Genomic DNA, 71,766 nt, shown 5'->3' with positions numbered 1-71,766 from the left:
TACTCTGGGATGCAGACTATCAAGCCCTGGGGATTTATCGGCCTTCAATCCCATCAATTTCCCTAACACAATTTCTGTGACACAACTGCAGAGTCTGCAGATCACTTTACAGAACGAGATCTGTATTGTGACGGAGCAGCCCAATGAACCTTTGTCTATGGGAACAGCGGAATAAAACCCTTTGCTACGTCAAGAGTTCTAGCTCCAGCCTTTACAAGCCAGATTATTGAGTTCCTTCAGATGCAACTGGGAATTGACAATGAGCAAGTTCACCTTGGGACACTGCCTGTGCTGGAATACCTGATCGGTACTGTTCCTTCAAATATCGAGAGTCAGACAGATCAGATTCTGAGCAGTGCACAACTACTATCTGAGGGTAACAGAGTGATGGGAATACTTGCCCAGGTATGAGAACGAAAGCAGCCAAGGAGATACGATACATCTACATGTACTTGGGGGCCATCAGAACAACATTATTGTAAGTGATCTTTTTGTATTGTGTTTGGAAACAAGCCTGAAGTAGAGGAATTTGCATAATCAAAAATGGCCAAAAGGAGGAAAGGATCACTACGGAGACAACCTGAGCTGTTCTGCAGACAACACAAACAGCCCAGGTGCAGAGTTATAGGGCTTTTACCATACTTTGAGAAATTTCTGCTGGAATTATCATCAGCAACAAGCTCCAATTTCACTGATTGGACAATTAATTTTTGAATAAAAGTATTTTATTGGAAGAACTGTCTGCCTTTCTTTTGCAGATCGGGTTTATTTATTAAGGAAACCCTTTGAAGATCCTTTCCTTCCTTACGTTGTGTTTTCCCCTCTAGGTCCATGCGCACAACCTGTACCATTCCCCAACCCAGATGGGATGTGGACAACCTGCTCCCTGGTCTCGGGCAGTGCCATTCGACAGTGACCCGCGCTGTCTCCCCCTCCCATTTTACCCCCTGTGGGGAAGGGTCTATCTCCTGCCTGATCCCCTCCCTCCCCCGACGGCCCAGTGGAGATTGAGGACTTGCTGGGGGCACTAACCCACCGCCCACCCCACACAGGAAGGGTGGGAGAGCCACCATGGAGGGGTTAGAAATGCACTCGGGAACTCTGAGCAAAGATGTCACTTAGTTTTGGTTTGTATGTTTAGTCAGTGTCACGGCAGACGGCAATAGGCACAATTCGGTGTCACTGATGGAGTCAGACTGACACCCAGACTGAAGGATGAACAATTCTAACGTAAATTGATTGAATGATGATTAATAGTTGCTGATCAGGAAAACACACATTCAGCTTATCTATAAACGGTATTGGTGGAAAGTTAGATCACACGCTAAAAACTGAGAAAAGCAGCAATCTGGCAAGGGAAGGCTTGGACTGGGATTAAACATGACAGTTCTCCCCACACAACCCATCACCTTCTTGCAGATGTATATTAATAATAATATAATTTTATTTATATAGCGCTTTAAACGTAGTACAACAGTGTTACAGACAAAGAGATAAATTTGACATCGAGCCACAGAAGAAATTAAGGCAGATGACCAAAAGCTTGGTCAAAGAGGTTGGTTTTAAGGAGCATCTTGAAGGAGGAGAGGTAGAGAGGCGGAGAGGTTTAGGGAGGGAGTTCCAGAGATTAGGGCCCAGGCAGCTGAAGGCACGGCCACCGATGGTTGAGCGATTATAATTAGGGATGCTCAGGAGGGCAGAATTAGAGGAGCGCAGATATCTCGGGGGGTTGTGGGGCTGGAGGAGATGACAGAGATAGGGAGGGGCGAGGTCATGGAGTGATTTGTAAACAAAGATGAGAATTTTGAAATCGAGGTGTTGTTTAACCAGGAGCCAATGTAGGTCAGCGAGCACAGGGGAGCGGGAGGGGGAGGGGGGAGGGGGAGCGGGATGGGTAGCGGAAGGGGAAGAGAGGTGGGGAGGGGGAGCGGGGAGGGGGACGGGGAGCAGGGAGGGGGAGGGGGAGCGAGGTGGGGAGAGGGAGCAGGGAGGGGGACGGGGAGGGGGAGCAGGGAGGGGGAGGGGGGAGCGGGAGGGGGGTGGGGAGTGGGAGGGGGATGGGGAGGGGGAGGTGTATGAGGAGGGGGAGGGGGAGTGTGAAGGGGAGGGGGAGGGGGGCGGGGAAGGGAGTGGGGACGTGGAGGGGGACGGGGAGGGGGAGCAGGGAGGGGGAGGGGGGAGCGGGAGGGGGGTGGGGAATGGGAGGGGGGGCGGGGAAGGGAGTGGGGACGTGGAGGGGGACGGGGAGGGGGAGGGGGATGAGGAGGGGGAGGTGTATGGGGAGGGGGAGGGGGAGTGTGAAGGGGAGGGGGAGGGGGGCGGGGAAGGGAGTGGGGACGTGGAGGGGGACGGGGAGGGGGAGGGGAACGGGGAGTGGGAGGCGTATGGGGAGTGGGAGGGGGAATGGGAAGGGGAGAGGGAGGGGCAGAAACCAGCAGAGAACGAGCAATTCCCAGCAGAGGACAGAAATCTGTAAACACCGCCACAGGCTGGACACAACAACCTGCATTTATGTAGTGCCTTTACCGTAGTAAAACATCCCTCGGCACTTCACGGGACGTAAATCACACAAATATTGACACAAAGCCAAAGAAGGAAACATTGGGACAGGTGGCCAAACACTTGGTCAAAGAGGCAGCTTTTAAGAGAACGATCATAGAAATTAGGAGCAGGAGTCGGCCATTCGGCCCCTCGAGCCTGTTCTCACCATTCAGTGAGATCATGGCTAATCATCGACCTCAGCTCCACTTTCCTGCACTGTCCCCATATCCCTTCATTCCCTTAATATCCAAAAATCTATTGACCTCTGTCTTGAATATACTCAACGACTGAGCCTCCACAGTCCTCTGGGGCAGAGAATTCCAAAGATTCACCACCCTCTGAGTGAAGAAATTTCTCCTCATCTCAGTCCTAAATGGCCGGCCCCTTATTCTCAGACTGTGTGACCCCTGGTTCTAGACTCTCCAGCCCGGGGGAAACATCCTCCCTGCATCTAACTTGTCAAGGCCTGGAAGAATTTTATATGTTTCAATGAGATCACCTCTCACTGTTTATCGGCCTAGTCTCCTCACTCTCTCCTCATAAGACAATCCCTCCATGCCAGGAATCAGTCTGGTGAACCTTCGTTGCCAGGCAGGTATATCCTTCCCTATGTAAGGAGACCAAGACTGTGCACATTGCTTTAGGTCAGCGTTCCTGTTAACCTGAGTGCACGCAGTCCTGCAGGAGCGGGCTTCAATGTGCAGGCTTATAACTCCTTGGTGTTGGAGCAGCGGGCTGTGAGACCACATTCTGCTCTCTACACAACAACAACTTGTATTTATATAGAACCTTTAACGTAGTGAAATGTCCCAAGGCGCTTCACAGGAGTGTTATGAGATTAAAAATTTGACACCGAGCTGCCGAAGTAGAAATTAGCGCAGGTGACCAACAGCTTGGTCAAAGAGGTAGGTTTTAAGGAGCATCTTAAAGGAGGAGAGGTAGAGAGGCGGAGAGGTTTAGGGAGGGAGTTCCAGGGCTTGGGGCCCAGGCAACAGAAGGCACGGCCACCGATGGTTGAGCGATTATAATCAGGGATGCTCAGGAGGGCAGAATTAGAGGAGCGCAGACATCTGCGGGGGGGGGGCGGGGGGGGGTGGGGCTGGAGATTACAGAGATAGGGAGGGGCGAGGCCACGGAGGGGTTTGTAAACAAGGATGGGAATGGAAGTTGGGTGGAACTGAAGCTGTCCACATTGGTTCCTCGCCTGGAACTGGTGTTGGTGCAGACACACCCGATGGTGCCTCACTGAACTGGCTTCGACGGCGGGAGGCCGAATGATGGTCCTCGAAGCCGTGATTGGTCGGCCGGTTAGAAGCGCAGCGATGCGTGCTGCCCTCTGGCGGCGGAACACGGGAAGTGCTTCAGTGAATCATTCCCGGTGAACGGTTTCCCACCGGTTCACGCGTCCGCACTGTCGGAGGTCCTTTTGTCCCGGAGTGGCGGAACCGAGACCCTCCTGGAATGGAACGTGCCGGCGCTGACCCGTTGCTATTCGGCTGCGGTGCCGGCCCATCGGGGCGAGGGAAGGGGGAGAAGCGGCGTCTCCGGTGCTGGGTCAGGGAGGGTGCTGACCCGTTGATAACTCCGGGCCGGGAACGTGGGATCTGCTCCCCGTCAGTGGCAGAGTGAGCGGGCTCGGGATAACAGCGCACAGGTGGCGTGACTCCCCTCTGCCACATGGTGCGATGGTAGTGACCCATAAATCCACGTACCGCAACCGACCATCGTGGGCGCACCGTCTAGGCACGCCAGGGGTGACGGGGTCACCAAAGGTCCCGGAACAAGCCCGGTCAGGCACCGGCACGAGGGCATGGTTGGGCGGCTCAAAGTGCCTGCAAAAACGTGTGCTGCCCTCTACGGGTGGCCACCTGGAATAGCTTTGGTTAACCATTCGGACTTTAAGGTTACGTTCCCTTGTCCTCGACTCCCCCAACCAGCGGAAAACGTTTCTTACTCTCTGTCCTATCAATTCCTTTCAAAGTCCTAAAAACCCCAATCAAATCAGCCCTTTCCCGCGAAAACACAGGCATGGGGCCGAAATTCAGGCACCGGAGAAAGCTGGCATGTCCATGGTTTTTGACCGTTTTTTCTCCACTTTAAAATGTTTTTTTGTTGGAGCAGAAGTTGGCCACAGTGGGGGTGGAAGTGTGGTGGTAAGTGTGGGTGAGGGGTGGGAGTTGGGGCGGGGCCAACTCTCCGAAGCTGTCAGTCAGCAGCGGAGCGCAGATGATGTCACAACACATGTGCGAAACCACGCTTGCCCCTTCACTTAGAGTGAGAGCCTTCGACATTCAGAAACTTCGGTCCACTGGGCCATCATGGAGGGTTGCGGCCGGGCCAGCGGCCTGGCCCCCAAGAAGGGGGTGTGTGTCAGGCTGCCTGTTGCCGGCCCGGCCGAACCCGGGGGCAATAATTGTCCAGCCAATCGGGAAGTCGGCCGGCAAAAATAACAATGTTTGGGCCGCAGCAATGCCTTGAAGGGCAGTGACAGAAAAAGCTGTCGGGGGCACCGTGCTGCGGCTCATGGATTTTTTAAACTACATTTGGGGCAGATTGGGATGTAGGTGTGGGAGGGCGGCGGTGCACGCTTTGATGACACACTTGCGGCAGTCAACAGCAGCGGGGCGGAAGTGGGGACAGGCCGGAAAATCCCGGAGCTGAAATTGGGTCGGGACGGCCAATTGACGCCAACATGGAGGCCACTCGATTCCACTGCATGGCCGCCGCAAAATGGCGGCAACGGGCCTTATCCCCACCCTGAATTCCGGCCCCCTGGTGTATGGAATCTCTCCTCAGATTGTAACCCGCAAAGCGCCGGTAACTTTCGGGTAAGTCTGCGCCACACTCCTTCCAAGGCCAATGTTTCCTTTCGAAGGTGCGGTTCCCAGAACTGGACTAACCAGGGCCTTGTACAGCAGGTACAGGTACAGCAGGAGCAGCAAGGTCGTGGCGAAGCAGCGGCATGAGTTCGGGGCCCAGGAGAGGCGAGGGCCCAGGGGCAACACGGGCCAGCCCACATTGCGATATGTGTGCACTGGGTCCGTGCAGCAGAGCTGGTCTCCAGTCGTCTTGGTTAACCCTTGCCACTGGAGCAAGACCTCGCTCTGTCAAGCCCGTGTGGTGGCTGGTGTGCAACGGTCACCCCACGTTAAAAAAATCCACGCACAGGCATCTTCCACCCTTCAAGATTTAGTTCGTGTCATGTATCTTACATTATTATAGATAACTGTATCCTAACATGCTATACGTGACTGTAATAAGATATGACCTGTAACCACCAGCATACCTTACCACCAGGGGTGCACTTGCAAGAGACAGGTATATAAGGACAGGTCTCAGGCAGTGCAGCATTCCAGAGCTGTGAAATAAAGGTTGCAGGTCCAGAGTGACCTTGACTTCACTACATGCCTCATGTGAATCTGTACTGAGGGGACAGGACTTTACAGTGGCGACGAGTTACGGGATTACAGAATCCACAGAATGGCGAACAACGGATCAGATTAAAAGTACAATGCGGGAGACAATTGGGAGGACTTTATACAAAGGCTCCAGCAAAGCTTTGTAACCAAAGACTGGATAGGCGACGATAAGGCAGACAAGAGAAGAGCCCATCTTTTGACCAGCTGTGGCTCGAAAACATATGCTTTAATGAAGGATCTGTTGGCACCTGAGAAACCAGCAAGCAAGTCGTTTGAAGAATTGAGCACACTGGTAAGAGACCACCTGAAGCCAGCAAGCTGCCTACACATGGCCAGACACAGGTTTTACAACTACAGACGCTGTGTGGGCTAGAGCATACCCGACTTCGTGGCGGAACTTCGGAGGTTGGCTAGTTTATGTGAGTTCTCCGATGAACTGAGGAGAGAAATGCAGAGAGACGTTTTCATTGAAGGAATAGACCACGCAGGCATATTCCGAAAGCTCATAGAGACCAAGAACCTGACCTTAGAGGCAGCAGCACTGGTTGCACAGACATTCTTGGTAGGGGAAGAAGAAACGAGGTTGATTTACAATGCAGGTACGACAACTAACGAAATATCGGAACAAGAAGTTCACAGCACTAAACAAGCTGCTACCCCCACACACAGACAAAACCGGGAGAACAGGCTCTCGACAGCAGGCAGAAGCCATCAAGGGCCACAGGAACGGCCGTTCACACCTCATCAACCCACAATGCGAGCAATCAACTACAAATTGAGAGAAGCTCAAGAGAGATCATCCAGACGCAGCTCATTCTTGTAGTGAGTTGGTCTTACCACAGGAGAAGGGTCCACAGCCAGATAGGGAATGGAAGACCAGCAGGAAGAGCAGTGCAAGAAAGATAGTGCAGGGGTCCCCTGTGATCATCCCCCTGCAAAACAGTTACACTGCTTTGAGTACTGTTGGGGAGGATGACTCATCAGGGGAGGGCAGCAGCAGCCAAGTTCATGGCACCGTAGGTGGCTCTGCTGCAAAGGAGGGCAGAAAAAAAAGTGGGAGCGCGATAGTGATAGGGGATTCGATGGTGAGGGGAATAGATAGGCGTTTCTGCGGACGCAACCGAGACTCCAGGATGGTATGTTGCCTCCCTGGTGCAAGGGTCAAGGATGTCTCGGAGCGGGTGCAGGACATTCTGAAATGGGAGGGAGAACAGCCAGTTGTCGTGGTGCACATTGGTACCAACGACATAGGTAAAAAAAGGGATGAGGTCCTACGAAAAGAATTTAAGGAGCTAGGAGCTAAATTAAAAAGTAGGACCTCAAAAGTAGTAATCTCGGGATTGCTACCAGTGCCACGTGCAAGTCAGAGTAGGAATCGCAGGATAGCGCAGATGAATACATGGCTTGAGCAGTGGTGCAGCAGGGAGGGATTCAAATTCTTGGGGCATTGGAACCGGTTCTGGGGAAGGTGGGACCAGTACAAACCGGACGGTCTGCACCTGGGCAGGTCCGGAACCAATGTCCTAGGGGGAGTGTTTGCTAGTGCTGTTGGGGAGGAGTTAAACTAATATTGCAGGGGGATGGGAACCTATACAGGGAGACAGAGGGAGACAAAAATGAGGCAAAAGCAAAAGACAGAAAGGAGATGAGGAAAAGTGGAGGGCAGAGAAACTCAAGGCAAAGAACAAAAAGGGCCACTGTACAGCAAAATTCTAGAAGGACAAAGGGTGTTAAAAAAGCAAGCCTGAAGGCTTTGTGTCTTAATGCAAGGAGTATTCGCAATAATGTGGATGAATTAACTGTGCAAATAGATGTTAACAAATATGATGTGATTGGGATTACGGAGACGTGGCTCCAGGATGATCAGGGCTGGGAACTCAACATCCAGGGGTATTCAACATTCAGGAAGGATAGAATAAAAGGAAAAGGAGGTGGGGTAGCATTGCTGGTTAAAGAGGAGATTAATGCAATAGTTAGGAAAGACATTAGCTTGGATGATGTGGAATCTATATGGGTAGAGCTGCAGAACACTAAAGGGCAAAAATCGTTAGTGGGAGTTGTGTACAGACCTCCAAACAGTAGTAGTGATGTTGGGGAGGGCATCAAACAAGAAATTAGGAGTGCATGCAATAAAGGTGCAGCAGTTATAATGGGTGACTTTAATATGCACATAGATTGGGCTAGCCAAACTGGAAGCAATACGGTGGAGGAGGATTTCCTGGAATGCATAAGGGATGGTTTTCTAGACCAATATGTCGAGGAACCAACTAGGGGGGAGGCCATCTTAGACTGGGTGTTGTGTAATGAGAGAGGATTAATTAGCAATCTCATTGTGCGGGGCCCCTTGGGGAAGAGTGACCATAATATGGTGGAATTCTGCATTAGGATGGAGAATGAAACAGTTAATTCAGAGACCATGGTCCAGAACTTAAAGAAGGGTAACTTTGAAGGTATGAGGCATGAATTGGCTAAGATAGATTGGCTAATGATACTTAAGGGGTTGATTGTGGATGGGCAATGGCAGACATTTAGAGACCGCATGGATGCATTACAACAATTGTACATTCCTGTCTGGCGTAAAAATAAAAAAGGGAAGGTGGCTCAACCATGGCTATCTAGGGAAATCAGGGATAGTATTAAAGCCAAGGAAATGGCATACAAATTGGCCAGAAATAGCAGCGAACCTGGGGACTGGGAGAAATTTAGAACTCAGCAGAGGAGGACAAAGGGTTTGATTAGGGCAGGGAAAATGGAGTACGAGAAGAAGCTTGCAGGGAACATTAAGGCGGATTGCAAAAGTTTCTATAGGTATGTAAAGAGAAAAAGGTTAGTAAAGACAAACGTAGGTCCCCTGCAGTCAGAATCAGGGGAAGTCATAACGGGGAACAAAGAAATGGCAGACCAATTGAACAAGTACTTTGGTTCAGTATTCACTAAGGAGGACACAAACAACCTTCCGGATATAAAAGTGGTCAGAGGGTCTATTAAGGAGGAGGAACTGAGGGAAATCTTTATTAGTCGGGAAATTGTGTTGGGGAAATTGATGGGATTGAAGGCCGATAAATCCCCAGGGCCTGATGGACTGCATCCCAGAGTACTTAAGGAGGTGGCCTTGGAAATAGCGGATGCATTGACAGTCATTTTCCAACATTCCATTGACTCTGGATCAGTTCCTATGGATTGGAGGGTAGCCAATGTAACCCCACTTTTTAAAAAAGGAGGGAGAGAGAAAGCAGGGAATTATAGACCGGTCAGCCTGACCTCAGTAGTGGGTAAAATGATGGAATCAATTATTAAGGATGTCATAGCAGCGCATTTGGAAAATGGTGACATGATAGGTCCAAGTCAGCATAGATTTGTGAAAGGGAGATCATGCTTGACAAATCTTCTGGAATTTTTTGATGATGTTTCCAATAAAGTGGACAAAGGAGTACCAGTTGATGTGGTATATTTGGACTTTCAGAAGGCTTTCGACAAGGTCCCACACAGGAGATTAATGTGCAAAGTTAAAGCACATGGGATTGGGGGTAGTGTGCTGACGTGGATTGAGAACTGGTTGTCAGACAGGAAGCAAAGAGTAGGAGTAAATGGGTACTTTTCGGAATGGCAGGCAGTGACTAGTGGGGTACCGCAGGGTTCTGTGCTGGGGCCCCAGCTGTTTACATTGTACATTAATGATTTAGACGAGGGGATTAAATGTAGTATCTCCAAATTTGCTGATGACACTAAGTTGGGTGGCAGTGTGAGCTGCGAGGAGGATGCATTGAGGCTACAGAGTGACTTGGATAGGTTAGGTGAGTGGGCAAATGCGTGGCAGATGAAGTATAATGTGGATAAATGTGAGGTTATCCACTTTGGTGGTAAAAACAGAGAGACAGACTATTATCTGAATGGTGACAGATTAGGAAAAGGGAAGGTGCAACGAGACCTGGGTGTCATGGTACATCAGTCATTGAAGGTTGGCATGCAGGTACAGCAGGCGGTTAAGAAAGCAAATGGCATGTTGGCCTTCATAGCGAGGGGATTTGAGTACAGGGGCAGGGAGGTGTTGCTACAGTTGTACAGGGCCTTGGTGAGGCCACACCTGGAGTATTGTGTACAGTTTTGGTCTCCTAACTTGAGGAAGGACATTCTTGCTATTGAGGGAGTGCAGCGAAGATTCACCAGACTGATTCCCGGGATGGTGGGACTGACCTATCAAGAAAGACTGGATCAACTGGGCTTGTATTCACTGGAGTTCAGAAGAATGAGAGGGGACCGCATAGAAACGTTTAAAATTCTGACGGGTTTGGACAGGTTGGATGCAGGAAGAATGTTCCCAATGTTGGGGAAGTCCAGAACCAGAGGTCACAGTCTAAGGATAAGGGGTAAGCCATTTAGGACCGAGATAAGGAGAAACTTCTTCACCCAGAGAGTGGTGAACCTTTGGAATTCTCTGCCACAGGAAGTAGTTGAGGCCAATTCACTAAATATATTCAAAAGGGAGTTAGATGAAGTCCTTACTACTCGGGGGATCAAGGGGTATGGCGTGAAAGCAGGAAGTGGGTACTGAAGTTTCATGTTCAGCCATGAACTCATTGAATGGCGGTGCAGGCTAGAAGGGCTGAATGGCCTGCTCCTGCACCTATTTTCTATGTTTCTATGTTTCTATGTTTCTAACACTTTGAACAATGGAACAGGTCTGTGCTGGAGGTGTGGGGGTGGGCACTTGTCAAGGGGATGTCGATTTCAGCAGGCTGTTTGCCGAAATTGTGAATATACAGGGCATTTGGCCCGCATGTGCAAAAAAACGGCAGCTCGGCTGGTATACGAATCGGATGGGTCGGAAAGCGGACCAGAAGATGGTGGGGACAGTACCCGGGACACCGATGTACAGCGGGTCAACATGATCAATGGCCGCTGCTCCTACAACAGGATGCCGCCTATAATGATGAGGGTCCTACTCAACAGGATATCTGTCAACATGGAGCTGGATACGGGAGCGAGTCAATCTCTCATGGGCGCTCAGCAATTTGAACAACTGTGGCCGCATAAAAGAGACAGACCAAAACTCACAAGGGTCGACACCAAACTAAGGACCTATACCACAGAAATCGTACCAGTCCTCGGCAGCGCCATGCTCTCTGTCACACACAAAGGGACAGTGAACCGACTTCCCCTGTGGATTATCCCCGGAGACCCCCCAGCACTGCTGGGGAGAAACTGGCTGGCAAAACAAAACTGGAAATGGGATGATGTCCATGCCATGTCATTAGAGGAACTGACCTCCTGCTCAACAGCTATAAAGCGATTTGAACATCTCTTTCAGCCAGGTGTGGGCACTTTCAAAGGGGCCAAAGTCAAAATCTACATCACACAGGATGCTAGACCGGTCCATCACAAGGCCAGAGCTGTACCCTATGTGATGAGGGAAAAGATTGAACACGAACTAGACAGGCTTCTGTGGGAAGGCATTATATCACCTGTGGAATTTAGCGACTGGGCAAGTCCCATCGTCCCAGTCATGAAGCCTGATGGATCCGTACAAATCTGTGGGGACTACAAACCACCATAAACAGTCTCCCTATAGGACCAGTACCCGCTGCCCAGAGCGGAGGACTTATTTGCCACATTGGCTGGAGGTAAACTTTTCTCAAAATTAGACCTCACATCTGCGTATATGACACAAGAATTGACCGAGGAATCCAAGCTACTCACCACCATCAACACACATCGAGGCCTTTTTATGTACAATCGATGCCCATTCGGCATCAGGTCGGCAGCTGCCATATTCCAGCGCAACATGGGGAGTCTGCTCAAGTCCATCCCGGGGACGGTTGTATTTCAAGACGATATACTTATCACGGGCAGGGACACCGACTCCCATCTCCGTAATTTGGAGGAAGTACTAAAGCGGTTGGATCGGGTAGGCCTACGAGTCAAGAAATCCAAGTGCCTGTTTCTCGCACCCGAGGTTGAATTTTTGGGCAGAAGGATTGCCGCTGATGGAATCCGCCCAACAGAGTCCAAAACAGAAGCAATTCGCCTGGCACCCAGGCCCCGGAATGTCTCAGAACTGCGCGCCTTTCTCGGGCTACTCAATTACTTTGGGAACTTTATGCAGAACTTAAGCACGCTGCTGGAACCTCTCCACGTGCTACTCAGGAAGGGGTGCGATTGGTTTTGGAGGTCGCCCAGGAACGCGCCTTCAATAAGGCACGCAAACTTCAGTGTTCCAACAGCGTTTTGACTTTCTTTGACCCAGGTAAAAAGCTAGTTCTCACATGCGATGCGTCAGCGTATGGGGACGGGTGCGTTTTGCAACATGTCAATAGTGCGGGCAAATTACAACCCATAGCTTATGCCTCCAGGTCTCTTTCGCGGGCGGAGCGCGGGTATGGAATGGTAGAGAAGGAGACGCTCGCGTGCGTGTATGGTGTCAAAAAGATGCACCAATATCTTTTTGGGGCCAAGTTCGCGTTAGAAACCGACCACAAGCCCCTCACGTCCCTCCTATCCGAGCGTAAGGCAATAAACGGCAATGCCTCGGCGCGAATTCAATGGTGGGCACTCATGCTGGCATCCTACGACTACACAATAAGGCACAGACCAGGCACAGACAACTGTGCCGACGCGCTCAGCAGGCTACCCCTGGCGACCACGGAAGGGTCTGATGAACAGGACTGTGAGATAGTCATGGCAATCAATGCCTTTGAGTCCACAGGTTCGCCCATGATGGCTCGCCAAATCAGAGCCAGGACGGCCAGCGACCCCATGTTATCCTTCGTAAAAAGATGTGTCCTAACCGGTGACTGGGCAGAGGCTCGCGATGCCTGCCCCGAGGAATTAAAACCCTTTCACAGGCGCATGCATGAGCTATCACTACAAGCAGACTGCCTGATGTGGGGCAGCCGAGTAGTCATGCCTCTGCGAGGCAGAGAGGCATTTGTCAGGGAGCTCCACCACGAGCACCCGGGGATCATTCTCATGAAGGCCAAAGCCAGATCCCACATCTGGTGGCCTGGTATTGACGCGGACTTGGAGCTCTGCGTCCGAAGGTGCACCATTTGTGCCCAACTCAGCAATGCCCCCAGGGAGGCTCCACTGAGCCCCTGGCCTACCAAACCGTGGTCGCGGGTGCACGTAGACTATGCGGGCCCATTCATGGGCAAAATGTTCCTCATAGTTGTAGATGCATTTTCAAAGTGGATCGAATGCACCATTTTAAACTCGAGCACAACTTCCACCACTGTGGAGAGCCTCGCAACCATGTTTGCAATGCACGGAATCCCTGGCATATTGGTCAGTGACAATGGTCCATGCTTCACCAGCGCAGAATTCCAAGACTTTATAATTGACCACGGCATAAATCATGTCAAGACGGCACCGTTCAAGCCGGCCTCCAATGGCCAGGTGGAGAGAGCAGTGCAAATCATTAAACAAGGCACGCTTAAAATCCAAGGTCCCACGCTGCAGGGTTGCCTGTCACGACTGCTGCTGGCATACAGATCTCGTCCGCAGTCATTGACTGGGATCCCCCCCACCCCCCGCACAACTGTTGATGAAAAGGACTTTAAAAACAAGGCTCTCATTAATCCTCCCAGACATGCACGAAATCGTTGCGGCAAAGCGCCATAAGCTGACTGAGTACCATGACAGAAATTCGAGGGGGAGATGGAATGAGATAGGGGACAAAGTGTTTGTACTAAACTATGGCAGGGGTCCCAAATGGCTTGCAGGGACAGTAACGGGCAAGGAAGGAAACAGGCTACTGGTAGTACAAATGGACAATGGCAAAACCTGCCGGAGGCATGTAGACCAAGTCAAAAGCAGATTTACCAACAACACTGCGGAACCAGAGGTAGATTACAATGTGGAACTCGCACCACACCTGGTGGACAGACAGAGGGAACAACCTGAGGAAAGGGCAATCTCAACAGACAGCCCAGGCGAGTCAACAACAATCATACCAATCGAAACAGACAGCCCAGGCGAGATACCAGCAACCACACCCAAAGAAAAACAGACACCAAGGCAAACAACTGAACCACAACTCAGACGCTCCACACGAGAGTGTAGACCACCTGAGAGACTGAACCTATAAAGACAATAAGACCTTGGGGGGAGGGTGATGTCATGTATCTTACATTATTATATATAACTGTATCCTAACATGCTATACATGACTGTAATAAGATATGACCTGTAACCACCAGCATACCTTACCACCGGGGGTGCACTTGCAAGAGGCAGGTATATAAGGACAGGTCTCAGGCAAGTGCAGCATTCCAGAGCTGTGAAATAAAGGTGCAGGTCCAGAGTGACCTTGACTTCACTACATGCCTCGTGTGAGTCTGTACTGAGGGGACAGGACTTTACAGTTCGGGGCCTGGAATATTAGGTCCTTCATTGAAACACCTTCATTGAACTCATCCTTTTTTGGTGTGGAAGCAAGTCATCCTTGATACGAGGGACTGCCGATGATGATGATGTATAGCTGTGGGGAAACATCCTCCCCTTTATATTCTCGCCCTCTAGTTATGAAGCCTAACATTCGATTTGCCTCTTTGATTATTTTTTGTACTTGACCACTACATTTTAGTGACCTGTGGACTTTGACCCCTAAATCTCTCTGCACCTCCACTGTTCCTAGCTGCTTACCATTTTAAAAATAATTGGATATATCCTTTTTTTGTCCAAATTAATAAATTAACGATAGCTTCATTCTCCTGTGTATTGATTATCGTGTCCAATATATCAATTAAGTGTAACTGTATTCCTTTGTGCTTTGGCTTTGATTTCTGCAGATTACCTTGCCAAATCTAACAATTAATTCTGACATTACTCCCTGTGTTTTGGTTACCCAATCCAATGTATCCATTAATGGTCTCTTTATCAACCGTATGTCCAGTTCAACAACCGATTGTCACTTTATTCACTTGTGTATTCGATATAAGGCCTATTTTAACAAATATCTTAGAATGATTGAGTTATACACTGATACAGCGGCCCATCATACCTCTGCCAGATATTTGATAGAGCTGTCCATTTAATCGCATGTCCCCACTCTTTCGTCATGGCCCTGCAAATGTTTAAACTCCAAAGTGGGGGCGGGGGGGTGGGGGTGGTGGGGGGTGGGCAAGAGCTGGGAGGCAGGAGTTCCTGTGCAAGGCATGGAAGCCCCGCCCCCGCGACCTATATTCGGGTTACCGCCCCTTGAGAGCAAGTGGGGCACAAAATGTGGCGCTCCGTGCTGCGGGAGTGGGGCAGGGGTGGGGAGAGGGTGAGGCGAGGGTGGGGCTGGAGTGGGGCGAGAGTGGGGCGGGAGTGGGGCAGGGGTGGGGAGAGGGTGAGGCGAGGGTGGGGCGGGGTGGGGGTGGAGTGGGAGTGGGGCGAGAGTGGGGCGAGAGTGGGGCGAGAGTGGGGCGAGAGTGGGGCGGGAGTGGGGCGAGAGTGGGGCGAGAGTGGGGCGGGAGTGGGGTGGGAGTGGGGCGAGAGTGGGGTGGGAGTGGGGCAGTGGTGGGGAGAGGGTGAGGCGAGGGTGGGGGTGGAGTGGGAGTGGGGCGAGAGTGGGGCGGGAGTGGGGTGGGAGTGGGGCGAGAGTGGGGTGGGAGTGGGGCAGGGGTGGGGAGAGGGTGAGGCGAGGGTGGGGGTGGAGTGGGAGTGGGGCGAGAGTGGGGCGGGAGTGGGGCGCGAGTGGGGCGCGAGTGGGGCGGGAGTGGGGCGGGAGTGGGGCGAGAGTGGGGCGGGAGTGGGGCGAGAGTGGGGCGAGAGTGGGGCGGGAGTGGGGCGCGAGTGGGGCGGGAGTGGGGCGGGAGTGGGGCGAGAGTGGGGCGGGAGTGGGGCGAGAGTGGGGCGAGAGTGGGGCGGGAGTGGGGCGGGAGTGGGGCGAGAGTGGGGCGGGAGTGGGGCGAGAGTGGGGCGAGAGTGGGGCGAGAGTGGGGCGGGAGTGGGGTGGGAGTGTGGCGAGAGTGGGGCGAGAGTGGGGCGAGAGTGGGGCGAGAGTGGGGCGGGAGTGGGGCGAGAGTGGGGCGGGAGTGGGGCGGGAGTGGGGCGGGAATGGGGGCGAGAGGACTCCGCGAAGGGCACAGCGGCGGGACGCTTAGCGTTGCGATGTAGATAGAGCCGCCACCTCCATTAAAGGGGAGGGCCGAGCTTTGCCTCTGCGGGCGGGAGAAGGGGCTGTCCCTGGACCACCGGGGAGCGGGGTGCCATGACAGCAGTCCGGGGCACGGGGGAGTGCTGGTCTGCAGGATGGCGGCACGCATCCGGTGATCCAACATAAGGAAGGCCAAGACCAGTAACTTGTCTGTTTTATAAATGTTGAAATTGCCACCTTCCCGTCAACATTCGCCCCGCTGGTGTCCGACAGCCCAGTATGTGCCCCCTGAACCTGTCGTGGTCACCGCCTGGCGCAGCCTCACAGGACGCTCCCGAACGTTCGCCATGCAGTGGAAACGGGTCGCTGCGCCTGGTGATGACATTGTCCTCGCCAGCGGGACACGAACGGTGATCGTCGCTAAACTCCCGCGGAATCTCGCGGGAGTCGTTAGCGGGGCTGCGTCGGGACGGAAAGTCGTTAGCGACTCGTTAGCGCCCCAGGGGGCACTGGTGGGAGGCACAAACGCCCCGAATTTCTCCCCACACCTATTTATCTAATTCCCTTTTGAATGTTGGTACTGACCTGCTCCCACCACCCTTTCAGCGCGTTCCCGATCACAACAACTTGCTGCGTAAACAAAAACGTTTCCTCGTGTCTCCGCTGGTTCTTTTGCCAATCCCCTTTAAATCTGCGTCCTCTGGTTACCGACCCTTCTGCCCCTGGAAACAGTTACTCCTCATTTACTCTATCAAAACTGGTCATGCTTTTGAACACCTCTATCACATCTCCTCTTAACCTTCTCTGCTCTAAGGAGAACAACCCCAGCTTCTCCATTCTCTGCAAGTAACAGAAGTCCCTCAGCACTGGGACCGTGCTGATAAAACCCCCGCTCCAGGGCACTGACATCCTTCCGAACGTGTGGAGCCCAGAATTGTGCACAACACTCCGAGAATGTTCAGAGATTACGCTCGGAGCTTCCGCTACCTTTACTTGCCAGCTCTGCAAATTCACGTTGCGTTCAATCACCAGACATTCTGCTGCACACTCGTTTATTGTCTCTATCTCTCTCTCTCTCTCTCTCTCTTTTTCCCATTCATTTGCTTCAATTCGCTTGCTGGCAGATGAAGGGAAGGCGTCAAAACAGAAAAAGAAACCAAGCTGGTAAAGAAGAGAAAGAAAGAAAGACTTAGAAACATAGAAACATAGAAAATAGGTGCAGGTGTAGGCCATTCGGCCCTTCGAGCCTGCATCACCATTCAATAAGATCATGGCTTTCACTCCATACCCCTTGATCCCTTTAGCCGTAAGGGCCATATCTAACTCCCTCTTGAATATATCCAATGAACTGGCATCAACAACTCTCTGCGGCAGGGAATTCCACAGGTTAACAACTCTCTGAGTGAAGAAGTTTCTCCTCATCTCAGTCCTAAATGGCCTACCCCTTATCCTAAGACTGTGTCCCCTGGTTCTGGACTTCCCCAACATCGGGAACAATCTACCCGCATCTAACCTGTCCCATCCCGTCAGAATCTTGTATGTTTCTATGAGATCCCCTCTCATCCTTCTAAACTCCAACGTATAAAGGCCCAGTTGATCCAGTCTCTCCTCATATGTCAATCCAGCCATCCCGGGAATCTGACTGGTGAACCTTCGCTGCACTCCCTCAATAGCAAGAACGTCCTTCCTCAGATTAGGAGACCAAAGCTGAACACAATATTCCAGGTAAGGCCTCACCAAGGCCCTGTACAACTGCAGTAAGACCTCTCTGCTCCTATACTCAAATCCCCAAGCTATGAAGGCCAACATACCATTTGCCTCTTTCACCGCCTGCTGTACCTGTATGCCAACTTTCAATGACCGATGAACCATGACACCCAGGTCTTGTTGCACCTCCCCTTTTCCTAATCTGCCACCATTCAGATAATATTCTGCCTTCGCATTTTTGCCCCCAAAGTGGATAACCTCACATTTATCCACATTATACTGCATCTGCCATGCATTTGCCCACTCACCTAACCTGTCCAAGTCACCCTGCAGCTTCTTAACGTCCCCCTCACAGCTCACACCGCCACCCAGCTTAGTGTCATCTGCAAACTTGGAGATATTACACTCAATTCCTTCATCCAAATCATTAATGTATATTGTAAATAGCTGGGGTACCAGCACTGAGCCCTGCAGCACTCCACTAGTCACTGCCTGCCATTCTGAAAAGGACCCGTTTATCCCGACTCTCTACTTCCTGTCGGCCAACCAGTTCTCCATCCACGTCAGTACATTACCCCCAATACCATGTGCTTTGATTTTGCACAACAATCTCTTGTGCGGGACCTTGTCAAAAGCCTTTTGAAAGTCCAAATACACCACATCCACTGGTTCTCCCTTGTCCACTCTACTAGTTACATCCTCAAAAAATTCCAGAAGATTCATCAAGCATGATTTCCCTTTCATAAATCCATGCTGACTTGGTCCGATCCTGTTATTGCTTTCCAAATGGGCTGCTATTTTATCCTTAATAATTGATTCCAACATTTTCCCCACTACTGATGTCAGGCTAACCGGTCTATAATTACCCGCTTTCTCTCTCCCTCATTTTTTAAAAAGTGGTGTTACATTAGCTACCCTCCAGTCTATAGGAACTGATCCAGAGTCGATAGACTTTTGGAAAATGATCACCAATGAATCCACTATTTCTAGGGCCACTTCCTTAAGTACTCTGGGATGCAGACTATCAGGCCCCAGGGATTTATCGGCCTACAATCCCATCAATTTCCCGAACACAATTTCCCGCCTAATAAGGATATTCTTCAGTTCCTCCTTCTCATTAGACCCTCGGTCCCCTCGTACTTTCGGAAGGTTATTTGTGTCTTCCTTCGTGAAGACAGAACCAAAGTATTTGTTCAATTGGCCTGCCATTTCTTTGTTCCCCATTATAAATTCACCTGATTCCGACTGCAAGGGACCTACGTTTGTCTTCACTAATCTTTTTCTCTTCACATATTTATAGAAGCTTTTGCAGTCAGTTTTTATGTTCCTGGCATGCTTCTTCTTGTACTCTATTTTCCCCTCTTAATTAAACCCTTTGTCCTCCTCTGCTGAATTCTAAATTTTTCCCAGTCCTCAGGTTTGCTGCTTTTTCTGGCCAATTTATATGCCTCTTCCTTGGATTTAACACTATCCTTAATTTCCCTTGTTAGCCACGGTTGAGCCACCTTCCCTGTTTTATTTTTACTCCAGACAGAGATGTACAATTGCTGAAGTTCATCCATGTGATCTTTAAATGTTTGCCATTGCCTATCCACCGTCAGCCCTTTAAGTAGTTACCTTTCCTTAAGTTCAGGACCCTAGTTTCTGAATTAACTGTGTCACTCTCCATCCTGATAAAGAATTCTACCATGTTATGGTCACTCTTCCCCAAGGGGTCTCGCACAACAAGATTGGTCCTTTCTAATTACACATCACCCAGTCTAGGATGGCTAGCTCCCTGGTTGGTTCCTCGACATATTGATCTAGAAAACCATCCCTAATACACTGCAGGAAATCCTCCTCCACCGCATTGCTACCAGTTTGGTTAGCCCAATCAATACATAGATTAAAGTCACGCATGATAACTGCTGTACCTTTATTGCATGCACCCCTAATTTCTTGTTTGATGCTGTCCCCAACCTACTGTTTGGTGGTCTGTACACAACTCCCACTAGCGTTTTCTGCCCCTTGGTATTCCGTAGCTCCACCCATACCGATTTCACATCATCCAAGCTAATGTCCTTTCTTACTATTGCACTAATTTCCTCTTTAACCAGCAACGCCACCCCGCCTTCTTATCCTTTCTGTCTATCCTTCCTAAATGTTGAATACCCCTGGATGTTGAGTTCCCAGCCTTGGTCACCCTGGAGCCATGTCTCCGTGATGCCAATTACATCATATCCGTTAACTGCTTTCTGCGCAGTGAATTCGTCCACCTTATTCCGAATACTCCTCGCATTGAGGCACAGAGCCTTCAGGCTTGTCTTTCTAACATACTTTGCCCCTTTAGAATTTTGCTGTAATGTGGCCCTTTTTGCTTTTTGCATTGGGTTTCTCTGCCCTCCACTTTTTCTTTTCTTCTTTCTATCTTTTGCTTCTGCCCCCATTCTACTTCCCTCTGTCTCCCTGAACAGGTTCCCATCCCCCTGCCATATTAGTTTAACTCCTCCCCAACAGCACCAGCAAACATTCCCCCTAGGACATTAGTTCCGATCGTGCCCAGGTGCAGACTGTCCGGTTTGTACTGGTCCCACCTCCCCCAGAACCGGTTCCAATGTCCTAGGAATTTGAATCTCTCCTTGCTGCACCATTTCTCAAGCCACATATTCATTTGAGCTATCCTGCGATTCCTACTCTGACTAGCACATGGCACTGGTAGCAATCCTGAGATTACTACTTTTGAGGTCCTACTTTTTAATTTAGCTCCTAGCTCCCTAAATTCGTCTTGTAGGACCTCACCCCGTTTTTTACCGATATCGTTGGCCACAGAAACGTCTATCTATTTGCATTTATATAAGCGCCTTTCATGACCACCGGAGCGCTTCACAGCCAATGAAGTACTTTTGGAGTGTAGTCACTGTTGTAATGTGGGAAATGCAGCAGCCAACTTGCGCACAGCAAGCTCCCACAAACAGCAATGTGATAATGACCAGATAATCTGTTTTAGTGATCAGGACAGCGGGGATAGCTCCCCTGTTCTCATTCAAAATAGTGCCATGGGATTTTTTACATCTACCTGAGAGAGCTGACGGGGCCTCGGTTTAACGTCTCATCTGAAAGACGGCACCTCTGACAGTGCAGCACTCCCTCAGCACTGCACTGGGAATGTCAGCCTTGGAGTGGGACTTGAACCCAGAACCTCCTGACCCAGAGGCGAAAGTGCTGCCCACTGAGCCACGGCTGACACACAATATAACAGGATGCCTTTAACTAAAGAGAACCGAAAGCAGATCATATCTGCGGCTGCATTACTACAAGTACGCCCGATGACTTCTGATCTCGCAAATTAAGCAGCTCCAAGCCTGCTTAATGGTTGGAAGGGAGACAGCCTGGGAATGCCAGGTGCAGTAAGCTCTTCTCGCCAGCAGAGGCTGCTCTCAGCTGCACAAATTCGCACCGCTCTCACTCAGCAAGCTCAATGCATTTCTCTCCCTCTCTCTCTTTTTCCCATTCATTTGCTCCACGTTCCCTTGCTGATCTTCAGAAGCAAAGCAGAGTCAGCCCTGGTCAGTACTTGAATGGGCAAAGAGAGGGGGAGAGAGAGAGCACAGTAGTGCGGCCGTGGGCATGAGCTGCTCCTGGATTTCCTGAGGAAAAGGCTTCCTGATTTGTGTCCTTGTTTTTAAACCAGCTTACTTTCTTGTGCTGTGTCTCAATGTCGTCCCCTCATCTGCCAGCAAGGGAGTGCAAAGCAAATAAATAGGAAGCGAGAGATAGAGAGACAGAGGCACAGAGAGATGGAGTGTGCGAGAGAGAGAGAGAACAACAAATAGCTTGCTGTAATGTGTTTGCTTCCTGGGTTCTTGGCATAAGAATTCACAGCAACACATTGCTATTAAGAACTAGTTGGTTTATTAACAAAGGTTTAACAATCACACTACACATCACCCGTTCATCCACCAGGCTCACAACTGCATACCTCATCCTGGATCGCCCTGGCTGGGGTTTTATTGAGTCTTGTGAACATCATGACTGGCTAAGCCACTCACAACTCAACAGCGCTACAATTATTTTAATTCTAACTTTAAATCAGGTGCCCTCTTTTGGCAAGGGCACTGGAATCCACAAATTTCCAAATAAAACTTTAATGGAAACTTAGATCAAATTAGAATTTGGTTGCCAGGGGTGATGATACACTCCAGTCCCTCCAATGCCCACCTCTCGCGGAAGGCCGCGAGCGTACCGGTGGACACCGTGTGCTCCGACTCCAGGGACAGCCTGACGTCAACGTAGCTGCGGAAGAGAGGCAGGCAGTCAGGCTGGACGACCCCCTCGACCGCCCGCTGCCTGGACCGGCTGATGGCTCCCTTGGCCATGACAAGGAGCAGTCCTACGAGGAGGCCCTCAGACCTGCCCGCTCCCCTCCGCACAGGGTGCCCAAAGATCAGGAGCGTGGGACTGAAGTGCAGTCAGAATTTGAGGAGCAGTCCCTTCAAATAATGGAATAGGGGCTGCAACCTCGCACACTGAACATATACATGGAACACGGACTCCTCCAGACCACAGAAATTACAGACGGCCTGGGAGCCCGTGAACCAGCTTAAAAACCAATTGCACGGGACTGCTCCGCGCACCACCCTCCAGACCAAGTCCCCAATAAATAAGGGAAGGACTCCCGTGTAGAGTGCTCTCCATTGGGGACCCCCGCCTCCTCTGGACGGCAAGATGGTACGCCATGGCGTGTCCAGACAGCAGACGATGATGGCAAGGTGGAGAGTGTGCAGGAGCAGCCCATACAGGAAACCCCTCCGCGCAGAACTGAAAGGCGCCGGCTCCCGAGGGAGGTTTCGGGGCTTGGCGCCGATGAGGAATTCCGTCCGGCGGGGGTCAGTTCGGACGTGATCGCCCCATGTGCGTGAGCCTCCTCGACACACCTAACGCAGTCAGGGCCCAGTACCGGTTTTAGCGTTGGTTGTCAGCAGCTGTACAAAACTGCGAGCATACTCACGGATGCATACATTACACTTGGGGATTGAAATCAGTGCGATTTACAGCGCTGAGAGCAGCGTTTGCTCACAAGAAAAGGCTGCTGCACCTGGTAGTTCCAGGCGGAATTCCATCCAAGTACCAACCAGGCCTGACTCTGCTTTGCATTTTGATAGCAGCGACAGAGAGAGAGAGAGAGAACTGTAAGGAGTTTGGTGATTGAATGCGGCGTGTATATGAAGCGCTGAGAGCAGCCTCTGCTGGCAAGAAACACTTACTGCACCTGGTAGTCCCTGGAAGAATCCCAGCCGATTACTAACCAGCCGATTACTGGCAGCCCACTCCATCCATACCCTATCTAGACTCATCTTTAGTTTCCTAACTTGTTCCATTGCCATCTCCTTTTGCCTCGCACCATCATCTCTTTTGTCTCTCTAATCTCTCCTGCCCCCCTCCCAATCACAGACTGTCCCTTTTTGTTCTGTCGTCCCCTCCCCCTTTCCCTTGCTTAAAAACCCATCACATCTCTAACTTTTCCCAGTTCTGACAAAGGGTCATCGACCCGAAACATTAACTCTGTTTCTCTCTCCACAGACGCTGCCTGACCCGCTGAGATTTCCAGCATTCTCTGTTTTAATTTCAGATTCCAGCATCCGCAGTGTTTTGCTTTTGTATTTTCCTGTTCTGTTTTGTCGCACTCTGTCTCGATGCCTTACCTCCATCTGCCAGCAAGGGAATGTGAAGCAAATAAATTGAAAAACAGGGAGAGAGAGAGAGAGAGAGAGAGAGAACTGCAGACAGCGCTCACACTACTGATTTTTGAGAACACCTAGAGCAGCACTCACAGTGCATTCTCTCTCCCCTCCGATCTCATCTCTCTCCCCTCCGATCTCCTCTCTCTCCCCTCCGATCTCCTCTCTCTCCCCTCCCATTCTCTCTCTCCCTTCTGATCTCCTCTCTCTCCCCTCCCATTCTCTCTCTCTCCCCTCCAATCCTCTCTCTCCCCTCCGATCTCATCTCTCTCCCCTCCGATCTCCTCTCTCTCCCCTCCGATCTCCTCTCTCTCCCCTCCGATCTCCTCTCTCTCCCCTCCCATTCTCTCTCTCCCCTCTGATCTCCTCTCTCTCCCCTCCCATTCTCTCTCTCTCCCCTCCAATCCTCTCTCTCCCCTCCGATCTCATCTCTCTCCCCTCCGATCTCCTCTCTCTCCCCTCCGATCCTCTCTCTCCCCTCTGATCTCCTCTCTCTCCCCTCCCATTCTCTCTCTCTCCCCTCCAATCCTCTCTCTCCCCTCCAATCTCCTCTCTCTCCCCTCCGATCCTCTCTCTCCCCTCTGATCTCCTCTCTCTCCCCTCCCATTCTCTCTCTCTCCCCTCCAATCCTCTCTCTCCCCTCCGATCTCCCCCCCCCTCCCAACAATCTCCTCTCCCCCGCCCCATTGACCTCTTCTCTCTCCCCCCGATCTCCTCTCTTTTCCCCGATCTCCTGATCCTCTCCAGCAAAGCAGCAAGCTGACAGAAAATACCTGACAACAGGGAGGAAGCATGGTTTCTAGCTGCTAGCTCCGAAGGAGGGGTGGGGACTGTGTTTAGGCTCGGCCCCCAGACCCCTGTGCCAGCAGTCACAGCGAACTAACCCCACTGCCCCGCTCTCTCCCCACAGCATGATATCAATCCCAAACTAACCCCAACGCTCCATTCTCTCCCAAGTGTCAGCTGTGGTCAGTAGATAGCACACTCGTCTTCGAGTCCGAAGGTTGTGGGTTCAAGTCCCACTCCAGGGACTTGAGCATAAAAATCTAGGCTGACACTGCAATGTTGAGGGAGTGCTGCAGTGTTGAGGGAGTGCTGCACTGTCAGAGGTGCTGTCTTTCAGTTGAGACATTAAACCGAGGCCCTGTTTGCACCCCCCCTCCACTTTTTATCCCTTCTCTGTCTTGTCTAAAAATCCTGTAGCCAGGAATATTGATCTGCCAAACCTGCCCCTCTTTCAGCCATGTTTCTCTAATGGCTATAATGTCATACTCCCAAGTGTCTACCTGTGCTCTTAGCTCATCCGCCTTATTCGCTATACTCCTTGCATGAAAGTATATACCATTCAACACAGGGAGACCTTCTTGCTTACTACTTATGAAGCCTTGTTTCCTCTGTTTAACTGATTCACTTTCTAGATTCTTGCTATCCAATTTCTGCTTTACTTCCTTCCCTCTTGAATTTGTTCTCAGGTTCCCATCTTCCCTGCCAAGCCAGCTTAAACTCTCCCCAACAGCACGAGCAAATCTCCCCACGAGGATATTGATCCTGGCACTATTGAGGTGCAACCCGTCTGGTTTGTACAGGTCCCATCTTCCCCAGAACTGGTTCCAATGCCTCAAGAATTTAAAGCCCTCCCTCCTACACCAATTTTCCAGCCACGTGTTCATCCTCTCTATCCTTCTATTCTTGTACTCATTAGCACGTGGCACCGGTAGTAACCCGGAGATTACTACCTTTGAGATCCTACTCTTTAATTTTCTTTCTAGCTCCCTGAATTCTTCCTGTAGGACCTCATCCCCCTTTTTACCTATGTCGTTGGTCCCGATATGGACCAAGACCTCTAGCTGTTTACCTTCTCCCCCCAGAATGTCCTGCGTCCGCTCTGTGACATCCTTGATGTTTTATAATTACATAAAGAGCAAGAGGATAACTAAGGAAAGCATAGGGCCTATTAGGGACCAAATGGTGGTCTATGTGTGGAGGCGGAGGATGTGGTACTTGATGAACAATTTGCGGCTGTCTTCACAAAAGAGGGGAACGATGCCGAAGGTGAAGTTTAGGAGAAAGAGAGTGAAATATTGGTTGGGATGAACATACTAAGAGAGGAAGTATTAAGGTGTTTAGCATCTTTGAAATTAGATAAATCGCCAGGAACAGATGAAGTATATCTGAGGCTACTAAAAGAAGCAAGGGAGGAAATTGCACAGGCTCTGACTATCATTTTCCAATCCTCCCTGGCTATAGGAGTGGAGCCTGAGGATTGGAGAACTGCTAATGTTGTACAATTGTTTAAAAAGTGAGGAAGGGATAGACCGAGTAATTACATGCCAGTTAGTTTAACCTCAGTGGTGGGCAAATTATTGGAATCAATTCTGAGGGGCAGTATAAACCTTCATTTAGATAGATACAGAGTAATCAAGGACAGTCAGATTTGTTAAGGGAAGTTCGTGTCTGACTAACTTAATTGAATTTTTAAAGAAGGTAACAAGTAGGGTCGATGAGGACAGTACGTTTGATGTAGTCTACATGGATTTCAGCAAGGCTTTTGACAAGATCCCACATGGCAGGCTGATTAAAAAAGTAAAAGCCCATGGGATCCAAGGGAAAGTGGCAAATTGGATCCAAAATTAGCTCAGTAGCAGGAAACAAAGAGTAATGGATGACGGGTGTTTTTGTGACTGGAAGGCTGTTTCCAGTGAGGTTCCACGGGGTTCAGTCCCTTGCTTTTTGTAGTATATATTAATGATTTAGACTTCGATGTAGGGAACATGATGAAGAAGTTTGCAGATGATACAAAAATTTTCCGTGTGGTTGACAGTGGGGAGGAAAGCTTTAGACTGCAGGAAGATATCGATGGACTGGCAAGTTAGGCAGAAAAATGGAAAATGGAATTCAATCTGGAAAAGTGTGAGTTAGTGCATTTGGAAAGATACAACAAGGCAAAGGAATACATAAGAACATAAGAAATAGGAACTGGAGTAGCACATACGGCCCCTCGCACCTGCTCCGCCATTTAATCATGGCTGATCCAATCATGGACTCAGGTCCACTTCCCTGCCCACTCCCCATACCCCCTTATTCAATTATCGGTTAAGAAACTGTCTATCTCTGTCTTAAATTTATTAGACAGAATACACAATAAATGGGAGGACACTGAGAGCTGTGGAGTAACAGAGGGACCTTAGAGTGTGTGTCCACAGATCCCTGAAGATAGCGGGCCAGGTCGATAAGATTTCTCCGGCAACTCCCTCTGGCTTTGGTCGTTTTCCATATTTTCTTTCACGGTGTCGGTTGCCGTGTCCGGTGGGCAGCTCCGCTGTTCGGGACCGCCCTCAGTCTGTGGCTCAAACCTCGCTGACCGGCCGCTCTCCGTGCCCGTGCCCCCTCCTGGCGTGGATGGCGACGTGGAACGGTCGCGGGTCACCAGCTCGCCCCGAGAGCTGTCACGGACGGACGGACGGCTGAGGAGACGCGTCATGATCCGTGGACTGGCGCATGGAGCATCATGTGGGAAAGTGTGAGGTGATCCACTTTGATAGGAAGAATAAAAAAGCAAATCATGATTTAAATGAGGAATGATTACAAAATGCTGCAGTACAGAGGGACCTGGAGGTCCTGGTGCATGAAACACAAAAAGTTAGTATGCAGGTACAGCAAGTGATCATCGTCATCATCGTAGATAGTCCCTTGGAATCGAGGAAGACTTGCTTCCGCTCTTAAAATGAGTCCTTAGGTGGCTGAACATTCCAATACGAGAACCACAGTCCCTGTCACAGGTGGGACAGATAGTCGTTGAGGGAAGGGGTGGGTGGGACAGGTTTGCCGCACGCTCTTTCCGCTGCCTACGCTTGATTTCTGCATGCTCTTGGCTTCGAGACTCGAGGTGCTCAGCACCCTCCCGGATGCTGTTCCTTCACTTAGGGCAGTCTTTGGCCAGGGTCTCCCAGGTGTCAATGGAGATGTTGCACTTTATCAGGGAGGCTTTGAGGGTGTCCTTGTAACGTTTTCACTGCCCATCTTTGGCTCGTTTGCCGTGAAGGAGTTCAGGAAGGCAAATGGAATGCTGGCCTTTATTGCAAGGGGGATGGAGTATAAAAGTAGGGAAACCCTGCTACAACTGTACAGGGTAGTGGTGAGGCCACACCTAGAGTACTGTGTATAGTTTTGGTCTCCGTATTTAAGGAAGGATATGGAAACAGTTCAGAGAAGGTTCACCAGGTTGATTCCTGAGATGAAGGAGTTGTCTTACGAAGAGAGGTTGAGTAGGTTGGGCCTCTACTCATTGGAGTTTAGAAGAATGAGAGGTGATCTTATTGAAACGTATAAGATTCTGAGGGGGCTTGACAGGGCAGAGATGATGTTTTCCCTTGTGTGGGAATCTAGAACAAGGGGGAATAAGGGGTCGCCCATTTAAAACGGAGATGAGGAGGAATTTCTTCTCTCAGAGGGTCTTGAATCTGTGGAATTCTCTACCCCAGAGAGCTGTGGAGGCTGGGTCATTGAATATATTTAAGGTGGAGATAGACAGATTCTTGAACGATAAGTGAGTCAAGGGTTATGGGGAACGGGCAGGGAAGTGGAGTTGAGGCCAAGATCAGATCAGCCATGATCTTATTGAATGGCGGAGCAGGCTCGAGGGGCCAAATGGCCTACTCCTGCTCCTATTTCTTATGTTCTTAAGACAGGTCGATAAGATAGTTAAAAAAGCATATGGAATGCCTTTATTAGCCGAGGCATATAATATAAAAGTGGGGAAGTTATGCTAGAACTGTATGCAACATTAGTTAAGCCACAGCTAGAGTACTGTGTACAGTTCTGGTCACCACATTACAGGAAGGATGTGATTGCACTAGAGAGGGTACAGAGGAGATTTATGAGGATGTTGCCAGGACTGGAAAACTTTAGCTGTGAGGAAAGATTGGATAGGCTGGGGTTGTTTTCTTTGGAACAGAGGAGGCTGAGGGAAGATTTAATTGCGGTGTATAAAATTATGAGGGTCCTAGATATAGTGGAAAGGAAGGACCTGTTTGCCTTAGCAGAGGGGTCAACAACTAGGGGACATAGATTTAAAGTAATTGGTAGAAGGATTAGAGGGGAGTTGAGGAAAACGAATTTCACCCAGAGGGTGGTGGGGGTCTGGAACTCACGGCCTCACCACATTTAAAAAGTACTTGAATGTGGCACTTAACCTACAGGGCTACGGACCGAGAGCTGGAAAGTGGGATTAGGCTGGATAGCTCTTGGTCGGCCGGCGCGGACACGATGGGCCAAAATGGTCTCCTTTAGTGCTGTAAATTTCTATGATTCTATAAATGCAAGTCTTTCTGTTAGTGCAGGATTAATCCCAGTGGGATTGCACAGACCCATTCCCTCCCGACACCCTGGATCAATCCCACTGACCACGCCCTCCGCAGGCCCTAGACCAATCCCTGACCCTGGTGGCTGGAAGGGGCGGGGCCACTGCGCGCATGCGCAGTGTGGCTTGGCCGCGCGTGCGCAGTGAGCGCTGTAGCAGGGCCGCGGCGATGGCGTACCAACTGTACCGGAACACCACCCTGGGCAACAGCCTGCAGGAGAGCCTGGACGAGCTGATCCAGGTAGCGGGGGGCTGAGGGAAGAGAGGGACTGAGGGGGAGCGGGCCTCCCCCCCCCACTCCTCCCGTGACTCCAGTCCCCCCACTCCTCCCGTGACTCCAGTCCCCCCTCCCCCTCCCGTGACTCCAGTCCCCTCCCGTGACCCCAGTCCCCCCCATGACCCCAGTCTCCCCTCCCCCTCATGACTCCAGTCCCCCCTCCTCCCGTGACCCCAGTCCCCCCCATGACCCCAGTCTCCCCTCCCCCTCATGACTCCAGTCCCCCCTCCCCCCCATGACCCCAGTCCCCCCCCTCCCCCCCATGACCCCAGTCCCCCTCCTCCCGTGACTCCAGTCCCCCCCCATGACCCCAGTCCCCCCCATGACCCCAGTCTCCCCTCCCCCTCCTGACTCCAGTCCCCCCCCTCCTCCCATGACCCCAGTCTCCCCCTCCCCTTCCTCCCGTGACCCCAGTCTCCCCCTCCCGTGACTCCAGTCTCCCCCTCCCCCTCCTCCCGTGACTCCAGTCCCCCCCCATGACCCCAGTCTCCCCCTCCCCCTCACGACTCCAGTCTCCCCCCATGACGCCAGTCTCCCCCCCCCCCCCCAATGACCCCCAGTCTCCCCTCCCCCATGACCACAGTCCCCGCTTCCCCCCAGTCCACGCTTCCCCCCCGATGACCCCAATCCCCCCCATGACCCCAGCCCTGCTCCCCCCATGACCCCAGCCCTGCTCCCCTCATGACCCCAGTCTCCCCCCCCATGACCCCAGTCTCCCCCCCATGACCCCAGTCTCCCCCCCATGACCCCAGTCCCCCCTCCCCCCATGACCCCAGTCCCCCATGACCCCAGTCCCCATGACCCCAGTCCCCCCTCCCCCCTCCCCCCATGACCCCAGTTCCCCCCTCCCCCCATGACCCCAGTTCCCCCCTCCCCCCATGACCCCAGTCCCCCCCTCCCCATGACCCCAGTCCCCGCTTCCCCCCCCAATGACCCCAGTCCCCCCCATGACCCCAGCCCTGCTCCCCCCTGTGTCCCCAGTCCCCTCTTCCCCTGTGACTCCAGACCCCTTCTCCCATGACCCCAGTCCCCCTATGACCCCCCCATGACCCCAGTATCCCATTCCCCCCCCATGACCCCAGTCCCCCCCCATGACCCCCCTCCCCCCCATGACCCCAGTCCCCCCCCCCATGACCCCAGTCGTCCCCCCCATGACCCCAGTCGTCCCCCCCCCCCCATGACCCCAGTCCTCCCCCCCCCCCCCCCCCCCCAAAGACCCCAGTCCTCCCCTCTCCCCGGACCCCAGTGCCCTTCTTTCCCCAACCCAAGGCTCTCTGCCACCTCCGAGTTTCTCCACCCCCAAGCCTCTCTTCTCCCACCCATGAGCCTCTACCCCTCCCCTGTTCAGCGTGTTTCAGTTCTCCAGTGCACTGATCAGCTGTGCTGTGTTATTGTCAGTAACCTTTTTTCTCTGTTTCTCCCCTGACAGTCCCAGCAGATCACCCCTCAGCTGGCTCTGCAGGTCCTGCTCCAGTTTGACAAAGCAATCAACAATGCCTTGGCTCAGAGAGTCCGCAACCGAGTCAACTTCAGGGTGAGTTCTGTCGCTGCTCTTCCAGCACTCCTGCACATTACATTTCTTTACCTTTTTATGTTCTACATAGTTGCATAGTTTACAGCACAGAAACAGGCCATTTGGCCCAACATCACCCGAACCTCCTCCCACTCTTCTTCATCTTATCCCATCAATGCATCCATTTATTCATTTCTCCCTCAAGCTTAACTGGCTTCCCCTTAAATGTGTTTATGTTACTCGCCTCAACCACTCCGTGTGGCAGCAAGTTCCACATTCTCACCACTCTCTGGGTAAAGAAGTTTCTGCACTTTGGCAGAAAAAATCAAAGAGCAAGTTATTATTTAAATGGAGAAAGATTGCAAAGTACAGCGGGACCTGGGGGTAACTTTTGCATGAAACACAAAAGGATAGTATGCAGGTACAGCAAGTGATCAGGAAGGCCAATGGAATCTTGGCCTTTATTGCAAAAGGGATGGAGTATAAAAGCAGGGAAGTCTTGCTACAGCTATACAGGGTATTGGTGAGGCCACACCTGGAATACTGCGTCCAGTTTTGGTTTCCATATTTACGAAAGGATATACTTGCTTTGGAGGTTCATAAGGTTGATTCCGGGGATGAGGGGGTTGACTTATAAGGAAAGGTTGAGTAGGTTGGGCCTCTACTCATTCGAATTCAGAAGAATGAGAGGTGATCTTATCGAAATGTATAAGATTATGAGGGGGATTGACAAGGTGGATGCAGAGAGGATGTTTCCACTGATGGGGGAGACTAGAACTAGAGGGCATGATCTTAGAATAAGGGGCCGTCCATTTAAAACTGAGATGAGGAGAAATTTCTTCTCTGAGGGTTGTAAATCTGCGGAATTCGCTGCCTCAGGGAGCTGTGGAAGCTGGGACATTGAATAAATTTCAGACAGAAATAGACAGTTTCTTAAACGATAAGGGAATAAGGGGTTATGGAGAGTGGGCGGGGAAGTGGACCTGAGTTCATGATCAGATCAGCCATGATCTTATTGAATGGTGGAGCAGGCATGAGGGGCCGTATGGCCTACTCCTCCGATTTCTTATGTTATGTTCAATTCCCAATTGTATTTATTCGGGACTATCTTATATTTATGGCCCTTAGTTTTGATCTCGTCCGCAAAAGATCACATCTGCATCTACCCTATGAAACTCTTTCATAATCTTTGCTTTTTATATTGATCATTTAATTTCAGTTTCTCTTTGCCTTCCTAATTTTTTTTCTTCTTTCCTTACACTTTTGGGAACTTGCAATCTTTCCAGGGAGGGAGAGCAAATTGTTGATGACAGACTTTTCGCTGCTCCAGTTTTGCTTATTATGACCAGATATTGGATTGTTACAAATTGTTAGTCAGCATTTCGACAGGGAGCATGCCCTGTATCTGCTGCGGGTCAGTGTAAGCCGGCAGATGCTGGGATTGAATATACCAAATTCTAACTGTACAGGTATTAAACTAACCAGTGAACAAGTAGCTCGTGCAAACACGCAGATCAGTCCGTGAACAGGGGTGGAGGGGGAGGGGGAGGGAGGGAGGGAGGGAGGGAGTGTGTGTGTGTGTGTGTGTGTGTGTGTGTGTGTGTGTGTGTGTGTGTGTGTGTGTGTGTGTGTGTGGGGAGGGAATGCTCCTGGCTCCCACAAGCCTGTAACTACACACCCACACACTCACGCTGTTCTCTCCAAATGTTCAACGTCATGGACAGTTGCAGTGATTGGAAAATCCTATTAAAAAGATTGCAGGCGACACAGGAAGTGAGCTATAGATCGGTGTGCCCACGCAAGAACATCTGAATTGAAGGAGCAGTAGCACGTACAGCCCCTCGTACCAGCTCCGCCATTCAATAAGATCACGGCTGAGTGGACTTCATAAAGTTCCCTTCGAGGTGTCGTCCCCTTCACCCATTTTCAATACTGAAAACTGCTTAATGAGTGACATGCTCCCGGAGGATTTCTGCACTACCTGGCTCTTCCTACCCAGCCGGATGTTCATCCATTTACTTTTGTGAGGTTTCTGTGGCTGTGGAGTTAAACACCTACTGGGAGGTATGAGCCAGGGAATTCTGAGCCACCCATATAGTATAGTATTAGGCAGTCCCTCGTATCGAGGATGACCCACTTCCACACCAAAAAGGGATGAGTTCAATGAGGGACCTGACATTCGAGGTCCTGAACTTCATGTCGAAGGGTGGAAGATGCCTGTGCGTGGATTTTTTTAACGTGGGGTGGCCGTTGCACACCAGCCACCACACGGGCTTGACAGAGCTAGGCCTTGGTCCAGTGGCAAGGATTAACCAAGACGAGTGGAGACCTGCTCTGCTGCACGGACCTAGTGCGCACACATATCGCAGTGTGGGCTGGCCTGTGCTGCCCCCGGGCCCTCGCCTCTCCCCTCTCCTGCGCCCCGATCAAAAATGGAGCAGTCAGTAACAGGACATCAATTAATCTCCTCTTATGTTGGAGACATCAAATATACCCTGCAGTGAACGCAGCCATTACTGGTCCCACAGGTTTACATCGGAGATTCTGGTCAGCTTCACAGCATGTATTGATTTTAGTCGATCTATCATAAACTATTGCATGCTATAATACTCCTGTATCTGTGTCCCTTTAGTATAGAAAATAGACGACTGACATGTACGTCTGGAATCCCGCGACCTCGGGACCGGTTCCGTGCCGGTTTTTGGGTTTTGCCGGATTTCGGACCTCGCTATTGGTGCTCCTCGCCGCCCTCCGGTCCTCCACTTCTCACCGCCCGCGGCCCCCTGGCGCTGTGATTTTTACCGGTTTCCTCGTCCCTCGCCGCCCGATGTCACCAGCTTGGCCGCCTCAAAAAAGTCGGGTGTTTGGAATGCCGGATTCCGGACATTGTACCTGTGTATGAATTCAGTTTTGCAAGCGCACACAGGCTCAGTATATTTTATTTAGTGGCATTCGAATTGTGTCGTGTCAACAGCTTTAGGATGCTGAGCTGCAATGTGCCAATCTTATTGGAACCTGTTTGTAACTTTACAAAAAATCTGTTTTGCTCTTGACACCTTTTGCATCGCTCTTGGTAAAATGGTTGGCGTTGGGCCAGTGGTTTAAGACTCAATACTCTCCACGCAATCAGTGACTTGTTTTGTGACTTTGTTTATTTCAAAGGGCTCTTTAAACACGTACAGATTCTGTGATAATGTTTGGACATTTGTCCTGAATGATGTGGAATTTCGAGAGGTCACTGAACTAGTGAAAGTGGACAAAGTGAAGATTGTAGCGTGCGACGGCAAAAGTGAGTTGATGAAAAAGCCTCCCCTGCTTACAATAGATATTTTAATTAAGGAATGTGACAATCTTTTTATTTTGCAATGTATCTGTAAACCGATGCAACTCGCACCTGTTAAAATGGAACTGCCTGAATGGGGAGCACATTCAGGCATAAGTTTTAAAATGGATTTGGATATATCCTTGAAGTGGAACAAATTGCAAGGCTGTGGGGAAAAGAGCAGGTGAGTGGGACTAATGGGATCGCTCTTTCAAAGAGCCGGCACAGGGACGATGGGCCGAATGGTCGCCTCCTGTGCTCTACCATGAACTGCGTTCCCTAGCCACCGACTCCATCCCTCTCCCTGGCATCTGTCTGAGGCTGAGCCAGACTGTTCACAACCATGCCATCCTGTTTGACTCTGAGATCAGCTTCTCACCACACACACGGCTAAACTTTCCATTCATTTTTGGCGGGTTCTCGGCGGTACAACTGTTTTTCCGCCCGGCGAAAGTTCCCCCCCTTAGTTTTTTTTAATGGTATCGCCCAAATCTGAAAACTCCCGCCGGGACCAACCACCCACGTGCACCGGCGAGAACAATCGCAGGGCGTAAGTCACGATTGCCAAGGGAACCGCCCTGTAAACGCTGCTTAAACAAGGCGGTTTTGGGAATATATTTTTTAACTTTTTGTAAATTTTTAAAAAATTTTTCCCCCTCCCGAGGCCCAACCGCAGCCTCAGACTAATTTTTTAAAAAATCGTCCGTTTTACTTAGTTTCCCTCTTAGTCATCGAGATAACCGCCAAGAATAATGGTGCAAGACACATTTTCTCGCCGGTCAATTTGTTTTAACTTGAAATTGGAAATTTTCCCAAGTGTTACATACCAAATGTTAGTGGCTTTTCTGGGCAGGCAATCGGGCGTTGAGGGGCTCTCGGGGAAAGCCTAGCCCATACACTTCATCACCAAGGCCGGCTATTTCCATTTGACCCGACGTAAACGTAATCTTATCTAGACCTCGGCAGCCCGTGTCCTAACTCGCACCAAGTCCCGCTCACCCATTTCCCCTGTGCTCGCTGCCCCATGTCCTAATTCATACCAAGTCCCGCTCACACATCACCCCTGTGCTCGCTGCCCCATGTCCTAATTCATACCAAGTCCCGCTCACCTATCATCCCCTGTGCTCGCTGCCCGTGTGTTAACTCGCACCAAGTCCCGCTCGCACATCACCCCTGTGCTCACTGCCCCGTGTCCTAATTCATACCAAGTCCTGCTTACACATCACCCCTGTGCTCACTGCCCCGTGTCCTAATTCATACCAAGTCCCGCTCACCTATCATCCCCTGTGCTCGCTGCCCGTGTGTTAACTCGCATCAAATCCTGCTCCCCCATCACCCCCTGTGCTCACTGCCCGTGTCCTAACTTGCATCAAGTCCTGCTCCCCCATCACCCCCTGTGCTCACTGCCTGTGTCCTAACTTGCATCAAGTCCTGCTCCCCCATCACCTCCTGTGCTCACTGCCCGTGTCCTAACTTGCATCAAATCCTACTCCCCCATCACCCCCTGTGCTCACTGCCGTGTCCTAACTTGCATCAAGTCCTGCTCCCCCATCACCCCTGTGCTCGCTGACCTACATTGGCTGCAAGGTTGAACAAGGATTCTCATCCTTGTTTTCAGATCCTTCCATGTCCTCGCCCCTCCCTTATCTCATCCAGCCCAAAAATCCTCCGAGCTATCTGCGCTCCTCCAATTCTGGCCTCGGCGCATCCCCGATTTTAATCGTTGCACCATTGCCGCCGTGCATCCAGCTGCCTGGGCCCCAAGCTCTGGAACTCCCTACCTAAACCTTCCTGCCTCTTTATCTCTCACTACTCCTTTAAGTCGCGCCTTAAAACCTACCTCTTGGTGTCAACTTCTGTTTTACAACGCTCCTGTGAAGCACCCTGGGATGTTTTGCTACATTTAAAGGTGCTATATAATTATGTTGTTGGGTTTGTTTAAATCGCACTTCAGGTGAGCACACAGATGGGGCAGCAAGGCTTTTAGCACCATGGGGAGGTCGGGAAGGAATATCGATGGCTGAAGGGCTCCAGTGTATACACTGCAGGGAGAGCAAACCATACAGGAAACAAATGTTTCTTACTTTACCAGCTGGCAGGAAGCTATTCCGCAGGGCCATGTGCAGTGAAAGATTGTTCACCGCTGTCTAAAAGGATGATAGCTTTAGACAATGGAACAGGATATTGATAAGGCCTGATGTTTGTGTGTTTTCAGTAATCTCGGGGTCAAATATGACAGCAAGGTTGCAAACAGTCTGGTTCAGCTTCAGACAGTTGTCAATACTTGAGCGCAATATATAATCTATGATAATAGCCAGTTTTTATCTGTCCTGGGGCAGGACCAGGGGCTGGGAGCACGTGGTCCGTCTGGACTAAATGACCGTTGCACCGACCAATGGATGCTCATGGCTCGACCGGCCCCGCAGCTAATCAGAGCGGGGAGTGATGGCGCGAATTTTCAAAGTTTGGTCGACGAAGGTCCTGCTCCAATGAGGAGGCAGCAGTGGATGCGGCGGGGCCAATGGGCATGAGGGGGCGGAGTCGAGAGGAGCGGCGACGGCGGGGATTTGGGGGGGAGGGGAGAGAGAGGGGGGGAGGGAGGAGGGTGGGGGGGGAAGAGAACAGAGAGAGGGGGGGTGGAGGGGAGAGAGGGGGAGGGAAGGAGAGAGCGAGTGGGGAGTGGGAGGGGGGAGAGCGAGAGAGAGGTGGGGGGAAGGAAGAGAGCGAGAGAGACGGAGGAAGAGAGAGAGCGGGGGAGGGGAAGAGAGAGATGGGGTGGGCGTTTGGGAGAGAGAGAGAGGATATCAGCATTGATTCTATAGACGAAGAAGATGATAGTCTAAACAAATACTGTTGCAATAAAGATACTAATTTGACCGCAGTTGTATTGCGGGTCTCTGCTCGTTCTGCATAATGCTAACTAGCTTGTTCTACTTATACGCGTGCACGTCCTTACACAAGCATATTGTCACCTTTAAGCCAGACACAGTCAGATGGTACTGAATTAGGGGCTGCTTTTTCTGTGAATTAAGACTGCCCCTAACTCAAATCCCAGAAGACATTTGCAGCCAGTCGGAACATCAATTCCATCAGGCTGGCCTGCAACATGAAAGCATTTCCATAGCGCCTTCCGTGACCACCTGACATCTCAAAGCGCATTACAGCCAATGCAGTACTTTTTAGAAGTATAGTTATTGTTGTAATGTGGGAAACATGGCAGCCAATTTGTGCACAGCAAGTTCCCACAAACAGAAATGTGATAATGACCAGATAATCTGCTTAATGATTAACGAGGGATAAATATTGGCCAGGACACCGGGGATAACTCTTCTTCGAAATAGTACCATGGGATTTTATTTCCACCTGAGAGAGCAGACGGGGCCTTGGTTTAACGTCTCATCCGAAAGACGACACCTCCGACAGTGCAGCACTCCCTCAGCACTGCACTGGAGTGTCAGCCTAGGGTTTTGTGCTCAGGTCCCTGGAGTGGGACTTGAACCCACAAAGTTCTGACTCCGAGGCGAGAGTGCTGCCCACTGAGCCACGGCTGATACAAATGAGATGAGTGATCAGTGTCTGAACCACTGCACCATCATGTTGTGAGGAATCTGAGGTTTGCAAAACTGATGTGATGTGTTTGTGTTTACAGATACTGGCTCGAATGCTGCAGAATGATCCATAACTGGATGGGGGTCTATCAGTGAATCAGCATCCAGACCAGAAGTATTGTGAATGATTCCGATTATTGACTGATCTGTAACTGCTTCATTCAACATAGAACAAGTAATGGGGGCTAACAGTATCCCCAGGGTGTACAATATCAGTGAGAATATTACCTTTTATAAACTCAACTTGTAGCTCTTTTTTATGTTTGAGAGATAAATCTGTAATAAAGTTTTACTTAACTGTTTTTTTTTTGTTGCTCATCCTGGATGACTTTTTTTGCCTTTATTCTGGGGTGACGAGGTCTCATTGTCCACCCCGAGTGGACCTGAGCAGGTGGGCTGCCCAGACCAGGTAGGGGTGGGACTGGAGTCACGTGTAGGCCCTCACCGGGTAGGGGTGGATCTGGAGTCACGTGTAGGCCCTGACCGGGTAGGGGTGGGTCTGGAGTCACGTGTAGGCCCAGACCAGGTAGGTGTGGATTTGGAGTCACGTGTAGGCCCAGACCGGGTAGGGGTGGATTTGGAGTCACGTGTAGGCCCAGACCGGGTAGGGGTGGATTTGGAGTCACGTGTAGGCCCAGACCGGGTAGGGGTGGATTTGGAGTCACGTGTAGGCCCAGACCGGGTAGGTGTGGATTTGGAGTCACGTGTAGGCCCAGACCGGGTAGGGGTGGATTTGGAGTCACGTGTAGGCCCAGACCGGGTAGGGGTGGATTTGGAGTCACGGTAGACCTTGACCGTGTAGGGGTGGGACTGGAGTCACGTGTAGGCCCAGACCGGGTATGGGTGGCAGCCGCCCTTCCTGAAGGACATGGGTCTAGAACAAGGGGACACGGATACAAGATTAAACATGATATTTAGGACGCGAGCAAGAGAAAGGTGTTCCTTGCACATGGCTGTGAGGCTGTGGAATCCGAGTTAGTGAGTTAAGCGGAGAGCAGGTCAAGATTTCCGAATGGGTTAGATAGGTGGTTGAAAGAATGTGGGATACGGGAATGAGGCTCGTGGGGAGAATAAACAACTTGTATTTATATAGCGCCTCTAAGGTCATAAAACGTCCCTAGGCACTTCACAGGAGTGTTACTGGACAAAATATTGACACTGAGCCACATAAAAAATTACGGCAAAAGCTTGGTCAAAGAGGGAGGTTTTAAGGAGCGTCTTAAAGGAGGAAAGAGCGGTTTAGGGAGGGAATTCCAGAGCTTAGGGCCTCGACAGCTGAAGGCACGGACGCCAGTGGGGGAGCGATTATAATCAGGGATGCTTAGGAGGGCAGAATTTGAGGAGCACAGGTATCTCTGGGGGTGGGGAGGGGGTGGGGGCAGCATTGTGCGGCTGGAGGAGATTATATAGGGAGGGGTGAGGCTATGGAGGGATTTGGAAACGAGAGAATTTTGAAATCAAGGCATTGCTTAACCGGGAGCCAATGTAGGTCAGTGAGCACGGAGTGGTGGGTGAGCGGGACTTGGTGCGAGTTAGGACACTGGGCACGGCGTGATGGGTGAGCGGGACTTGGTGCGAGTTAGGACACGGGGTGATGGGTGAGCGGGACTTGGTGCGAGTTAGGACACGGGGTGATGGGTGAGCGGGACTTGGTGCGAGTTAGGACACGGGGTGATGGGTGAGCGGGACTTGGTGCGAGTTAGGACATGGGCACAGGGGGTGATGGGTGAGCGGGACTTGGTGCGAATTAGGGCACAGGGCGTGATGGATGAGCGGGACTTGGTGCGAGTTAGGACACGGGCACACGATGTGATGGGTGAGCGGGACTTGGTGCGAGTTAGGACACGGGGCACAGGGGGTGATGGGTGAGCGGGACTTGGTGCGAGTTAGGACACGGTCACAGGGGGTGATGGGTGAGCGGGACTTGGTGCAAGTTAGGGCACGGGTCACGGGGTGATGGGTGAGTGGGACTTTGTGCGAGTTAGGACAGGGGGTGATGGATGACTGCGACTTGGTGCAAGTTAGGACACGGGTCACGGGGTGATGGGTAAGTGGGACTTGGTGCAAGTTAGAACACGGGCACAGGGGGTGATGGGTGAGCGGGACTTGGTGCGAGTTAGAACACGGGGCACAGGGCGTGGTGGGTGAGCGGGACTTGGTGCGAGTTAGGACACGGGCACAGGGCGTGATGGGTGAGCGGGACTTGGTGCAAGTTAGGACACGGGGTGATGGGTGAGCGGGACTTGGTGCGAGTTAGGACATGGGGCACAGGGTATGATGGCTGAGCGGGACTTGGTGCAAGTTAGGGCACGGGTCACGGAGTGATGGGTGAGTGGGACTTGGTACAAGTTAGGACACGGGTCACGGGGTGATGGGTGAGTGGGACTTGGTGCGAGTTAGGACACGGGCACAGGGGGTGATGGGTGAGCGGGACTTGGTGCAAGTCAGGGCACGGGTCACAGGGGGTGATGGGTGAGTGGGACTTGGTGCAAGTTAGGACACGGGCACAGGGGGTGATGGGTGAGCGGGACTTGGTGCGAGTTATGACATGGGCACGGGGTGATGGGTGAGCGGGACTTGGTGCAAGTTAGGACATGGGCACGGGGTGATGGGTGAGCGGGACGTGGGGCAAATTAGGACAAGGGGCAAATTAGGACAAGGGGCACAGGGCCTGATGGGTGAGCGGGACTTGGTGCGAGTTAGGACACGGGCACAGGGTGTGATGGGTGAGTGGGACTCGGTGCGAGTTAGGACACGTGGCACAGGGGGTGATGGGTGAGCGGGACTTGGTGCGAGTTAGGACACGGGCACGGGGTGATGGGTGAGCGGGACTTGGTGCGAAATAGGACAAGGGGCACAGGGCGTGATGGGTGAGCGGGACTTGGTGCGAGTTAGCGCACGGGGTGATGGGTGAGCGGGACTTGGTGCGAGTTAGGACATGGGGCACGGTATGATGGGTGAGCGGGACTTGGTGCAAGTTTGGGCACGGGTCACGGGGTGATGGGTGAGTGGGACTTGGTGCAAGTTAGGGCACGGGGTGATGGGTGAGCGGGACTTGGTGTGAGTTAGGGGAAGGGTCATGGGGTGATGGGTGAGTGGGACTTGGTGTGAGTTAGGACACGTGGCACAGGGCGTGATGGGTGAGCGGGACTTGGTGCGAGTTAGGACACGTGGCCCGGGGTGATGGGTGAGCGGGACTTGGTGCGAGTTAGGACACGGGCGCAGGGCGTGATGGGTGAGTGGAACTTGGTGCGAGTTAGGACACGGGCGCAGGTGGTGATGGGTGAGTGGAACTTGGTGCGAGTTAGGACACGTGGCACAGGGGGTGATGGGTGAGCGGGAATGGTGCGAGTTAGGACACGGGCAAAGGGGGTTATGGGTGAGCGGGACTTGGTGCGAGTTAGGGCACGGGGTGATGGGTGAGCGGGACTTGGTGCAAATTAGGACAAGGGACACAGGGCGTGATGGGTGAGCGGGACTTGGTGCGAGTTAGGACACGGGCACTGGGTGTGATGGGCGAGCGGGACTTGGTGCGAGTTAGGACACGGGCACAGGGGGTGATGGGTGAGCGGGACTTGGTGCAAGTTAGGGCACGGGTCACAGGGGGTGATGGGTGAGTGGGACTTGGTGCGAGTTAGGACAGGGGGTGATGGATGACTGGGACTTGGTGCAAGTTAGGACACGGGTCACGGGGTGATGGGTAAGTGGGACTTGGTGCAAGTTAGAACACGGGCACAGGGGGTGATGGGTGAGCGGGACTTGGTGCGAGTTAGAACACGGGGCACAGGGCGTGGTGGGCGAGCGGGACTTGGTGCGAGTTAGGACACGGGCACAGGGCGTGATGGGTGAGCGGGACTTGGTGCAAGTTAGGACACGGGGTGATGGGTGAGCGGGACTTGGTGCGAGTTAGGACATGGGGCACAGGGTATGATGGCTGAGCGGGACTTGGTGCAAGTTAGGGCACGGGTCACAGGGGGTGATGGGTGAGTGGGACTTGGTGCGAGTTAGGACACGGGTCACGGAGTGATGGGTGAGTGGGACTTGGTACAAGTTAGGACACGGGTCACGGGGTGATGGGTGAGTGGGACTTGGTGCGAGTTAGGACACGGGCACAGGGGGTGATGGGTGAGCGGGACTTGGTGCAAGTCAGGGCACGGGTCACAGGGGGTGATGGGTGAGTGGGACTTGGTACAAGTTAGGACACGGGCACAGGGGGTGATGGGTGAGCGGGACTTGGTGCGAGTTATGACACGGGCACGGGGTGATGGGTGAGCGGGACTTGGTGCAAGTTAGGACATGGGCACGGGGTGATGGGTGAGCGGGACGTGGGGCAAATTAGGACAAGGGGCAAATTAGGACGCGGGGCACAGGGCGTGATGGGTGAGCGGGACTTGGTGCGAGTTAGGACACGGGCACAGGGTGTGATGGGTGAGCGGGACTTGGTGCGAGTTAGGACACGGGCACAGGGCGTGATTGGTGAGCGGGACTTGGTGCGAGTTAGGACACGGGTCACAGAGGGTGATGGGTGAGTGGGACTTGGTGCGAGTTAGGACACGTGGCACAGGGGGTGATGGGTGAGCGGGACTTGGTGCGAGTTAGGACACGGGCACGGGGTGATGGGTGAGCGGGACTTGGTGCGAAATAGGACAAGGGGCACAGTGCGTGATGGGTGAGCGGGACTTGGTGCGAGTTAGGACACGGGGCACGGTGTGATGGGTGAGCGGGACTTGGTGCGAGTTAGGACATGGGGCACGGTATGATGGGTGAGCGGGACTTGGTGCAAATTTGGGCACGGGTCACGGGGTGATGGGTGAGTGGGACTTGGTGCAAGTTAGGACACGGGTCACGGGGTGAGCGGGACTTGGTGCGAGTTAGGGGAAGGGTCACGGGGTGATGGGTGAGTGGGACTTGGTGTGAGTTAGGACATGTGGCACAGGGCGTGATGGGTGAGCGGGACTTGGTGCGAGTTAGGACACGTGGCACGGAGTGATGGGTGAGCGGGACTTGGTGCGAGTTAGGACACGGGCGCAGGGCGTGATGGGTGAGTGGAACTTGGTGCGAGTTAGGACACGTGGCACAGGGGGTGATGGGTGAGCGGGAATGGTGCGAGTTAGGACACGGGCACAGGGGGTGATGGGTGAGCGGGACTTGGTGCGAGTTAGGACACGGGCACGGGGTGATGGGTGAGCGGGACTTGGTGCAAATTAGGACAAGGGACACAGGGCGTGATGGGTGAGCGGGACTTGGTGCGAGTTAGGACACGGGGCACAGGGCGTGATGGGTGAGCGGGACTTGGTGCGAGTTAGGACACGGGCACAGGGTGTGATGGGTGAGCGGGACTTGGTGCGAGTTAGGACACGGGCACAGGGGGTGATGGGTGAGCGGGACTTGGTGCAAGTTAGGGCACGGGTCACAGGGGGTGATGGGTGAGTGGGACTTGGTGCGAGTTAGGACAGGGGGTGATGGATGACTGGGACTTGGTGCAAGTTAGGACACGGGTCACGGGGTGATGGGTAAGTGGGACTTGATGCAAGTTAGAACACGGGCACAGGGGGTGATGGGTGAGCGGGACTTGGTGCGAGTTAGAACACGGGGCACAGGGCGTGGTGGGTGAGCGGGACTTGGTGCGAGTTAGGACACGGGCACAGGGCGTGATGGGTGAGCGGGACTTGGTGCAAGTTAGGACACGGGGTGATGGGTGAGCGGGACTTGGTGCGAGTTAGGACATGGGGCACAGGGTATGATGGCTGAGCGGGACTTGGTGCAAGTTAGGGCACGGGTCACAGGGGGTGATGGGTGAGTGGGACTTGGTGCGAGTTAGGACACGGGTCACGGAGTGATGGGTGAGTGGGACTTGGTACAAGTTAGGACACGGGTCACGGGGTGATGGGTGAGTGGGACTTGGTGCGAGTTTGGACACGGGCACAGGGGGTGATGGGTGAGCGGGACTTGGTGCAAGTCAGGGCACGGGTCACAGGGGGTGATGGGTGAGCGGGACTTGGTGCAAGTTAGGACACGGGCACAGGGGGTGATGGGTGAGCGGGACTTGGTGCGAGTTAGGACACGGGCACAGGGGGTGATGGGTGAGCGGGACTTGGTGCGAGTTAGGACACGGGCACGGGGTGATGGGTGAGCGGGACTTGGTGCAAATTAGGACAAGGGACACAGGGCGTGATGGGTGAGCGGGACTTGGTGCGAGTTAGGACACGGGGCACAGGGCGTGATGGGTGAGCGGGACTTGGTGCGAGTTAGGACACGGGCACAGGGTGTGATGGGTGAGCGGGACTTGGTGCGAGTTAGGACACGGGCACAGGGGGTGATGGGTGAGCGGGACTTGGTGCAAGTTAGGGCACGGGTCACAGGGGGTGATGGGTGAGTGGGACTTGGTGCGAGTTAGGACAGGGGGTGATGGATGACTGGGACTTGGTGCAAGTTAGGACACGGGTCACGGGGTGATGGGTAAGTGGGACTTGATGCAAGTTAGAACACGGGCACAGGGGGTGATGGGTGAGCGGGACTTGGTGCGAGTTAGAACACGGGGCACAGGGCGTGGTGGGTGAGCGGGACTTGGTGCGAGTTAGGACACGGGCACAGGGCGTGATGGGTGAGCGGGACTTGGTGCAAGTTAGGACATGGGGTGATGGGTGAGCGGGACTTGGTGCGAGTTAGGACATGGGGCACAGGGTATGATGGCTGAGCGGGACTTGGTGCAAGTTAGGGCACGGGTCACAGGGGGTGATGGGTGAGTGGGACTTGGTGCGAGTTAGGACACGGGTCACGGAGTGATGGGTGAGTGGGACTTGGTACAAGTTAGGACACGGGTCACGGGGTGATGGGTGAGTGGGACTTGGTGCGAGTTTGGACACGGGCACAGGGGGTGATGGGTGAGCGGGACTTGGTGCAAGTCAGGGCACGGGTCACAGGGGGTGATGGGTGAGCGGGACTTGGTGCAAGTTAGGACACGGGCACAGGGGGTGATGGGTGAGCGGGACTTGGTGCGAGTTAGGACACGGGCACAGGGGGTGATGGGTGAGCGGGACTTGGTGCAAGTTAGGACAAGGGGCACAGGGCGTGATGGGTGAGCGGGACTTGGTGCGAGTTAGGACACGGGTCACGGGGTGATGGGTGAGTGGGACTTGGTGCAAGTTAGGACACGGGTCACGGGGTGATGGGTGAGTGGGACTTGGTGCGAGTTAGGACACGGGCACAGGGGGTGATGGGTGAGTGGGACTTGGTGCGAGTTAGGACAGGGGGTGATGGGTGAGTGGGACTTGGTGCGAGTTAGGACACGGGCACAGGGTGTGATGGGTGAGTGGGACTTGGTGCGAGTTAGGACACGGGCACAGGGCATGATTGGTGAGCGGGACTTGGTGCAGGTTAGGGCACGGGTCACAGGTGGTGATGGGTGAGTGGGACTTGGTGCGAGTTAGGACACGGGGCACGGGGTGATGGGTGAGCGGGACTTGGTGCAAGTTAGGGCACGGGGCACAGGGCGTGGTGGGTGAGCGGGACTTGGTGCGAGTTAGGACACGGGCACAGGGCGTGATGGGTGAGCGGGACTTGGTGCAAGTTAGGACACGGGGCACGGGGTGATGGGTGAGCGGGACTTGGTGCAAGTTAGAACACGGGCACAGGGGGTGATGGGTGAGCGGGACTTGGTGCGAGTTAGAACACGGATCACAGGCGGTGATGGGTGAGTGGGACTTGGTGCGAGTTAGTACATTTGGCACAGGGCGTGATGGGTGAGTGGGACTTGGTGCGAGTTAGGACACGGGCACAGGGGGTGATGGATGAGCGGGACTTGGTGCGAATTAGGACAAGGGGCACAGGGCGTGATGGGTGAGCGGGACTTGGTGCGAGTTAGGACAGAGGGTGATGGATGACTGGGACTTGGTGCAAGTTAGGATACGGGTCACGGGGTGATGGGTAAGTGGGACTTGGTGCAAGTTAGGACACGGGCACAGGGGGTGATGGGTGAGCGGGACTTGGTGCGAGTTAGAACACGGGGCACAGGGCGTGGTGGGTGAGAGGGACTTGGTGCAAGTTAGGGCAAGGGTCACAGGGGGTGATGGGTGAGTGGGACTTGGTGCGAGTTAGAACACGGGGCACAGGGCGTGGTGGGTGAGCGGGACTTGGTGCGAGTTAGGACACGGGCACAGGGCGTGATGGGTGAGCGGGACTTGGTGCAAGTTAGGACACGGGGTGATGGGTGAGCGGGACTTGGTGCGAGTTAGGACATGGGGCACAGGGTATGATGGCTGAGCGGGACTTGGTGCGAGTTAGGACACGGGCACAGGGGGTGATGGGTGAGCGGGACTTGGTGCAAGTTAGGACAAGGGGCACAGGGCGTGATGGGTGAGCGGGACTTGGTGCGAGTTAGGACACGGGCACAGGGGGTGATGGGTGAGTGGGACTTGGTGCGAGTTAGGACACGGGCACAGGGGGTGATGGGTGAGTGGGACTTGGTGCGAGTTAGGACAGGGGGTGATGGGTGAGTGGGACTTGGTGCGAGTTAGGACACGGGCACAGGGTGTGATGGGTGAGTGGGACTTGGTGCGAGTTAGGACACGGGCACAGGGCATGATTGGTGAGCGGGACTTGGTGCAGGTTCGGGCACGGGTCACAGGTGGTGATGGGTGAGTGGGACTTGGTGCGAGTTAGGACACGGGGCACGGGGTGATGGGTGAGCGGGACTTGGTGCAAGTTAGGGCACGGGGCACAGGGCGTGGTGGGTGAGCGGGACTTGGTGCGAGTTAGGACACGGGCACAGGGCGTGATGGGTGAGCGGGACTTGGTGCAAGTTAGGACACGGGGCACGGGGTGATGGGTGAGCGGGACTTGGTGCAAGTTAGAACACGGGCACAGGGGGTGATGGGTGAGCGGGACTTGGTGCGAGTTAGAACACGGATCACAGGCGGTGATGGGTGAGTGGGACTTGGTGCGAGTTAGTACACGGGCACAGGGGGTGATGGATGAGCGGGACTTGGTGCGAATTAGGACAAGGGGCACAGGGCGTGATGGGTGAGCGGGACTTGGTGCGAGTTAGGACAGGGGGTGATGGATGACTGGGACTTGGTGCAAGTTAGGATACGGGTCACGGGGTGATGGGTAAGTGGGACTTGGTGCAAGTTAGGACACGGGCACAGGGGGTGATGGGTGAGCGGGACTTGGTGCGAGTTAGAACACGGGGCACAGGGCGTGGTGGGTGAGAGGGACTTGGTGCAAGTTAGGGCAAGGGTCACAGGGGGTGATGGGTGAGTGGGACTTGGTGCGAGTTAGGACACGGGTCACGGGGTGATGGGTGAGTGGGACTTGGTGCAAGTTAGGACACGGGTCACGGGGTGATGGGTGAGTGGGACTTGGTGCGAGTTAGGACAGGGGGTGATGGATGACTGGGACTTGGTGCAAGTTAGGACACGGGTCACGGGGTGATGGGTAAGTGGGACTTGATGCAAGTTAGAACATGGGCACAGGGGGTGATGGGTGAGCGGGACTTGGTGCGAGTTAGAACACGGGGCACAGGGCGTGGTGGGTGAGCGGGACTTGGTGCGAGTTAGGACACGGGCACAGGGCGTGATGGGTGAGCGGGACTTGGTGCAAGTTAGGACACGGGGTGATGGGTGAGCGGGACTTGGTGCGAGTTAGGACATGGGGCACAGGGTATGATGGCTGAGCGGGACTTGGTGCAAGTTAGGGCACGGGTCACAGGGGGTGATGGGTGAGTGGGACTTGGTGCGAATTAGGACACGGGTCACGGAGTGATGGGTGAGTGGGACTTGGTACAAGTTAGGACACGGGTCACGGGGTGATGGGTGAGTGGGACTTGGTGCGAGTTTGGACACGGGCACAGGGGGTGATGGGTGAGCGGGACTTGGTGCAAGTCAGGGCACGGGTCACAGGGGGTGATGGGTGAGTGGGACTTGGTGCAAGTTAGGACACGGGCACAGGGGGTGATGGGTGAGCGGGACTTGGTGCAAGTTAGGACACGGGCACAGGGGGTGATGGGTGAGCGGGACTTGGTGCAAGTTAGGACACGGGCACAGGGGGTGATGGGTGAGCGGGACTTGGTGCAAGTTAGGACACGGGCACAGGGGGTGATGTGTGAGCGGGACTTGGTGCGAATTAGGACAAGGGGCACAGGGCGTGATGGGTGAGCGGGACTTGGTGCGAGTTAGGACACGGGCACAGGGTGTGATGGGTGAGCGGGACGTGGTGCGAGTTAGGACACGGGCACAGGGCATGATTGGTGAGCGGGACTTGGTGCGAGTTAGGACACAGGTCACAGGGGGTGATGGGTGAGTGGGACTTGGTGCGAGTTAGGACACGGGCACAGGGGGTGATGGGTGAGCGGGACTTGGTGCGAATTAGGACAAGGGGCACAGGGCGTGATGGGTGAGCGGGACTTGGTGCGAGTTAGGACACGGATCACAGTGGGTGATGGGTGAGTGCGACTTGGTGCGAGTTAGTACATTTGGCACAGGGCGTGATGGGTGAGTGGGACTTGGTGCGAGTTAGGACACGGGCACAGGGGGTGATGGGTGAGCGGGACTTGGTGCGAATTAGGACAAGGGGCACAGGGCGTGATGGGTGAGCGGGACTTGGTGCGAGTTAGGACAGGGGGTGATGGATGACTGGGACTTGGTGCAAGTTAGGATACGGGTCACGGGGTGATGGGTAAGTGGGACTTGGTGCAAGTTAGGACACGGGCACAGGGGGTGATGGGTGAGCGGGACTTGGTGCGAGTTAGAACACGGGGCACAGGGCGTGGTGGGTGAGCGGGACTTGGTGCAAGTTAGGGCAAGGGTCACAGGGGGTGATGGGTGAGTGGGACTTGGTGCGAGTTAGGACACGGGTCACGGGGTGATGGGTGAGTGGGACTTGGTGCAAGTTAGGACACGGGTCACGGGGTGATGGGTGAGTGGGACTTGGTGCGAGTTAGGACACGGGCACAGGGGGTGATGGGTGAGTGGGACTTGGTGCGAGTTAGGACAGGGGGTGATGGGTGAGTGGGACTTGGTGCGAGTTAGGACACGGGCACAGGGTGTGATGGGTGAGTGGGACTTGGTGCGAGTTAGGACACGGGCACAGGGCATGATTGGTGAGCGGGACTTGGTGCAAGTTTGGGCACGGGTCACAGGAGGTGATGGGTGAGTGGGACTTGGTGCGAGTTAGGACACGGGGCACGGGGTGATGGGTGAGCGGGACTTGGTGCAAGTTAGGGCACGGGGCACAGGGCGTGGTGGGTGAGCGGGACTTGGTGCGAGTTAGGACACGGGCACAGGGCGTGATGGGTGAGCGGGACTTGGTGCAAGTTAGGACACGGGGCACGGGGTGATGGGTGAGCGGGACTTGGTGCAAGTTAGAACACGGGCACAGGGGGTGATGGGTGAGCGGGACTTGGTGCGAGTTAGAACACGGGGCACAGGGCGTGGTGGGTGAGCGGGACTTGGTGCGAGTTAGGACACGGGCACAGGGCGTGATGGGTGAGCGGGACTTGGTGCAAGTTAGGACACGGGGTGATGGGTGAGCGGGACTTGGTGCGAGTTAGGACATGGGGCACAGGGTATGATGGCTGAGCGGGACTTGGTGCAAGTTAGGGCACGGATCACGGGGTGATGGGTGAGTGGGACTTGGTGCGAGTTAGGACACGGGTCACGGAGTGATGGGTGAGTGGGACTTGGTACAAGTTAGGACACGGGTCACGGGGTGATGGGTGAGTGGGACTTGGTGCGAGTTAGGACACGGGCACAGGGGGTGATGGGTGAGCGGGACGTGGTGCGAGTCAGGGCACGGGTCACAGGGGGTGATGGGTGAGTGGGATTTGGTGCAAGTTAGGACACGGGCACAGGGGGTGATGGGTGAGCGGGACTTGGTGCGAGTTATGACACGGGCACGGGGTGATGGGTGATCGGGACTTGGTGCAAGTTAGGACATGGGCACGGGGTGATGGGTGAGCGGGACGTGGGGCAAATTAGGACAAGGGGCAAATTAGGACAAGGGGCACAGGGCCTGATGGGTGAGCGGGACTTGGTGCGAGTTAGGACATGGGCACAGGGTGTGATGGGTGAGCGGGACTTGGTGCGAGTTAGGACACGGGCACAGGGCGTGATGGGTGAGCGGGACTTGGTGCAAGTTAAGACACGGGGTGATGGGTGAGCGGGACTTGGTGCGAGTTAGGACATGGGGCACAGGGTATGATGGCTGAGCGGGACTTGGTGCAAGTTAGGGCACGGGTCACAGGGGGTGATGGGTGAGTGGGACTTGGTGCGAATTAGGACACGGGTCACGGAGTGATGGGTGAGTGGGACTTGGTACAAGTTAGGACACGGGTCACGGGGTGATGGGTGAGTGGGACTTGGTGCGAGTTTGGACACGGGCACAGGGGGTGATGGGTGAGCGGGACTTGGTGCAAGTCAGGGCACGGGTCACAGGGGGTGATGGGTGAGTGGGACTTGGTGCAAGTTAGGACACGGGCACAGGGGGTGATGGGTGAGCGGGACTTGGTGCAAGTTAGGACACGGGCACAGGGGGTGATGGGTGAGCGGGACTTGGTGCAAGTTAGGACACGGGCACAGGGGGTGATGGGTGAGCGGGACTTGGTGCAAGTTAGGACACGGGCACAGGGGGTGATGTGTGAGCGGGACTTGGTGCGAATTAGGACAAGGGGCACAGGGCGTGATGGGTGAGCGGGACTTGGTGCGAGTTAGGACACGGGCACAGGGTGTGATGGGTGAGCGGGACGTGGTGCGAGTTAGGACACGGGCACAGGGCATGATTGGTGAGCGGGACTTGGTGCGAGTTAGGACACAGGTCACAGGGGGTGATGGGTGAGTGGGACTTGGTGCGAGTTAGGACACGGGCACAGGGGGTGATGGGTGAGCGGGACTTGGTGCGAATTAGGACAAGGGGCACAGGGCGTGATGGGTGAGCGGGACTTGGTGCGAGTTAGGACACGGATCACAGTGGGTGATGGGTGAGTGCGACTTGGTGCGAGTTAGTACATTTGGCACAGGGCGTGATGGGTGAGTGGGACTTGGTGCGAGTTAGGACACGGGCACAGGGGGTGATGGGTGAGCGGGACTTGGTGCGAATTAGGACAAGGGGCACAGGGCGTGATGGGTGAGCGGGACTTGGTGCGAGTTAGGACAGGGGGTGATGGATGACTGGGACTTGGTGCAAGTTAGGATACGGGTCACGGGGTGATGGGTAAGTGGGACTTGGTGCAAGTTAGGACACGGGCACAGGGGGTGATGGGTGAGCGGGACTTGGTGCGAGTTAGAACACGGGGCACAGGGCGTGGTGGGTGAGCGGGACTTGGTGCAAGTTAGGGCAAGGGTCACAGGGGGTGATGGGTGAGTGGGACTTGGTGCGAGTTAGGACACGGGTCACGGGGTGATGGGTGAGTGGGACTTGGTGCAAGTTAGGACACGGGTCACGGGGTGATGGGTGAGTGGGACTTGGTGCGAGTTAGGACACGGGCACAGGGGGTGATGGGTGAGTGGGACTTGGTGCGAGTTAGGACAGGGGGTGATGGGTGAGTGGGACTTGGTGCGAGTTAGGACACGGGCACAGGGTGTGATGGGTGAGTGGGACTTGGTGCGAGTTAGGACACGGGCACAGGGCATGATTGGTGAGCGGGACTTGGTGCAAGTTTGGGCACGGGTCACAGGAGGTGATGGGTGAGTGGGACTTGGTGCGAGTTAGGACACGGGGCACGGGGTGATGGGTGAGCGGGACTTGGTGCAAGTTAGGGCACGGGCACAGGGCGTGGTGGGTGAGCGGGACTTGGTGCGAGTTAGGACACGGGCACAGGGCGTGATGGGTGAGCGGGACTTGGTGCAAGTTAGGACACGGGGCACGGGGTGATGGGTGAGCGGGACTTGGTGCAAGTTAGAACACGGGCACAGGGGGTGATGGGTGAGCGGGACTTGGTGCGAGTTAGAACACGGGGCACAGGGCGTGGTGGGTGAGCGGGACTTGGTGCGAGTTAGGACACGGGCACAGGGCGTGATGGGTGAGCGGGACTTGGTGCGAGTTAGGACATGGGGCACAGGGTATGATGGCTGAGCGGGACTTGGTGCAAGTTAGGGCACGGATCACGGGGTGATGGGTGAGTGGGACTTGGTGCGAGTTAGGACACGGGTCACGGAGTGATGGGTGAGTGGGACTTGGTACAAGTTAGGACACGGGTCACGGGGTGATGGGTGAGTGGGACTTGGTGCGAGTTAGGACACGGGCACAGGGGGTGATGGGTGAGCGGGACGTGGTGCGAGTCAGGGCACGGGTCACAGGGGGTGATGGGTGAGTGGGACTTGGTGCAAGTTAGGACACGGGCACAGGGGGTGATGGGTGAGCGGGACTTGGTGCGAGTTATGACACGGGCACGGGGTGATGGGTGATCGGGACTTGGTGCAAGTTAGGACATGGGCACGGGGTGATGGGTGAGCGGGACGTGGGGCAAATTAGGACAAGGGGCAAATTAGGACAAGGGGCACAGGGCCTGATGGGTGAGCGGGACTTGGTGCGAGTTAGGACACGGGCACAGGGTGTGATGGGTGAGCGGGACTTGGTGCGAGTTAGGACACGGGCACAGGGCGTGATTGGTGAGCGGGACTTGGTGCGAGTTAGGACACGGGTCACAGAGGGTGATGGGTGAGTGGGACTTGGTGCGAGTTAGGACACGTGGCACAGGGGGTGATGAGTGAGCGGGACTTGGTGCGAGTTAGGACACGGGCACGGGGTGATGGGTGAGCGGGACTTTGTGCGAAATAGGACAAGGGGCACAGGGCGTGATGGGTGAGCGGGACTTGGTGCGAGTTAGCGCACGGGGTGATGGGTGAGCGGGACTTGGTGCGAGTTAGGACATGGGGCACGGTATGATGGGTGAGCGGGACTTGGTGCAAGTTTGGGCACGGGTCACGGGGTGATGGGTGAGTGGGACTTGGTGCAAGTTAGGGCACGGGGTGATGGGTGAGTGGGACTTGGTGTGAGTTAGGACACGTGGCACAGGGCGTGATGGGTGAGCGGGACTTGGTGCGAGTTAGGACACGTGGCACGGGGTGATGGGTGAGTGGAACTTGGTGCGAGTTAGGACACGGGCGCAGGTGGTGATGGGTGAGTGGAACTTGGTGCGAGTTAGGACACGTGGCACAGAGGGTGATGGGTGAGCGGGAATGGTGCGAGTTAGGACACGGGCAAAGGGGGTGATGGGTGAGCGGGACTTGGTGCGAGTTAGGGCACGGGGTGATGGGTGAGCGGGACTTGGTGCAAATTAGGACAAGGGACACAGGGCGTGATGGGTGAGCGGGACTTGGTGCGAGTTAGGACACGGGCACTGGGTGTGATGGGCGAGCAGGACTTGGTGCGAGTTAGGACACGGGCACAGGGGGTGATGGGTGAGCGGGACTTGGTGCAAGTTAGGGCACGGGTCACAGGGGGTGATGGGTGAGTGGGACTTGGTGCGAGTTAGGACAGGGGGTGATGGATGACTGGGACTTGGTGCAAGTTAGGACACGGGTCACGGGGTGATGGGTAAGTGGGACTTGGTGCAAGTTAGAACACGGGCACAGGGGGTGATGGGTGAGCGGGACTTGGTGCGAGTTAGAACACGGGGCACAGGGCGTGGTGGGTGAGCGGGACTTGGTGCGAGTTAGGACACGGGCACAGGGCGTGATGGGTGAGCGGGACTTGGTGCAAGTTAGGACACGGGGTGATGGGTGAGCGGGACTTGGTGCGAGTTAGGACATGGGGCACAGGGTATGATGGCTGAGCGGGACTTGGTGCAAGTTAGGGCACGGGTCACAGGGGGTGATGGGTGAGTGGGACTTGGTGCGAGTTAGGACACGGGTCACGGAGTGATGGGTGAGTGGGACTTGGTACAAGTTAGGACACGGGTCACGGGGTGATGGGTGAGTGGGACTTGGTGCGAGTTAGGACACGGGCACAGGGGGTGATGGGTGAGCGGGACTTGGTGCAAGTCAGGGCACGGGTCACAGGGGGTGATGGGTGAGTGGGACTTGGTACAAGTTAGGACACGGGCACAGGGGGTGATGGGTGAGCGGGACTTGGTGCGAGTTAGGGCACGGGGTGATGGGTGAGCGGGACTTGGTGCAAATTAGGACAAGGGACACAGGGCGTGATGGGTGAGCGGGACTTGGTGCGAGTTAGGACACGGGCACTGGGTGTGATGGGCGAGCGGGACTTGGTGCGAGTTAGGACACGGGCACAGGGGGTGATGGGTGAGCGGGACTTGGTGCAAGTTAGGGCACGGGTCACAGGGGGTGATGGGTGAGTGGGACTTGGTGCGAGTTAGGACAGGGGGTGATGGATGACTGGGACTTGGTGCAAGTTAGGACACGGGTCACGGGGTGATGGGTAAGTGGGACTTGGTGCAAGTTAGAACACGGGCACAGGGGGTGATGGGTGAGCGGGACTTGGTGCGAGTTAGAACACGGGGCACAGGGCGTGGTGGGTGAGCGGGACTTGGTGCGAGTTAGGACACGGGCACAGGGCGTGATGGGTGAGCGGGACTTGGTGCAAGTTAGGACACGGGGTGATGGGTGAGCGGGACTTGGTGCGAGTTAGGACATGGGGCACAGGGTATGATGGCTGAGCGGGACTTGGTGCAAGTTAGGGCACGGGTCACAGGGGGTGATGGGTGAGTGGGACTTGGTGCGAGTTAGGACACGGGTCACGGAGTGATGGGTGAGTGGGACTTGGTACAAGTTAGGACACGGGTCACGGGGTGATGGGTGAGTGGGACTTGGTGCGAGTTAGGACACGGGCACAGGGGGTGATGGGTGAGCGGGACTTGGTGCAAGTCAGGGCACGGGTCACAGGGGGTGATGGGTGAGTGGGACTTGGTACAAGTTAGGACACGGGCACAGGGGGTGATGGGTGAGCGGGACTTGGTGCGAGTTATGACACGGGCACGGGGTGATGGGTGAGCGGGACTTGGTGCAAGTTAGGACATGGGCACGGGGTGATGGGTGAGCGGGACGTGGGGCAAATTAGGAAAAGGGGCAAATTAGGACGCGGGGCACAGGGCGTAATGGGTGAGCGGGACTTGGTGCGAGTTAGGACACGGGCACAGGGTGTGATGGGTGAGCGGGACTTGGTGCGAGTTAGGACACGGGCACAGGGCGTGATTGGTGAGCGGGACTTGGTGCGAGTTAGGACACGGGTCACAGAGGGTGATGGGTGAGTGGGACTTGGTGCGAGTTAGGACACGTGGCACAGGGGGTGATGGGTGAGCGGGACTTGGTGCGAGTTAGGACACGGGCACGGGGCGTGATGGGTGAGCGGGACTTGGTGCGAGTTAGGACACGGGGCACAGGGCGTGATGGGTGAGCGGGACTTGGTGCGAGTTAGGACACGGGCACAGGGTGTGATGGGTGAGCGGGACTTGGTGCGAGTTAGGACACGGGCACAGGGGGTGATGGGTGAGCGGGACTTGGTGCAAGTTAGGGCACGGGTCACAGGGGGTGATGGGTGAGTGGGACTTGGTGCGAGTTAGGACAGGGGGTGATGGATGACTGGGACCTGGTGCAAGTTAGGACACGGGTCACGGGGTGATAGGTAAGTGGGACTTGATGCAAGTTAGAACACGGGCACAGGGGGTGATGGGTGAGCGGGACTTGGTGCGAGTTAGAACACGGGGCACAGGGCGTGGTTGGTGAGCGGGACTTGGTGCGAGTTAGGACACGGGCACAGGGCGTGATGGGTGAGCGGGACTTGGTGCAAGTTAAGACACGGGGTGATGGGTGAGCGGGACTTGGTGCGAGTTAGGACATGGGGCACAGGGTATGATGGCTGAGCGGGACTTGGTGCAAGTTAGGGCACGGGTCACAGGGGGTGATGGGTGAGTGGGACTTGGTGCGAGTTAGGACACGGGTCACGGAGTGATGGATGAGTGGGACTTGGTACAAGTTAGGACACGGGTCACGGGGTGATGGGTGAGTGGGACTTGGTGCGAGTTTGGACACGGGCACAGGGGGTGATGGGTGAGCGGGACTTGGTGCAAGTCAGGGCACGGGTCACAGGGGGTGATGGGTGAGCGGGACTTGGTGCAAGTTAGGACACGGGCACAGGGGGTGATGGGTGAGCGGGACTTGGTGCAAGTTATGACACGGGCACAGGGTGTGATGGGTGAGCGGGACTTGGTGCAAGTTAGGACACGGGCACAGGGGGTGATGGGTGAGCGGGACTTGGTGCGAGTTAGGACACGGGCACAGGGGGTGATGGGTGAGCGGGACTTGGTGCGAATTAGGACAAGGGGCACAGGGCGTGATGGATGAGTGGGACTTGGTGTGAGTTAGGACACGTGGCACAGGGGGTGATGGGTGAGCGGGACTTGATGCGAGTTAGGACACGGGCACGGGGTGATGGGTGAGCGGGACTTGGTGCGAAATAGGACAAGGGGCACAGGGCGTGATGGGTGAGCGGGACTTGGTGCGAGTTAGCGCACGGGGTGATGGGTGAGCGGGACTTGGTGCGAGTTAGGACATGGGGCACGGTATGATGGGTGAGCGGGACTTGGTGCAAGTTTGGGCACGGGTCACGGGGTGATGGGTGAGTGGGACTTGGTGCAAGTTAGGGCACGGGGTGATGGGTGAGCGGGACTTGGTGTGAGTTAGGGGAAGGGTCATGGGGTGATGGGTGAGTGGGACTTGGTGTGAGTTAGGACACGTGGCACAGGGCGTGATGGGTGAGCGGGACTTGGTGCGAGTTAGGACACGTGGCACGGGGTGATGGGTGTGCGGGACTTGGTGCGAGTTAGGACACGGGCGCAGGGCGTGATGGGTGAGTGGAACTTGGTGCGAGTTAGGACACGGGCGCAGGTGGTGATGGGTGAGTGGAACTTGGTGCGAGTTAGGACACGTGGCACAGGGGGTGATGGGTGAGCGGGAATGGTGCGAGTTAGGACACGGGCAAAGGGGGTGATGGGTGAGCGGGACTTGGTGCGAGTTAGGGCACGGGGTGATGGGTGAGCGGGACTTGGTGCGAGTTAGGACACGGGCGCAGGGCGTGATGGGTGAGTGGAACTTGGTGCGAGTTAGGACACGGGCGCAGGTGGTGATGGGTGAGTGGAACTTGGTGCGAGTTAGGACACGTGGCACAGGGGGTGATGGGTGAGCGGGAATGGTGCGAGTTAGGACACGGGCAAAGGGGGTGATGGGTGAGCGGGACTTGGTGCGAGTTAGGGCACGGGGTGATGGGTGAGCGGGACTTGGTGCAAATTAGGACAAGGGACACAGGGCGTGATGGGTGAGCGGGACTTGGTGCGAGTTAGGACACAGGCACTGGGTGTGATGGGCGAGCGGGACTTGGTGCGAGTTAGGACACGGGCACAGGGGGTGATGGGTGAGCGGGACTTGGTGCAAGTTAGGGCACGGGTCACAGGGGGTGATGGGTGAGTGGGACTTGGTGCGAGTTAGGACAGGGGGTGATGGATGACTGGGACTTGGTGCAAGTTAGGACACGGGTCACGGGGTGATGGGTAAGTGGGACTTGGTGCAAGTTAGAACACGGGCACAGGGGGTGATGGGTGAGCGGGACTTGGTGCGAGTTAGAACACGGGGCACAGGGCGTGGTGGGTGAGCGGGACTTGGTGCGAGTTAGGACACGGGCACAGGGCGTGATGGGTGAGCGGGACTTGGTGCAAGTTAGGACACGGGGTGATGGGTGAGCGGGACTTGGTGCGAGTTAGGACATGGGGCACAGGGTATGATGGCTGAGCAGGACTTGGTGCAAGTTAGGGCACGGGTCACAGGGGGTGATGGGTGAGTGGGACTTGGTGCGAGTTAGGACACGGGTCACGGAGTGATGGGTGAGTGGGACTTGGTACAAGTTAGGACACGGGTCACGGGGTGATGGGTGAGAGGGACTTGGTGCGAGTTAGGACAAGGGCACAGGGGGTGATGGGTGAGCGGGACTTGGTGCAAGTCAGGGCATGGGTCACAGGGGGTGATGGGTGAGTGGGACTTGGTACAAGTTAGGACACGGGCACAGGGGGTGATGGGTGAGCGGGACTTGGTGCGAGTTATGACACGGGCACGGGGTGATGGGTGAGCGGGACTTGGTGCAAGTTAGGACATGGGCACGGGGTGATGGGTGAGCGGGACGTGGGGCAAATTAGGACAAGGGGCAAATTAGGACGCGGGGCACAGGGCGTGATGGGTGAGCGGGACTTGGTGCGAGTTAGGACACGGGCACAGGGTGTGATGGGTGAGCGGGACTTGGTGCGAGTTAGGACACGGGCACAGGGCGTGATTGGTGAGCGGGACTTGGTGCGAGTTAGGACACGGGTCACAGAGGGTGATGGGTGAGTGGGACTTGGTGCGAGTTAGGACACGTGGCACAGGGGGTGATGGGTGAGCGGGACTTGGTGCGAGTTAGGACACGGGCACGGGGTGATGGGTGAGCGGGACTTGGTGCGAAATAGGACAAGGGGCACAGTGCGTGATGGGTGAGCGGGACTTGGTGCGAGTTAGGACACGGGGCACGGGGTGATGGGTGAGCGGGACTTGGTGCAAGTTTGGGCACGGGTCACGGGGTGATGGGTGAGTGGGACTTGGTGCAAGTTAGGACACGGGTCACGGGGTGAGCGGGACTTGGTGCGAGTTAGGGGAAGGGTCACGGGGTGATGGGTGAGCGGGACTTGGTGCGAGTTAGGACACGTGGCACGGGGTGATGGGTGAGCGGGACTTGGTGCGAGTTAGGACACGGGCGCAGGGCGTGATGGGTGAGTGGAACCTGGTGCGAGTTAGGACACGTGGCACAGGGGGTGATGGGTGAGCGGGAATGGTGCGAGTTAGGACACGGGCACAGGGGGAGATGGGTGAGCGGGACTTGGTGCGAGTTAGGACACGGGCACGGGGTGATGGGTGAGCGGGACTTGGTGCAAATTAGGACAAGGGACACAGGGCGTGATGGGTGAGCGGAACTTGGTGCGAGTTAGGACACGGGGCACAGGGCGTGATGGGTGAGCGGGACTTGGTGCGAGTTTGGACACGGGCACAGGGTGTGATGGGTGAGCGGGACTTGGTGCGTGTTAGGACACGGGCACAGGGGATGATGGGTGAGCGGGACTTGGTGCAAGTTAGGGCACGGGGCACAGGGGATGATGGGTGAGCGGGACTTGGTGCAAGTTAGGGCACGGGTCACAGGGGGTGATGGGTGAGTGGGACTTGGTGCGAGTTAGGACAGGGGGTGATGGATGACTGGGACCTGGTGCAAGTTAGGACACGGGTCACGGGGTGATAGGTAAGTGGGACTTGATGCAAGTTAGAACACGGGCACAGGGGGTGATGGGTGAGCGGGACTTGGTGCGAGTTAGAACACGGGGCACAGGGCGTGGTGGGTGAGCGGGACTTGGTGCGAGTTAGGACACGGGCACAGGGCGTGATGGGTGAGCGGGACTTGGTGCAAGTTAGGACACGGGGTGATGGGTGAGCGGGACTTGGTGCGAGTTAGGACATGGGGCACAGGGTATGATGGCTGAGCGGGACTTGGTGCAAGTTAGGGCACGGGTCACAGGGGGTGATGGGTGAGTGGGACTTGGTGCGAGTTAGGACACGGGTCACGGAGTGATGGGTGAGTGGGACTTGGTACAAGTTAGGACACGGGTCACGGGGTGATGGGTGAGCGGGACTTGGTGCGAGTTAGTACATTTGGCACAGGGCGTGATGGGTGAGTGGGACTTGGTGCGAGTTAGGACACGGGCACAGGGGGTGATGGGTGAGCGGGACTTGGTGCGAATTAGGACAAGGGGCACAGGGCGTGATGGGTGAGCGGGACTTGGTGCGAGTTAGGACAGGGGGTGATGGATGACTGGGACTTGGTGCAAGTTAGGATACGGGTCACGGGGTGATGGGTAAGTGGGACTTGGTGCAAGTTAGGACACGGGCACAGGGGGTGATGGGTGAGCGGGACTTGGTGCGAGTTAGAACACGGGGCACAGGGCGTGGTGGGTGAGCGGGACTTGGTGCAAGTTAGGGCAAGGGTCACAGGGGGTGATGGGTGAGTGGGACTTGGTGCGAGTTAGGACACGGGTCACGGGGTGATGGGTGAGTGGGACTTGGTGCAAGTTAGGACACAGGTCACGGGGTGATGGGTGAGTGGGACTTGGTGCGAGTTAGGACACGGGCACAGGGGGTGATGGGTGAGTGGGACTTGGTGCGAGTTAGGACACGTGGCACGGGGTGATGGGTGAGCGGGACTTGGTGCGAGTTAGGACACGGGCGCAGGGCGTGATGGGTGAGTGGAACCTGGTGCGAGTTAGGACACGTGGCACAGGGGGTGATGGGTGAGCGGGAATGGTGCGAGTTAGGACACGGGCACAGGGGGAGATGGGTGAGCGGGACTTGGTGCGAGTTAGGACACGGGCACGGGGTGATGGGTGAGCGGGACTTGGTGCAAATTAGGACAAGGGACACAGGGCGTGATGGGTGAGCGGAACTTGGTGCGAGTTAGGACACGGGGCACAGGGCGTGATGGGTGAGCGGGACTTGGTGCGAGTTTGGACACGGGCACAGGGTGTGATGGGTGAGCGGGACTTGGTGCGTGTTGGGACACGGGCACAGGGGATGATGGGTGAGCGGGACTTGGTGCAAGTTAGGGCACGGGTCACAGGGGGTGATGGGTGAGTGGGACTTGGTGCGAGTTAGGACAGGGGGTGATGGATGACTGGGACCTGGTGCAAGTTAGGACACGGGTCACGGGGTGATAGGTAAGTGGGACTTGATGCAAGTTAGAACACGGGCACAGGGGGTGATGGGTGAGCGGGACTTGGTGCGAGTTAGAACACGGGGCACAGGGCGTGGTGGGTGAGCGGGACTTGGTGCGAGTTAGGACACGGGCACAGGGCGTGATGGGTGAGCGGGACTTGGTGCAAGTTAGGACACGGGGTGATGGGTGAGCGGGACTTGGTGCGAGTTAGGACATGGGGCACAGGGTATGATGGCTGAGCGGGACTTGGTGCAAGTTAGGGCACGGGTCACAGGGGGTGATGGGTGAGTGGGACTTGGTGCGAGTTAGGACACGGGTCACGGAGTGATGGGTGAGTGGGACTTGGTACAAGTTAGGACACGGGTCACGGGGTGATGGGTGAGCGGGACTTGGTGCGAGTTAGTACATTTGGCACAGGGCGTGATGGGTGAGTGGGACTTGGTGCGAGTTAGGACACGGGCACAGGGGGTGATGGGTGAGCGGGACTTGGTGCGAATTAGGACAAGGGGCATAGGGCGTGATGGGTGAGCGGGACTTGGTGCGAGTTAGGACAGGGGGTGATGGATGACTGGGACTTGGTGCAAGTTAGGATACGGGTCACGGGGTGATGGGTAAGTGGGACTTGGTGCAAGTTAGGACACGGGCACAGGGGGTGATGGGTGAGCGGGACTTGGTGCGAGTTAGAACACGGGGCACAGGGCGTGGTGGGTGAGCGGGACTTGGTGCAAGTTAGGGCAAGGGTCACAGGGGGTGATGGGTGAGTGGGACTTGGTGCGAGTTAGGACACGGGTCACGGGGTGATGGGTGAGTGGGACTTGGTGCAAGTTAGGACACAGGTCACGGGGTGATGGGTGAGTGGGACTTGGTGCGAGTTAGGACACGGGCACAGGGGGTGATGGGTGAGTGGGACTTGGTGCGAGTTAGGACAGGGGGTGATGGGTGAGTGGGACTTGGTGCGAGTTAGGACACGGGCACAGGGTGTGATGGGTGAGTGGGACTTGGTGCGAGTTAGGACACGGGCACAGGGGGTGATGATGGGTGAGTGGGACTTGGTGCGAGTTAGGACACGGGCAGAGGGGGTGATGGGTGCGCGGGACTTGGTGCAGGTTAGGGCACGGGTCACAGGTGGTGATGGGTGAGTGGGACTTGGTGCGAGTTAGGACACGGGGCACGGGGTGATGGGTGAGCGGGACTTGGTGCACGTTAGGGCACGGGGCACAGGGCGTGGTGGGTGAGCGGGACTTGGTGCGAGTTAGGACACGGGCACAGGGCGTGATGGGTGAGCGGGACTTGGTGCAAGTTAGGACACGGGGCACGGGGTGATGGGTGAGCGGGACTTGGTGCGAGTTAGGACATGGGGCACAGGGTATGATGGGTGAGCGGGACTTGGTGCAAGTTAGGGCACAGGTCACAGGGGGTGATGGGTGATTGGGACTTGGTGCGAGTTAGGACAGGGGGTGATGGGTGAGTGGGACTTGGTGCAAGTTAGGACACGGGTCACGGGGTGATGGGTGAGTGGGACTTGGTGCAAGTTAGGACACGGGTCACGGGGTGATGGGTGAGCGGGACTTGGTGCAAGTTAGGACACAGGGCACAGGGCGTGATGGGTGAGTGGGACTTGGTGCGAGTTAGGACACGGGCAGCAGAGTTTTGGATGAGACGTTTACCTCCAGTCTCACACTTGATGGCAGCGTCAGTTAACCGAGCCGTTCAGTCTGGGCGTCTCGCACTGGCCAATGTTGCGTATCCTCCTCTTTTGTGAAGACAGATGCAAAGTACCTGTCCTCATTCAGTACTTCAATCATGCCCTTTGCCTCTGCAAGATTTCTTCTTTTTTGTCCCTAACCTGCCCACCATTCCTTTAACTATCCTTTTACTTTTGATATGTTTATAAAAGATTTCTGGGTTCCCTTTTATGTTGCCCACCAATTTTCCTCAGACCCGCTTTGCTTTCCTTGTACCCTTTTTCAATTTCCCCCTGCGCTCTCTGCATTCTGCCTGATTTTCGATTATATTTGGTACCTGACATTTGTCTTAAATCTCTTTTTTGTTTTATTTTAATCGAGGGAGTGGGACTAGCTGAGAACTGACATGGGCCGACTGGCTGCATTCTGTGCTGTAACCATTCTATGATTCTATGTCATCCAGGGAACTCTAAGGATGCCCCATCTTTCTTCATGGGAATATGCGTGATTTGTACCCGAACTATCTCTGCCTTGAAGACCTGCCATTGCTTAATTACTGCTTTTCGGGCCAATCTTGGTTTCAAGTCCACCCATTCTTTCTTAAATCACTGAAATTGTCTCTCGTCCAATCTCATGAGTATTTTCATGATTCATTTTTCTTTGACCCTTTCCACAACCACTCTAAACCTAATTATATTAGGACACGTTTATTTGTACCGCCAAAATGGCCACCATGCTCCCCCCTTTGCTTCGTCTGTCTGTCAAAAAGATTGCAGTACAAATAGTTAAATCGATTATATTATGATCACTATTACTCGGATGTTGCCACTGAAGCACACTCCACTTATTGCGCTTCGTTCCCAGGACTACATCTAACACTGCTTCCTTCATAAGAACAAAGGAGATAGGAACAGGAGTAGGCCATACGGCCCCTTGAGCCTGCTCCACCATTCAGTAAGAACATGGCTGATCTTCAATCTCATCTCGCTGCACTAGTGTCACGCTGATTAAAGTTCTCCTGTGTACACTTTGGGAATTGTTCACCCTCCTTGCCCTTAACTCGGTTTTCCCCTCAGTCTATATTGGGTTAATTGAAGGGCCCGGCTATCACTCTTCTATTTTTCCATTTTTCTGAAATTTGCCTACAGATTTGCACCTCTATCTCCTCACTGTTTGGAGATCTATAATAAACAGCCAGCAATGTAACAGCTCCTTTTCTGTTCCTTAACTCTAAACTGAAACTTTAAATGACTGGGTTAAGGAATGAAGAGATAGCTGAGTGCCAGCACAGGCCGATGGGCTGAGTGGCCGCCTCCTGTACTCTACATTTCGATGGTGCGCTTCAACCCTTCAAGAAAGCTTGTGCAATGACACCCACACTGACACCCACACTGGCACACACAAACACGCACCCTTTCATTCATTCATAATATGGTAGAATTCTTTATTAAGATGGAGAGTGACGCAATTAATTCAAAGACTAGGGTCCTGAACTTAAGGAAAGGTAACTTCAATGGTATGAGATGTGAATTGGCTAGAATAGACTGGCAAATGATACTTAAAGGGTTGACAGTGGATAGGCAATGGCAAACATTTAAAGAACACATGGATGAACTTCAACAATAGTACATCCCTGGAGTAAAAATAAAATGGGGAAGGTGGCTCAACCATGGCTAACAAGGAAAATTAAGGATAGTGTTAAATCCAAGGAAGAGGCATATAAATTGGCCAGAAAAAGCAGCAAATCTGAGGACTGGGAGAAATTTAGAATTCAGCAGAGGAGGACAAAGGGTTTAATTCGGAGGGGGAAAATAGATTATGAGAGGAAGCTTGCCGGGAACATAAAAACTGACTGCAAAAGCTTCTATAGATGTGTGAAGAGAAAAAGATTAGTGAAGACAAACGTAGGTCCCTTGCAGTCAGATTCAGGTGAATTTATAATGGGGAACAAAAAAATGGCAGACCAGTTGAACAAATACTTTGGTTCTGTCTTCACAAAGGAAGACACAAATAACCTTCCGGAAGTACTAGGGGACCGAGGGTCTAATGAGAAGGAGGAACTGAAGGATATCCTTATTAGGCGGGAAATTGTTTTAGGGAAATTGATGGGATTGAAGGCTGATAAATCCCCGGGGCAAGATAGTCTGCATCCCAGAGTACTTAAGGAAGTGGCCCTAGAAATAGTGGATGCAGTGGTGAGCATTTTCCTACAATCTATCGACTCTGGATCAGTTCCTACGGACTGGAGGGTAGATAATGTAACACCACTTTTTAAAAAAGGTGAGAGAAAACGGATAATTATAGACCGGTTAGCCTGACATCAGTAGCGGGGAAAATGTTGGAATTAATTATTAAAGATGAAATAACAGCGCATTTGGAAAGCAGTGACAGGATCGGTCCAAGTCAGCATGGATTTATGAAAGGGAAATCATGCTTGACAATCCTTCTGGAATTTTTTGAGGATGTAACTAGTAGAGTGGACAAGGGAGAACCAGTGGATGTGGTGTATTTGGACTTTTGACGAGGTCCCACACAAGAGATTGGTGTGCAAAATTAAAGCACATGATATTGGGGGTAATGTACTGACGTGGATAGAGAACTGGTTAGCCGACAGGAAGCAGAGAGTCGGGATAAACGGGTCCTTTTCAGAATGGCAGGCAGTGACTAGTGGAGTGCCGCAGGGCTCAGTGCTGAGACCCCAGCTCTTTACAATATACATTAATGATTTGGATGAAGGAATTGAGTGTAATATCTCCAAGTTTGCAGATGACACTAAACTGGGTGATGGTGTGAGCTGTGAGGACGCTAAGAGGCTGCAGGGTGACTTGGACAGGTTAGGTGAGTGGGCAAATGCATGGCAGATGCAGTATAATGTGGATAAATGTGAGGTTATCCACTTTGGGGGCAGAAACATGAAGGAAGAATATTATCTGAATGGCGGCAGATTAGCAAAAGGGGAGATGCAACGAGACCTGGGTGTTATGATTCATCAGTCATTGAAAGTTGGCATGCAGGTACAGCAGGCGGTGAAGAAGGCGAATGGCATGTTGGTCTTCATAGCGAGGGAATTTGAGTATAGGAGCAGGGAGGTCCTACTGCAGTTGTTCAGGGCCTTGGTGAGGCCTCAGCTGGAATATTGTGTTCAGTTTTGGGTCTCCTAATCTGAGGAAAAATTTTCCCAATGTTGGGGAAGTCCAGAACCAGGGGTCACAGTCTAAGGGGTAAGCCATTTAGGACCGAGATGAGGAGAAACGTCTTCACCCAGAGAGTGGTGAACCTGTGGAATTCTCTGCCATAGAAAGTTGTTGAGGCCAATTCACTAAATATATTCAAAAAGAAGTTGGATGTAGTCCTTACTACTAGGGGGATCAAGGGGTATGGCGCGAAAGCAGGAATGGGGTACTGAAGTTGCATGTTCATCCATGAACTCATTAAATGGTGGTGCAGGCTAGAAGGGCCGAATGGCCTACTCCTGCACCTATTTTCTATGTTTCTAGGAAGGACATTCTATTGAGGGAGTGCAGCGAAGGTTCACCAGACTGATTCCCAGGATGGCAGGACTGACATATGAAGAAAGACTGGATCGACTGGGCCTTTATACATTGGAGTTTAGAAGGATGAGAGGGGATCTCATAGAAACAGACAAGATTCTGACGGGACGGGACAGGTTAGATGTGGGTGGATTATTCCCGATGTTGGGGAATTCCAGAACCAGGGTACACAGTCTAAGGATAAGGGGTAAGCCATTTAAGAGGAGATGAGGAGAAACTTCTTCACTCAGAGAGTTGTTAACCTGTGGAATTCCCTGCCGCAGAGAGTTGTTGATGCCAGTTCATTGGATATATTCAAGAGGGAGTTAGATATGGCCCTTACGGCTAAAGGGATCAAGGGGTATGGAGAGAAAGCAGGAAAGGGGTACTGAGGTGAATGATCATCCATGATCTTATTGAATGGTGGTGCAGGCTCGAAGGGCCGAATGTCCTACTCCAGCACCTATTTTCTATATTTCATAGGCAGTCCCTCGAAATCGAGGAAGACTTGCTTCCACTCAAAGTGTTCTCTGGTGACTGAACAGTCTAATACGGGAATTACAGTCTCTGTCACAGGTGGGACAGACAGTGGTTGAAGGAAAGGGTGGGTGGGACTGGTTTGCCACATGCTCCTTCCACTGCCTGCGCTTGCTTTCTGCACGCTCTCGGTGATGAGGCACGAGGTGCTCAGTGCCCTCCCGAATGCACTTCCTCCACTTAGAGTGGTCTTTGGCCAGGGACTCCCAGGTGTCGATGGGGATGTTGCACTTTATCAGAGAGGCTTTGAGGGTGTCCTTGTAACGTTTCCTATGCCCACCTGGAGATTGCGTGCCGGAGTTCCGAGTGGAGCGCTTGCTTTGGGAGTCTCGTGTCAGGCATGCGGATGATGTAGTCCGCCCAACGGAGCTGGTCGAGTGTGGACAGTGCTTCGATGCTGGGGATGTTGGCCTGATCGAGGACACTGACATTGGTGCATCGGTCTTCCCAGAGGATTTGTAGGATCTTGCGGAGACAGCGTTGGTGGTATTTCTCCAGCGCTTTGAGGTGTTTACTGTACATGGTCTATGTCTTTGGACCATCTCAGAGGGCGGGCATCACTACTGCCCTGTAGACTATGAGCTTGGTGCCAGATTTGAGGTCCTGGTCTTCGAACACTCTCTTCCTCACGCGACTGAAGGTGATGTTGGACCTCATTGTCGATGTCTGCCCTTGCTGATAGGCTCCCGAGGTATGGAAAGTGGTCACGTTGTCCAAGGCCGCGCCGTGGAATTTAATGATCTGCGGGCAGTGCTGTATGGTGGGGTCAGTTTTTGGCTGCCCCCAAAAGTTTGTCGCCATTCTCTGCCTGCTCCACGATGACATGAAAGCCATGATCCTGACCAACGGATCCATTACAGACCCAATCCTTGTCCGGACCGGGGTCAAACAGGGCTGCGTCATCACGCCAATCCTCTTCGCAATCTTCCTCGCTGCAATGCTCTACCTCACACTTAGCAAGCTCCCCGCTGCAGTAGAACTAAACTACAGAACCAGTGGGAACCCGGTCAACCTTTGCCGCCTCCAGGCCAGATCCAAGACCGTCCAATCCTCTGTCATCGAACTATAGTACACGGAGGACACTTGTGTCTGCGCACATTCAGAGGCTGAACTCCAAGCCTTCGTCAACATCTTCACTTAGGCGTTCAATAGCATAGGCCTTACACTAAACATCCATAAGACAAAGGTCTACTCACCCACACCCTCACTGATACACTGACACACACACAGTCACACATGATACACTGACACAGGCACTCACATTGACGACACACAGACTGACAGACACTCACACTGACACACCATCATCATCATCATAGGCGGTCCCTCGAATCGAGGATGACTTGCTTCCACATCAAAAAGTTCACAGGTGTTTCAATGAAGGACCTAATATTCCAGGTCCCGAACTAAATCTTGAAGGGTGGAAGATGCCTGTGGGGGGATTTTTTTAACGTGGGGTGGCCGTTGCACACCAGCCACCACACGGGCTTGACAGAGCTAGGCCTTGCACCAGTGGCAAGGATTAACCAGGACGACTGGAGACCAGCTCTGCTGCACGGATTGAGTGCGCACACATATCGCAGTGTGGGCTGGCCCGTGCTGCCCCTGGGCCCTCGCCTCTCCTGGGCCTGAATTCACGCCTCTCCTAGGCCCCGATCACGTCCCTCTACAATCTCTCGCCGCTCCTTCGCCCCACTGACATGCACATGCAAATACACTGACACACACTGACACACATACACACTGACACACACACACACAAACACACACACACTGACGTGCACACACACACACACACACAAACACACACTCACACACTGACGCACACAGGACATTCTGAAAAGGGAGGGTGAACAGCCAGTTGTCGTGGTGCATATAGGTACCAATGATATAGGTAAAAAACGGGATGAGGTCCTACGAGAAGAATTTAGGGAGCTAGGAGCTAAATTAAAAAGTAGGACCTCAAAAGTAGTAATCTCAGGATTACTACCAGTGCCACGTACTAGTCAGAGTAGGAATCGCAGAATAGCTCAGCTGAATACGTGGCTTGAGCAGTGGCGCACAAGGGAGGGATTCAAATTCCTGGGACATTGGAACCTGTTCTGGGGGAGGTGGGACCAGTACAAACCGGACGGTCTGCACCTGGGCAGGACCGGAACCAATGTCCTTGGGGGAGTGTTTGCTAGTGCTGTTGGGGAGGAGTTAAACTAACATGGCAGGGGGATGGGAACCTATGCATGGAGACAGAGGGAAATAAAATGGAGGCAGAAGCAAAACATAGAAAGAAGAATAGTAAAAGTGGAGGGCAGAGAAACCCAAGGCACAAAACAAAAAGGACCACATTGCAGCAAAATTCTAAAGGGGCAAAGTGTGTTAAAAAGACAAGCCTGAAGACTCTGTGCCTCAATGCGAGGAGTATTCGCAATAACGTGGACGAATTAACTGCGCAGATAGCAGTTAACGGATATGATGTAATTGGCATCACAGAGACATGGCTCCAGGGTGACCAAGGCTGGGAACTCAACATCCAGGGGTATTCAACATTTAGAAAGGATAGTCAGAGAGGAAAAGGAGGCAGGGTGGTGTTGCTGGTTAAAGAGGAAATTAATGCAATAGTAAGGAGGGACATTAGCCTGGATGATGTGGAATCGGTATGGGTGGAGCTGCGGAATACCAAAGGGCAGAAAACGCTAGTGGGAGTTGTGTACAGACCACCAAACAGTGTTAGTGAGGTTGGGAACAGCATCAAACAAGAAATAAGGGATGTGTACAATAAAGGTATATCATGGGCGACTTTAATCTACATATTGATTGGGCTAACCAAACTGGTAGCAATGCGGTGGAGGAGGATTTCCTGGAGTGTATTAGGGATGGTTTTCGAGACCAATATGTCAAGGAACCAACTAGAGAGCTGGCCATCCTAGCCTGGGTGATGTGTAATGAGAAGGGACTAATTAGCAATCTTGTTGTGCGAGGCCCCTTGGGGAAGAGTTACCATAATATGGTAGAATTCTTTATTAAGATGGAGAATGACACAGTTAATTCGGAAACTAGGATCCTGAACTTAAGGAAAGGTAACTTCGACGGTATGAGGCGTGAATTGGCTAGAATAGACTGGCAAAGGATACTTAAAGCGTTGATGGTGGATAAGCAATGGCAAACATTTAAAGATCACATGGATGAACTTCAACAAATGTACATCCCTGTCTGTACAAAGAACTGGAAGACCAATTGAACAAATATTTCGGTTCTGTCTTCATGAAGGAAGACACAAATAACCTTCCGAATGTACTAGTGGACAGTGGGTCTAGTGAGAAGGAGGAACTGAAGGATATTCTTATTAGGCGGGAAATTGTGTTCGGGAAATTGATGGGATTGAAGGCCGATGAATCCCCGGGGCCTGATAGTCTGCATCCCAGAGTACTTAAGGAAGTGGCCCTAGAAATAGTGGATGCATTGGTGAGCATTTTCCAACAGTTTATCGACTCTGGATCAGTTCCAATGGACTGGAGGGTAGCTAATGTAACACCACTTTTTAAAAAAGGAGGGAGAGAGAAAAGGGGTAATTATAGACCGGTTAACTTGACATCAGTAGTGGGGAAAATGTTGGAATCAATCATTAAGGATGAAATAGCAGCGCATTTGGAAAGCAGTGACAGGATCGGTCCAAGTCAGCATGGATTTATGAAAGGGAAATCATGCTTGACGAATCTTCTGGAATTTTTTGAGGATGTAACTAGCAGAGTGGACAAAGGAGAACCAGTGGATGTGGTGTATTTGGACTTTCAAAAGGCTTTTGACAAGGTCCCGCACAAGAGATTGGTGTGCACAATCAAAGCACATGGTATTGGGGGTAATGTACTGACATGGATAGAGAATTGGTTGGCAGACAGGAAGCAGAGAGTCGGGATAAACGGGTCCTTTTCAGAATGGTAGGCAGTGACTGGTGGAGTGCCGCAGGGCTCAGTGCTGGGACCCCAGCTCTTTACAATGTACATTAACGATTTAGATGAAAGAATTGAGTGTAATATCTCCAAGTTTGCAGATGACCCTAAACTGGGTAGCGGTGTGAGTTGTGCGGGGGACGCTAAGAGGCTGCAGGGTGACTTGGACAGGTTAGGTGAGTGGGCAAATGCATGGCAGATGCAGTATAATGTGGATAAATGTGAGGTTATCCACTTTGGGGGCAAAAACACGAAGGTAGAATATCATCTGAATGGCGGCAGATTAGGAAAAGGGGAGGTGCAACGAGACCTGGGTGTCATGGTTCATCAGTCATTGAAAGTTGGTATGCAGGTACAGCAGGCGGTGAAAAAGGCAAATGGTATGTTGGCCTTCATAGCTAGGGGATTTGAGTATAGGAGCAGGGAGGTCTTACTGCAGTTGTACACGACCTTGGTGAGGCCTCACCTGGAATAGTGTGTTCAGTTTTGGTCTCCCAATCTGAGGAAGGACGTTCTTGCTATTGAGGGAGTGCAGCGAAGGTTCACCAGACTGATTCCATGATTTGGCTGGACTGACGTATAAGGAGAGACTGGATCAACTGGGCCTTTATTCACTAGAGTTTAGAAGGATGAGAGGGGATCTCATAGAAACGTATAAGTTTCTGACGGGACTGGACAAGTTAGATGCGGGAAGAATGTTCCCGATGTTGGGGAAGTCCAGAACCAGGGAACATAGTCTTAGGATAGTGGGTAGGCCATTTAGGACTGAGATGAGGAGAAACTTCTTCACTCAGAGAGATGTTAACCTGTGGAATTCCCTGCCGCAGAGAGTTGTTGATGCCAATTCATTGGATATATTCAAGAGAGAGTTAGATATGGCCCTTATGGCTAAGGGGATCAAGGGGTATGGAAAGAAAGCAGGAAAGGGGTACTGAGGGAATGATCAGCCATGATCTTATTGAATGGCGGTGCAGACTCGAATGGCCTACTCCTGCACCTATTTTCTATGTTTCTATGTTTCTACACACACACACACACACACACTGACACACACACATTGACACACACACTGACGCACACACAGTGACATACACACATTGATAAACACAGACTGACATTTGCCCACATTCCCAGAAACATAAGCTGTCACGGGATCATTAGATAGAACACTGTGCCAGGGGTTTGTAGCAAAACATTGACAAAAGTGCTGAGTGGGAGCACAGGGACTGCTGCAGACTGGATCCTATATTAAAGAACACTAAGAATTATAAAAGAGTACACACAGCTTTGCAGAGCTGTACAATACTTTGATACAGATATTTAAGTGAAATTGACTGCAAGTTACAAATATCGGAAGAGTTTGGTCATGTTTGGTTACATTAAGATACAAAAACTGACTTTTATAAATCTGTAAACTGTGGCTCCAATCAACAACAACAACAACTTGTCTTTATATAGCACCTTTAACGTAGTGAAACGTCCCAAGGCGCTTCACAGGAGTAGTATGAGATAAAAATTTGACATCTTGCCATATAAGTAGAAATTAGCGCAGTCAAATAGATGTGTTTTAAGGAGCGTCTTGAGGGAGGTAGAGAAGTTTAGGGAGGGAGTTCCAGGGCTTAGGGACTAGGCAACAGAAGGCACGGCCACCAATGTTTGAGCGATTATAATCAGGGATGCTCAGGAGCGCAGACATCTCGGGGAGTGCGGGGGGCGGGGGGGGTGGGTGGGTTGTTATGGGGCTGGAGAAGATTACAGAGATAGGGAGGGGCGAGGCCATGGAGGGATTTGAAAACAAGGA

General features: G+C 53.6%; 1 protein-coding gene across 1 annotated transcript; it reads left to right on the top strand.

The window, feature by feature from the left end:
* The first annotated feature begins 28,951 nt into the window (after positions 1 to 28,951).
* Positions 28,952 to 37,843, top strand: gtf2a2 (general transcription factor IIA, 2). Its single transcript, XM_070864221.1, has 4 exons — positions 28,952 to 29,062; positions 30,528 to 30,632; positions 33,774 to 33,900; positions 37,583 to 37,843. Exons 1-4 carry the CDS (start codon positions 28,991 to 28,993, stop codon positions 37,606 to 37,608), a joined length of 330 nt encoding a protein of 109 aa, XP_070720322.1. The 5' UTR covers positions 28,952 to 28,990; the 3' UTR covers positions 37,609 to 37,843.
* Positions 37,844 to 71,766: the final 33,923 nt, after the last annotated feature.

This window comes from Pristiophorus japonicus, chromosome 21 (assembly GCF_044704955.1).
Source record: "Pristiophorus japonicus isolate sPriJap1 chromosome 21, sPriJap1.hap1, whole genome shotgun sequence".
Classification (NCBI taxonomy): domain Eukaryota; kingdom Metazoa; phylum Chordata; class Chondrichthyes; family Pristiophoridae; genus Pristiophorus; species Pristiophorus japonicus.
The sequence above is the reverse complement of the archived record's forward strand: the minus strand, read 5'-3'. Positions and strand labels throughout refer to the sequence as shown.

What these genes read in the sequence shown, in the direction of transcription:
- gtf2a2 (XM_070864221.1), top strand. Translation starts at nt 28,991, where the DNA reads ATGGCGTACCAACTGTACCGGAACACCACCCTGGGCAACAGCCTGCAG. An exon ending in GCCTGGACGAGCTGATCCAG is followed by an intron (nt 29,063 to 30,527) that starts GTAGCGGGGGGC and finishes CTCCCCTGACAG; the next exon opens with TCCCAGCAGATCACCCCTCA. An exon ending in GCAACCGAGTCAACTTCAGG is followed by an intron (nt 30,633 to 33,773) that starts GTGAGTTCTGTC and finishes TTTATTTCAAAG; the next exon opens with GGCTCTTTAAACACGTACAG.